Raw genomic sequence first — 61,694 nt, forward strand, 5'->3', positions numbered from 1 at the left:
GGTCAGCAGGAGAGGGTTCCAAAAACGGAAATAGATGATAATTCTTTAAAACCTTTTTTTTCTGTAATAAAGTCAGGATTCCGTCCAAGTTTGGTATGAAGCATCCTTAGAATGGAAATTATTAATTTCTTTTGTAAACGTTGGGTCGTGGTCCCATTGGGAAGGAAGGTAAGGATACAATATGGATATTAAGCTTTTTTATCATGTCAAAATATTGGAAGCTTTGTTTAATTTATACGCTAAAAGGCAGTTCTAATACTCCATGTAAAATAAAGCTAAGTAGATGGCAAGTGATGAAAAACACTGTGTTTTGTACTGTTTTTAGAGGAAGAAAAGACAGGTATAGATAAGAAAAGACAGAAAAGACAAGAATGTGCTTAAGGAGTTGTAAAGGTTGATTACAATTAAATTATCATACATCAATACAGCTGGTCGACAGAAAATATCAGGGACTAATACAAGACTAGCTATACATCAATACAGCTGGTCAACAGCAGATATCAGGAATCAGGAACTAATACAAGACTAGCTATACATCAATACAGCTGGTCAACAGCAGATATCAGGAACTAATACAAGACTAGCTATACATCAATACAGCCGGTCAACAGCAGATATCAGGAACTAATACAAGACTAGCTATACATCAATACAGCTGGTCAACAGAAGCTATCAGGGACTAATACAAGACTAGTTATACATCAATACAGCTGGTCGACAGAAAATATCAGAGACTAATACAAGACTAGCTATACATCAATACAGCTGGTCAACAGAAGCTATCAGAGACTAATACAAGACTAGCTATACATCAATACAGCTGGTCAACAGAAGCTATCAGGGACTAATACAAGAATAGCTATACATCAATACAGCTGGTCAACAACAGATATCAGGAACTAATACAAGACTAGCTATACATCAATACAGCTGGTCGACAGAAAATATCAGGGACTAATACAAGACTATCTATACATTATTTACCTTTTAACTAGAAAGTCACTAATCTTCTTTTCTATTTTTTTCCATTTTGTCTTAAAAGTTCAAAAGATAATTTCCACGTTGGCCAACAACTGTATCAATATGAGAGTGGTGAATATATCTTTAATTAGCTTCTATAGGGCAGGATAAATCAAGCTTCGAACAGGATCATCATTGCCTCTTAACAGCGATAGTTCTTGGTCAGGGGATTTGTAGAGATTGTAATAAGTACAGTTATAGGAGGGAGACTGCGACGATTATTGAGCAGTAGGGTGTTGGTGAATGTGGTGATAGTATTGAGCAGTAGGATGATGGTGGATGTGGTGATAGTATTGAGTGACTGAGTAAAGATTGGTAATGCGACTTAAACATTTTTAACAAGGAAAATGTCCTTTCCTCTGACTCTTTGAAAACTTAAACTTGTTCAACATTCCTATCTTTCGATATAGTTGTAACACATTTATCATTGAAGATAAGGTTCTTTGAAACGAGATGCCCTTTTTTTAAAAAGAAACATAATGATCAATTAGAGGTTACTGGACTAAAGGTTAAGTTTAAATATCAGATAAATTTGACTGATAAGTAATATATAATTTACTACCACCACGTGGAGGTTCCCTCTTGATACAAAGTTGACTACCAACACGTGGAGGTTCCATCTTGATACAGCGTTGACTAACACCACGTGGAGGTTCCCTCTTGATAAAGCGTTGACTACCACCACGTGGAGGTTCCCTCTTGATACAGCGTTGACTAACACCACGTGGAGGTTCCTTCTTGATACAATGTTGACTACCACCACGTGGAGGTTCTCTCTTGATACAACGTTGACTACCATCACGTGGAGGTTCCCTCTTGATACGGCGTTGACTACCACCACGAGGAGGTTCTCCTTGATACAGCGTTGACTACCACCACGTGGAGGTTCCCTCTTAATACATCGTTGACTAACACCACGTGGAGGTTCCCTCTTGATACAGCGTTGACTAACACCACGTGGAAAGGTTCCCTCTTGATACAGTGTTGACTAACACCACGTGGAGGTTCCCTCTTGATACAGCGTTGACTAACACCACGTGGAGGTTCCCTCTTGATACAACATTGACTACCACCACGTGGAGGTTCCCTATTGATACAACGTTGACTACCACCACGTGGAGGTTCCCTCTTGATACAGCGTTGACTACCACCACGTGGAGGTTCCCTCTTGATACAGCGTTGACTAACACCACGTGGAGGTACCCTCTTGATACAGCGTTGACTACCACCACGTGAAGGTCCCCTCTTGATACAGCGTTGACTTCCACCACGTGGAGGTTCCCTCTTGATACAGCGTTGACTACCACCACGTGGAGGTTCCCTTTTTAGGTAGATAGTCTTAAATATATAATATTTCAGTTATTTTCGAAGTATTTAATTTGGTTTCTCCTTTGACTGCTAGGACACTGCTTTTTCTCAATATAGGAGGTGCTGTATTGACAGATAATTTTCATAAACTTCCATGTTTATCAGCTATAATCACTAATGTATATTATAGACAAAAGAGAACCTAATACCCTGCCTTGAAGAAGTCCGGCATTATCAGATTAACTAATGATATAGTAATAGCAAAATATAGTTATCTAACCAATCTAAAAATTAACATGAAATAACGTAGTTTTTAAATTTCACTTTCGGTTCCTTGTGCCTCAAAGGGTCGAGCGCTTTTTATTTATCACAGAAAACTAAACAATCAGGACCTTTCTTTCAAATTTTCCACATAAAGTATGGAATAATTCTACGATTTGATACACTGTTCGGTGACCCAGCTGAAAAATAGAATGACATTTCTGTATCAGGGAATGATCCACTAATTGACTATTTTAACTTTTAAATATGAATCTCTAGAAAACTTTCCCAACGGTGCTGAGTAATAATATTGGTTCGAAAACTCATATATATCTCTCTTTCTAGATAACGGAATATGACTTATTTTTCTACTGTTTTGCAAAGATACCTGTTTCCGAAGAAAACAACAGATAGAGAAAAGGCTACGGCGTCCGTCCTAAGTTCTACAGCTGGTACGTCAGATATGGTGGCGTCCGTCCTAAGTTCTACAGCGGGTACGTCAGATATGGTGGCGACCGTGCTAAGTTCTACAGGTGATACGTCAGATATGATGACGTCCGTGCTGTTCTACAGCTGGTACGTCAGATATGGTGGCGTGCGTCCTAAGTTCTACTGCTGGTACGTCAGACATGGTGGCGTCCGTCCTAAGTTCTACAGCTGGTACGTCAGATATGGTGGCGTCCGTGCTAAGTTCTACAAGTGGTACGTCAGATATGGTGGCGTGCGTGTTAAGTTCTACAGTTGTTACGTTATAACACAACCAGTAGAAGTTTAGAGTGTGATGTTTCCATGACTACACAGTCACCTTCATCTCCTAACCCAACCGATAGAAGATTAGAGTGTGATGTTTCCATGACTACACGGTCACCTTCATCTTATAACACAACCAATAAAAGATTAGAGTGTGATGTTTCCATGACTACACGGTCACCTTCATCTTATAATACAACCAATAGAACATTAGAATGTGATGTTTCCATGACTAGTCTTCTTCATCTCATAACGCAACCAGTAGAAAATTAAAATGTGATGTTTCCATGACTACACTGTCACCTTCATCTTATAACACAGTTGATGAAGTTTAAAATAGATAGTTTAGAATCGACCATTTTTCCACATGTACTATATTCATACGTACATTTAAATCCAAAACAGTATATATATAATGGTCTTGTGTTCTTTTTGTTCTATTATCTACTGTTTCGTCATCATACTGATATATACATATTAAGGTAACAGTTTAGTCCTTGAAAGGTCACACTCAAATTTTCTACTGGTTGTGTAGCAAGAACTTCTACTCTAAAAACCCGTCCATGTTAATTAATCAATTGTATCGCATCGCTTTTGTTTTTATGAAAACACGTCACTACAAATACGTTAATGCTATGATAACGCAGACTTATGGTAGTAAAGAAGATTAAAGTTTAAAGTTGTCTAGGTTTTTTGTGTAAACTCTTTGTAAAAATATATCATCTATTAAACAAGCGACAAGAAAAATTGTTGAATGTAGAACAGATGGTCCAAGGACGCCTGAAGGTATACACATTGATAAGGAACCATGGTAGAAGGATGTGTTTAATGAAACATTGCATTTTCATCATGGGAAATGCATAGACCATAAAAATAATCAACAGAAATGTTTTTGATCAGTAAGCTTTCACCAAAGCTTATACACTTTTATCGGCAATCCAGGACAGCAGCTACTTTTGAACGTTTAGAGCATGATAAAGCACCGTTATGAATTGATCAGCATTGAAATTCTAATCCTACAGACATGTGGTGGAAAGCACTTCACTGTCATGACTAGATGTGAATAGAAAGCTCTAAAAGGAGTCCGAACACTTCACACTGGGTCCTTGGAGTAATGAATGTCTGTTAGAGTCCATTAAAAGCTCCACAGGACCTTGTTCTTTGTATTCACTTCTGCTTCTATACATGCAACTGACTTCAAATACGTTTTGAAATGACAGCTTTTTATCAAAACAGAGGATCTTCCTGACTAGAAGAAATATTCTTCAAATATCTGCGGATCGACGTAACTTGGTCGTGGAATTTTAAACCCGTCTCCGGAATTCAGTTGCTCAAGGCTGAAATAGAGATTAAGAATAATCAGTACACCACATCAAGCACAGAATTATTTTATCGTACGTCTAGGAATTTAAACCACATGGGATATTTTGAGGCCAGAAACATTTCCAATTACTGTTTAATTGTTTTCAGTATGAGGATGTGTAACACATGATCTAATACTTCGAAATTACTTTAAAGATAAAACTTCATATCAGCTACCGAAATTTTCATCATCTTGTATCACGGAAATAAAGCTTTGATTGTAATGTGAAAAAATAAGAAATCAAGCTCTCCTAATCAGTATATATAGTCGTAGATCACAGGAAAGGAAGTTTTGTCAGTAAAATCATTATACACTAACATACCACAGGATAACCGAACCATAGTAAAATTGTTAACGATTAGAGGCAAGCAAATGACGGCCCTCAAAACAAAGAGATTGCAGCCACAGTATCACAATATACCTACTAACTGAAAAATCAGAATTTGCTTTTACATTGTATCAATTAAAGCCATATCGAGATTATCGTGTTTCTATTATTGAATGTTTTATAATCTTTCATCAGATAACCCTACATCTTTAATCGTGTTTTATCATTGAATCTTTTAATTATCTCTCATCTCATCACCCTATATATTTTCCCCACTTTGCAATTTTTAATTCGATCATTCCATCTTTGAATGGGCCATATTTCCAAGCAAGTTCTCATTCACTTACATTTCCAAGAACTCCTCATTCTCAAACATAGGCCTTGGAATGTTTGACGGGGGGAATATAATGTGTAGATCTACTGGAGTAGACTCCCTGAAAAATGAAACAAAAAATAAGGTTAGTTATAGATATGACAATGAATTGACGTTGCTAGAAAAGAAATGGTTCTTTACTCAGAGAAATACATAAATGATTCACTGTATAGCAACCTCGAATCGGTATAATTATACCTGTTCACAACTCTAATGAACTATAATATAATTATATATAATACATTTCCATTTCGGTTGGCAGACATAAGTCCGTGTTTTAGGACCAGGCCTTATTCCTTTTTTTAATGAATGTGTCGTCGATGGATCATTTAGATATCAGTAAGTAAGGAGCTAAATGTTTAAATATCCTTTTATTTGTTTTAGAGGAAATCATAAATATCATAAATAATTATGAATTAATAATTATCAATCCATTTCAACACAAAGCAAGTTACAAAATTTCAAATGCTCTACAAAAGACACAAAAATAAATAATCGAATACAACAGAGTCAATTAGCTGATAAAACTATCATGCAGTTGTTTCATCCTGAGGTAAGGGTTAAGTCTAAGGGCCTAAATGTTGGATTTTGAATCTGTACATATCAAATGCATTATGACGTCATCGTTTAATGAATAATATGACTTTGCAAAATTTTAAGATACCTGTTCCAGTCTTTATAAGCAAAACAAATTACACCCGCATCATGTAAAATAAAAAGAGAAGCAAGCATTTAATTGGTCTTTATCGCAAACCTGATTTTAAAATAGTTTCGTGTCTTCCCGCATGTGATGTTTAAGAGTCGTCATTGTTATTAGTACAAGAAAAAGATTTAAACAATTTCCTGTCATTTCCACTATATAGACCCACACTGGTATCTTCAGAGACCCTAAAACGATGGATAAAATCGTATCTATATCCTTTAACTATAGTCTTCAAACTAAATTGCTGTTAAATCCTATGATCGATACAGGAAACATTTTAAATTCTATATTCATGAGAAACTGCATTCGACAGCATTCCAAGCTGTACAAATCTTAACCCGGGTTAAAGGTTTCCAGATTTTCTCTTTAAAAAGTATGTTTTCAGTCTATATCTCATTAGACGTTTCTTTGTTTACATGTTCATTAACTAGTGTGTTCCTAGACTCTCCTAGAATGTTTGATATCTAGTGTGTTCCTAGACTCTCCTAGAATGTTTGATTAATTAAATAATATCTAGTGTGTTCCTAGACTCCCCTAGAATGTTTGATATCTAGTGTGTTCCTAGACTCTCCTAGAATGTTTGATTAATTAAATAATATCTAGTGTGTTCCTAGACTCTCCTAGAATGTTTGATATCTAGTGTGTTCCTAGACTCTCCTAGAATGTTTGATATCTAGTGTGTTCCTAGACTCTCCTAGAATGTTTGATTAATTAAATAATATCTAGTGTGTTCCTAGACTCTCCTAGAATGTTTGATATCTAGTGTGTTCCTAGACTCTCCTAGAATGTTTGATATCTAGTGTGTTTTGATATCTAGTGTGTTCCTAGACTCTCATAGAATGTTTGATATCTAGTGTGTTCCTAGACTCTCCTAGAATGTTTGATATCTAGTGTGTTACTAAACTCTCCTAGAATGTTTGATATCTAGTGTGTTCCTAGACTCTCCTAGAATGTTTGATATCTAGTGTGTTCCTAGACTCTCCTAGAATGTTTGATTAATGAAATAATATCTAGTGTGTTCCTAGACTCTCCTAGAATGTTTGATATCTAGTGTGTTCCTAGACTCTCCTAGAATGTTTGATATCTAGTGTGTTCCTAGACTCTCCTAGAATGTTTGATTAATTAAATAATATCTAGTGTGTTCCTAGACTCTCCTAGAATGTTTGATATCTAGTGTGTTCCTAGACTCTCCTAGAATGTTTGATTAATTAAATAATATCTAGTGTGTTCCTAGACTCTCCTAGAATGTTTGATATCTAGTGTGTTCCTAGACTCTCATAGAATGTTTGATATCTAGTGTGTTCCTAGACTCTCCTAGAATGTTTGATATCTAGTGTGTTCCTAGACTCTCCTAGAATGTTTGATTAATTAAATAATATCTAGTGTGTTCCTAGACTCTCCTAGAATGTTTGATTACATAATATACCCATGTTAACTTTGCAGCTTTACCAACTAGCAATGTACTAAACAAAGGGCTGAAGAAGTTTAAAGTTATTATTGCATTTGACATGTTATCTTGAAGGTAGGCCAAAGTCGGGGTTTTTTTTAAACAAATTGGTATCACTTCAACCCAATGTGCTTGGAACCAAACATCAGCACCCTGGGCTTTTTGGTAATGAAAAGTTGTGACTTTTGGGCGGCAACTTTCTATATATATATATATATATGTGTGTGTGTGTGTGTGTGTGTGTGTGTGTGGAATTAATTAACTTACTCCTCTACAATGATTTTTCTCGGTTTTCGTCGTTGATATTGACATATCAAGCATATCACAATGATAGTGGCGAGAATACCAATACCAAAACCTCCTAAGCTGTAAATGATGATTTCTTGTGAATGCCCATCATCAGTCTGTACCACTACAAGCAGAACGTGTCATAGATACTTTAAAACGTGCCACAAAAACACATTCAATGAAACAGTGACTTATAATGTTAAGAGAAATTTTACTAACGCATACTTTTTTCGGAATTTAAAACATTATTCACATTATACGTTTTTAAATATCGAAAGTTGAATATGGTATCCTCATTTTTATATGGCTTAATTCTATAAGAAAAGAAAGTATTTAAAACCTGTTGCTTTTAAATCATGTTTGACTACGTTCAATGACAATAGCGTATACATTCAGTTTAAAAGTGATTACCTTTTTCTGCACATACTATACTGGTTCCGGACCATCTCCCATTTTCCTTACATGTCTGTCTGTGATCACCACTGAGAGCGACGAAGCCAGGCAGACATTCTAATGTAACGTTCGCTCCAGGAAAGTAACCGGTGATATTTTTCACACCATTCTCAGGTGTGTCTAAGTAAGGGCATCTCACCACTGAAGACAAAATCAAAGCATTGACATTACTGCAATTATTACAGTGACATGTTTTGAAAATATTTGACAATAAACCAATATTAAATTTTGTATTGACGGTACTGACTGATTTATTCAATGACCATCGCACATAAGTATTAAACAAGTAGACAAAGGAAAATTGTTCCCGAAGTAAAGCATCAAACTCACACTGACTCGGAGACTAAAACACAGAAACGATGAGAATTCATTGTACGCTACCACCTTCGCATTCCATTGGATGATTCATTTACAAATATCCTATCGCAATTAATATTACTAACAAAGAAGCCCCTTGACGCTTCAGACAGAATGACCACCATGACAAAAAAGGTATAACTCTAGGCAACACGCCGACGTGTATGAGCTTATTCATTACATTTTGTTTTTTTTTAAATTTTAGACCAAATGTTCAAAACCAAATGATTAAGTTCATGACTTCGTTTACTATTCTTAAAAGAATATAGATACAGATGGAAATACAGAAAGTAACGTTAAATGTTTATATCCTTGACAACTGATTTAAAAAATTATCAAGAATTTCAGAGGCGGCAGCTGTGGCAGGTTTCAGTCAAATATAGTAAGTCGGACTGTCGTTGATTTTGTGTGATGAACAAGACATGTGTTGGTCATATCTCTAAGAACGGTGTTTGTAACCTGTGTGACCGTTGGCTCAGACCACAGCATTACTTCCATCCTCGAGTTTCGTTATGCCGACTAGGAATGTTATTTCCCTCTATTCTATAGACAGACAGATGCGGCACTGCGATAATCCAAACAACTGATGATTTTTGCGAGCGATAAATGTTTTGAATTAGCGAACGAAATTCAACTGAACAAATCTCAAGTAAAGTGAAGGAATTTGTTTTGTTCCTTGAGACAATCTTTTTATTTTTGTTTCTATGATTGATTTCCCTAAAAATGTTGGCAACTAATCCACAAAAATGCATTAGTAACTGATAATATCTGTATTATACACGTTTGGTGTACGACTGTGTGTGTCTGTCATATTTATTCATTTCATATGATAAATCAATCTTCCATACTTCTTACGCATACTCTGATGGCTTAATCAGTATAGGTACTAAAGAAATGACAACCAACACAAAGGTAATTCCTTCAATGACTTCCTGAAGAGCCAGGCATCGATGATGAAAGAAAAGAAGAACGAGCAACGAAAATACAGCCGGATTCTTCTGTCGGAAGACTCCGTGACAGATGCGCGCTAAGTACTTTCTAGTATTGTCCTATTGAAAGAGTGCCAGCGATTGATTGTCATTAAAAGCGCACGGCTACATGCTGCAGTATATCATACAGATATCTCTGTGCATTCCTATTGTCATCCATATTACGTCAAGGGAAACGATGACGCAAGGAAATCGCTTCCAACCCTTACAACCCCATAATCACAACCCTATAATAAACATTCCGGTGTACATGCATCGCTTTAGTTTTTATGTGGAATTTCTTTCTTTTGAACATGACAAAACTTGTCATTAAAGTATCACTATCTCTCATTCATAAGTATAAAATGCAAATCTTCACGGAAAGTGAAATCAATTGAATGTGCTTCAATAAAAGTTACCCACGAGACGATGTCTCCAAATAATAAAAGTTACCCACGAGACGATGTCTCCAAACAATAAAAGTTACCCACGAGACGATGTCTCCAAATAATAAAAGTTACCCACGAGACGATGTCTCCAAACAATAAAAGTTACCCACGAGACGATGTCTCCAAATAATAAAAGTTACCCACGAGACGATGTCTCCAAATAATAAAAGTTACCCACGAGACGATGTCTCCAAATAATAAAAGTTACCCACGAGACGATGTCTCCAAATAATAAAAGTTACCCACGAGACGATGTCTCCAAACAATAAAAGTTACCCACGAGACGATGTCTCCAAATAATAAAAGTTACCCACGAGACGATGTCTCCAAATAATAAAAGTTACCCACGAGACGATGTCTCCAAACAATAAAAGTTACCCACGAGACGATGTCTCCAAATAATAAAAGTTACCCACGAGACGATGTCTCCAAATAATAAAAGTTACCCACGAGACGATGTCTCCAAATAATAAAAGTTACCCACGAGACGATGTCTCCAAATAATAAAAGTTACCCACGAGACGATGTCTCCAAACAATAAAAGTTACCCACGAGACGATGTCTCCAAATAATAAAAGTTACCCACGAGACGATGTCTCCAAACAATAAAAGTTACCCACGAGACGATGTCTCCAAACAATAAAAGTTACCCACGAGACGATGTCTCCAAATAATAAAAGTTACCCACGAGACGATGTCTCCAAATAATAAAAGTTACCCACGAGACGATGTCTCCAAACAATAAAAGTTACCCACGAGACGATGTCTCCAAACAATAAAAGTTACCCACGAGACGATGTCTCCAAATAATAAAAATACTAAAATTTGTTTGAAGATTTAAGAAATTTAAATAGTTTGTATTTCAGTTTGAAAATAATAATAAACTCTTTGTTTTTAAATTAAACCTTGTCGTACTCATAGCAGCGTTTTTGTGTGTAGTACCGTATGCCACCTAATAAAATACACGCAAGTTAACGATACCTCGGGTTAATCAGGAGTTTTCCGAACTCTAAAACACACAAGTTTGTTTTGCCATCTGAAGCACTGTATGCATGTGTATTACTAGTAAACCATAGATGTGCCTACATTGCATTAAAATGTCACTTCAAAAATGACAAATGCTGGAAGACGGTAATCTTCCTTAATTGTTTCAAGGCGGTAAGACATATAAACAAGTAACTGTACGTGTTATCCATCTTACTATTTCTAGGTTAATGCATGCCGTTTCTGAACGAAATCGGCATGTCGACGAGCGTTCCACATAATCAAACACTACCAATAAGTTGAAATCTATCTGAAGTCTTTAATTTCCTGTTCAAGTAAAGTCAGCAAAGAAGGCGTTACTTTAAGGTAAGTATTGTGGTAAATGTCATTTTTTAATCTTTTTTAGTGACGACTACAGTTAGAACCTCAATTTTTCAAAGTTCAGCTCGCACTCACGTTTGCTAGGATACGAAATGGACAAAGCATTTAACACTGAGAAAGATGATACTTCGTGACTTACCCTTTACTAAATCTTCCTTCAGCACATTAACGTGACTTACCCTTTACTAAATCTTCCTTCAGCACATTAACGTTACTTACCCTTTACTAAATCTTCCTTCAGCACATTAACGTGACTTACCCTTTAGTAAATCTTCCTTCAGCACATTAACGTGACTTACCCTTTACTAAATCTTCCTTCAGCACATTAACGTGACTTACCCTTTACTAAATCTTCCTTCAGCACATTAACGTGACTTACCCTTTACTAAATCTTCCTTCAGCACATTAACGTTACTTACCCTTTACTAAATCTTCCTTCAGCACATTAACGTGACTTACCCTTTAGTAAATCTTCCTTCAGCACATTAACGATACTTACCCTTTACTAAGTCTTCCTTCAGCACATTAACGTTACTTACCCTTTAGTAAATCTTCCTTCAGCACATTAACGTTACTTACCCTTTACTAAATCTTCCTTCAGCACATTAACGATACTTACCCTTTACTAAGTCTTCCTTCAGCACATTAACGTGACTTACCCTTTAGTAAATCTTCCTTCAGCACATTAACGATACTTACCCTTTACTAAGTCTTCCTTCAGCACATTAACGTTACTTACCCTTTAGTAAATCTTCCTTCAGCACATTAACGTTACTTACCCTTTACTAAATCTTCCTTCAGCACATTAACGTTACTTACCCTTTACTAAATCTTCCTTCAGCACATTAACGTTACTTACCCTTTACTAAATCTTCCTTCAGCACATTAAATTTGTCAATGAATTTGGCAGTACTTCTGGCTATAGCTTCATTCCCGGTAACTTGAAAGTCAAATCGACACTGTACATTTTCCCCACACATTTCCTCAGTACCATTCCGTACTGGCAACACATCAGTATCACTGAACGTTGGTATAAAGTCATTTGCTTGACGAACAGCACTTGAAAATAATGACTGGTTTTGGATTACTTCCCCTTAAAAAGAAAGAAAAAGAAATGAGTTGAATGATAGCATCTGAGTTTTTGAAGTCACAATGATGAAGCGATAATTCGGCAGTGCACGATTAGTGATAGATACACATATACAATATTGAATATTTCTTTCCTTCCTGACTTTCTTCTGCCTCTAACACGTTTTTAGACTGATGGAAGTTGTATTCGATTTGAAAGAGTTGAAATAACATTGAAATCCCCATTCCTGTCTTATAATGTTTCCTGATCTTCAGTAAAATGAGTACCTGTATGTATCAAACATTAGTTTATAGATATAAGGTAAGAATAGACATACTTTCGCTTATATTTATCCCTCAGGCCCTGATGATTAACCGATAGTAATTGTATTTCAGCCACAGCTGTCGATCAATAATAGGTATAAGAGGTCCATAAAAGAGATAAGAAAAAGAACAGAGACAGAAAGAGAGATTTGATAGAACGGAGAATGAACAAAAGACATCACTAGAGTGGTCACAGAGACATCCATTGACAGCTCGTATTTGTTGTTTCTTCCGAACGCTGAATAGGAAGTAAACATCAAGATATCATCAGTCAGAATGGCTGCCCGTGCTATAGAATTTCCTTGAGAATCTCTTCATTTCTTTTCGTGGGATCTTCGAAGATGGTAAAGTCTGTCTTTATCAATTTCGTGGGATCTTCGAAGATAGTAAAGCCTGTCTTTATTAATTTCATGGGATCTTCGAAGATGGTAAAGCCTGTCTTTTTCAATTTCGTTGGATCTTCAAAGATGGTAAAGCCTGTCTTTATCAATTTCGTGGGATCTTCGAGATGGTAAAGCCTGTCTTTATCAACTTCGTTGGAGCTTTGATGATTCTATTCCTTTTCCATTGGTGTGTAAACTTAGCGGTGATCTTTCTTACACGTTCCATTTCGAATGGACAATGTCTATATCCACACTAGTTTATCTAGTTTCGTAGACACAGACTTCACAATCCTACTCACACAATCCACAACACTTTCGAAGCCTGGAGTGTCTTCAAGTTCATGTATCCGGAGTGAATTATACTTCCGTGCTGCTCAAGATCGTTGTGGCGAGCTTCCATGGCGTCCTTGGAACACACACACTGTAGATCACTAACTTGTGTCTCTAAATTTCCATATTTCCAAACGTCTGGCGAAGATTATCGTTAGCTGGTAGAAAACCCTCCATTTTAGCTGTTCTTTCCTTCGCTTCCTCATCTTCGTGTAGCTGACAGGGATGAATTCTCTTCAGTCTTTCTTCCATTTCTTGTTCTTTGGTTTTAACATCCGATGTTCCTCCCATGCTCTTCTTTCTTCCGGCCATGTTTTCTTCAAATTATGTATAGTGTCAAGTGTCTATACATCTGGTGTATTGTTAACATAATCCAGGCAAAGAGGTATAGTGTGCTGTGAAGAGTAGGCACTCAGTAGGGAACCAAGTTTTTGCCCTACAGACGTATAAATAACACATCTCCAGCACTTAACAAAACCTGATCTTATGAACGCATGTGCAATAGCTAATTTCGTCCAGATTTCCAATAGTACACACAGAGTTTGCACATCGTGTAGACATCTAGCGTACATTGCACATACTGTAACATCTCTTATACCTTCTAAACAAATCAGGAATGTTTACACTGATACTTCAGTATTCATTTACATCTCATACAAAAATGTGATTTAATGGTCATCTTTAAAATGAAGTCACATACATATTTGTTTGTTCTATATCTCGCAACAATGTCGTGAAATTATTGGTCGTACAATACTTTGTAGAGATTGGTCCATTCATATGTACTGGTAGAGGTCGTGACGCTGCCCTGCGCCTTTAGATCCATAAGATTGAAACAACAATATATATTTATAAGATTTTACATTTGAAAACTACATTAATTAATTTGTGTTTTTGAAATATTTTTCGCTTGTAATACTTTATGAAAAGGTGTTATTCGCTTGTATGCCTTTTGTACAATCATAATGACACTTAGCATTACCTACTCCTGACGAAAATCTGAATGAAATATTCCTAGTAAATCATATACACCCACTTCAATTAAATATAATACGTCTTTTGTTATTATGGATTATCTTGTAATCATGTAACGAAATTTTTCATTAAAAGATAAAAGATGACTTACAAGTCATTCCAAACTTAAAGTGAACATCTTCCATGTTTGCGTTAGCAGCGAGTTGCTCTCCTGTCCGCGATATGAAGTCATCATTTGGGTCATCATTGTAGTTGCCAAGAAGACCGCGGAGATGACCTAAAAGAAAACAAAATTAAAACTGCTTTAAGTTTCTTAATCCAAGGGGGTTCTATAAGATACTGTAAATTTGTTAATTCTAGAGGTTCTATAAGATACTGTAAAGGTTGTTAATTCTAGGGGTTCTATAAGATACTGTAAAGATTATTAATTCTATGGGTTCTATAAGATACTGTAAAGATTGTTAATTCTAGAGGTTCTTTAAGATACTGTAAAGATTATTAATTCTAGGGGTTCTATATGATACTGTAAAGATTATTAATTCTAGGGGTCCTATAAGGTACTGTAAAGGTTGTTAATTCTAGGGGTCCTATAAGGTTCTGTAAAGGTTGTTAATTCTAGGGGTTCTATAAGATACTGTAAAGATTGTTAATTCTAGGGGTTCTATAAGATACTGTAAAGATTATTAATTCTAGGGGTTCTATAAGATACTGTAAAGATTGTTAATTCTAGAGGTTCTATAAGATACTGTAAAGATTATTAAATCTAAGGGTTCTATAAGATACTGTAAAGGTTGTTAATTCTAGGGGTTCTATAGGGTAATATAAATGTTATTTATGCTAGGGGTTCTATAAGATACTGTAAAGATTGTTAATTCTAGGGGTTCTATAAGATACTGTAAAGATTATTAATTCTAGGGGTTCTATAAGATACTGTAAAGATTGTTAATTCTAAGGGTTCTATAAGATACTGTAAAGGTTGTTAATTCTAGGGGTTCTATAAGATACTGTAAAGGTTGTTAATTCTAGGGGTTCTATAAGATACTGTAAAGGTTGTTAATTCTAGGGGTTCTATAAGATACTGTAAAGATTGTTAATTCTAAGGGTTCTATAAGATACTGTAAAGGTTGTTAATTCTAAGGGTTCTATAAGATACTGTAAAGGTTGTTAATTCTAGGGGTTCTATAAGATACTGTTGAAGTTTTTCATACGAGTGGTTCTATTTGCGCTACTTTCGAAGATAGAATAAAACCATTAAAACAGAGAGACACATAGAAAATATAAATCAATAAAGAAAACAAATCTTTTCCAACACTTCCGATATTGCATCAAGGTTTTAAACTTTAACGTGTAGTATAAATATGTTTTTACCGAAGTTTTTCACCAGGAATGTTTTAACACGCTCGGGAAATCCGGTCTGAACTGAACTGATGACATGTAACTGCTGTTACGTAGAATTCTTGATGTAGAGATCACTATACCTTTTTTCCATTTCTGTTAATTTGTGTTTTTAGATTGCTTTCCGATGAAAAGAGGCCTTAGCCCGAACCTTTGGATAAGAGACGCAAACCCCTATCTCGTGTACCTTGTGAGGTCTAGTTAATGTTTCTAGGCCGCTTGGATGTAACAGCTGTAGAACGACTTTGTTAATCATTTATATAAATTATTTGTTATTTCCTTGATGTAGAGTCTGCCCAGCTATATTTCAGATTTGGTTTGTCTAATTAACTTCGTATTACAGCAGATGTTGACGCTAAAAAATATCCTCTTCCCTTCCAACACTTTTCAATCTTTCAAGAATTTGTAATGATGAAACATGTGTTTCTTACATTTTGGTATTCCGTTGCATCAGTGGGTTTGATGTAACACAAAGCTAATAGCAGTATCGGTCAGAACGAGCATACATATAAGATTACCTTTCATCCGATCGTCCCCAACCACGACAAGGACGTTGATAAGGTCGGATGTCACATCCATGGATACAGACAGACCTGTAGATTCTAACACCACCAATATATTGTCTGTCGTTTCGTCTGTCCTACTTTTATATACTGATAAATCTGTAACAAATTTAATATGATTAATACCAAGACGTCCATAGTAAATACCTAACAAATGATCAAACATTTATTTAAAAATAATAAGAAAGGAACCAATGGTGACGCGGATCTTCCTATAAACTGTCCAAGAATGTAACAGCCGTTCTTTCTCATCCTTGTAATACTGATCTGTCCAGGGCAATACATACACATTTACTGGATGTGTATTATACATCTCCTGGTGTAGCCTCGCCAGTAATACCAGAAACTGTGCCAAAGGTACTATTTACAGAAAATACGTAACAAATGTTCGTTCACAGATAAATCATTTCGTTAAGAAATATTTGTGTATGAACTTCATCTTTGACCTGAATTAGGACATAATTCAAAACAAAACAAAATTCGGTCACTTTGCTAATCTTCTGTCGTGTTTATATATTTTAGTAAATCTATAGTTGTTACAACAAAACCTGTGTGTTCACTGATGGGAAGTTGTTGTTACTTGTACAACAAAACCTGCCTGTTCACTTATAGGAAGTTGTTGTTACTTGTACAACAAAACCTGTGTGTTCACTTAGAGGAAGTTGTTGTTACTTGTACAACAAAACCTGTGTGTTCACTTATAGGAAGTTGTTGTTACTTGTACAACAAAACCTGTGTGTTCACTGATAGGAAGTTGTTGTTACTTGTACAACAAAACCTGCCTGTTCACTGATAGGAAGTTGTTGTTACTTGTACAACAAAACCTGTGTGTTCACTTAGAGGAAGTTGTTGTTACTTGTACAACAAAACCTGTGTGTTCACTTATAGGAAGTTGTTGTTACTTGTACAACAAAACCTGTGTGTTCACTGATAGGAAGTTGTTGTTACTTGTACAACAAAACCTGCCTGTTCACTGATAGGAAGTTGTTGTTACTTGTACAACAAAACCTGTGTGTTCACTTATAGGAAGTTGTTGTTACTTGTACAACAAAACCTGCCTGTTCACTGATAGGAAGTTGTTGTTACTTGTACAACAAAACCTGTGTGTTCACTTATAGGAAGTTGTTGTTACTTGTACAACAAAACCTGTGTGTTCACTTATAGGAAGTTGTTGTTACTTGTACAACAAAACCTGTGTGTTCACTGATAGGAAGTTGTTGTTACTTGTACAACAAAACCTGTGTGTTCACTGATAGGAAGTTGTTGTTACTTGTACAACAAAACCTGTGTGTTCACTGATAGGAAGTTGTTGTTACTTGTACAACAAAACCTGTGTGTTCACTGATAGGAAGTTGTTGTTACTTGTACAACAAAACCTGTGTGTTCACTGATAGGAAGTTGTTGTTACTTGTACAACAAAACCTGTGTGTTCACTGATAGGAAGTTGTTGTTACTTGTACAACAAAACCTGCCTGTTCACTTATAGGAAGTTGTTGTTACTTGTTACAACAAAACCTGTGTGTTCACTTATAGGAAGTTGTTGTTACTTGTACAACAAAACCAGTGTGTTCACTTATAGGAAGTTGTTGTTACTTGTACAACAAAACCTGCCTGTTCACTTATAGGAAGTTGTTGTTACTTGTACAACAAAACCTGCCTGTTCACTTATAGGAAGTTGTTGTTACTTGTACAACAAAACCTGTGTGTTCACTTATAGGAAGTTGTTGTTACTTGTACAACAAAACCTGCCTGTTCACTTATAGGAAGTTGTTGTTACTTGTACAACAAAACCTGTGTGTTCACTTATAGGAAGTTGTTGTTACTTGTACAACAAAACCTGTGTGTTCACTGATAGGAAGTTGTTGTTACTTGTACAACAAAACCTGTGTGTTCACTGATAGGAAGCTGTTGTTACTTGTACAACAAAACCTGCCTGTTCACTTATAGGAAGTTGTTGTTACTTGTTACAACAAAACCTGTGTGTTCACTTATAGGAAGTTGTTGTTACATGTACAACAAAACCTGTGTGTTCACTTATAGGAAGTTGTTGTTACTTGTACAACAAAACCTGCCTGTTCACTTATAGGAAGTTGTTGTTACTTGTACAACAAAACCTGCCTGTTCACTTATAGGAAGTTGTTGTTACTTGTACAACAAAACCTGTGTGTTCACTTATAGGAAGTTGTTGTTACTTGTACAACAAAACCTGTGTGTTCACTGATAGGAAGTTGTTGTTACTTGTACAACAAAACCTGCCTGTTCACTGATAGGAAGTTGTTGTTACTTGTACAACAAAACCTGCCTGTTCACTTATAGGAAGTTGTTGTTACTTGTACAACAAAACCTGTCTGTTCACTTATAGGAAGTTGTTGTTACTTGTACAATAAAACCTGCCTGTTCACTGATAGGAAGTTGTTGTTACTTGTACAACAAAACCTGTGTGTTCACTAATAGGAAGTTGTTGTTACTTGTACAACAAAACCTGTGTGTTCACTTATAGGAAGTTGTTGTTACTTGTACAACAAAACCTGCCTGTTCACTTATAGGAAGTTGTTGTTACTTGTACAACAAAACCTGTCTGTTCACTTATAGGAAGTTGTTGTTACTTGTACAACAAAACCTGCCTGTTCACTGATAGGAAGTTGTTGTTACTTGTACAACAAAACCTGTGTGTTCACTAATAGGAAGTTGTTGTTACTTGTACAACAAAACCTGTGTGTTCACTTATAGGAAGTTGTTGTTACTTGTACAACAAAACCTGCCTGTTCACTTATAGGAAGTTGTTGTTACTTGTACAACAAAACCTGCCTGTTCACTTATAGGAAGTTGTTGTTACATGTACAACAAAACCTGCCTGTTCACTTATAGGAAGTTGTTGTTACTTGTACAACAAAACCTGCCTGTTCACTGATAGGAAGTTGTTGTTACTTGTACAACAAAACCTGTGTGTTCACTAATAGGAAGTTGTTGTTACTTGTACAACAAAACATGTGTGTTCACTTATAGGAAGTTGTTGTTACTTGTACAACAAAACCTGCCTGTTCACTTATAGGAAGTTGTTGTTACTTGTACAACAAAACCTGTGTGTTCACTTATAGGAAGTTGTTGTTACATGTACAACAAAACCTGCCTGTTCACTTATAGGAAGTTGTTGTTACTTGTACAACAAAACCTGCCTGTTCACTGATAGGAAGTTGTTGTTACTTGTACAACAAAACCTGCCTGTTCACTGATAGGAAGTTGTTGTTACTTGTACAACAAAACCTGTGTGTTCACTTATAGGAAGTTGTTGTTACTTGTACAACAAAACCTGCCTGTTCACTTATAGGAAGTTGTTGTTACTTGTACAACAAAACCTGCCTGTTCACTTATAGGAAGTTGTTGTTACATGTACAACAAAACCTGCCTGTTCACTTATAGGAAGTTGTTGTTACTTGTACAACAAAACCTGCCTGTTCACTGATAGGAAGTTGTTGTTACTTGTACAACAAAACCTGTGTGTTCACTAATAGGAAGTTGTTGTTACTTGTACAACAAAACCTGCCTGTTCACTAATAGGAAGTTGTTGTTACTTGTACAACAAAACCTGCCTGTTCACTGATAGGAAGTTGTTGTTACTTGTACAACAAAACCTGCCTGTTCACTGATAGGAAGTTGTTGTTACTTGTACAACAAAACCTGCCTGTTCACTGATAGGAAGTTGTTGTTACTTGTACAACAAAACCTGCCTGTTCACTGATAGGAAGTTGTTGTTACTTGTACAACAAAACCTGCCTGTTCACTGATAGGAAGTTGTTGTTACTTGTACAACAAAACCTGCCTGTTCACTGATAGGAAGTTGTTGTTACTTGTACAACAAAACCTGTGTGTTCACTGATAGGAAGTTGTTGTTACTTGTTACAACAAAACCTGCCTGTTCACTTATAGGAAGTTGTTGTTACTTGTACAACAAAACCTGTGTGTTCACTGATAGGAAGTTGTTGTTACTTGTACAACAAAACCTGTGTGTTCACTTATAGGAAGTTGTTGTTACTTGTACAACAAAACCTGTGTGTTCACTTATAGGAAGTTGTTGTTACTTGTACAACAAAACCTGTGTGTTCACTTATAGGAAGTTGTTGTTACTTGTACAACAAAACCTGTGTGTTCACTTATAGGAAGTTGTTGTTACTTGTACAACAAAACCTGTGTGTTCACTTATAGGAAGTTGTTGTTACTTGTACAACAAAACCTGCCTGTTCACTTATAGGAAGTTGTTGTTACTTGTACAACAAAACCTGCCTGTTCACTTATAGGAAGTTGTTGTTACTTGTACAACAAAACCTGCCTGTTCACTTATAGGAAGTTGTTGTTACTTGTACAACAAAACCTGTGTGTTCACTTATAGGAAGTTGTTGTTACTTGTACAACAAAACCTGTGTGTTCACTGATAGGAAGTTGTTGTTACTTGTACAACAAAACCTGTGTGTTCACTGATAGGAAGTTGTTGTTACTTGTACAACAAAACCTGTGTGTTCACTTATAGGAAGTTGTTGTTACATGTACAACAAAACCTGTGTGTTCACTGATAGGAAGGTGTTGTTACTTGTACAACAAAACCTGCCTGTTCACTTATAGGAAGTTGTTGTTACTTGTACAACAAAACCTGTGTGTTCACTGATAGGAAGTTGTTGTTACTTGTACAACAAAACCTGTGTGTTCACCGATAGGAAGTTGTTGTTACTTGTACAACAAAACCTGTGTGTTCACTTATAGGAAGTTGTTGTTACATGTACAACAAAACCTGTGTGTTCACTTATAGGAAGTTGTTGTTACTTGTACAACAAAACCTGCCTGTTCACTTATAGGAAGTTGTTGTTACTTGTACAACAAAACCTGTGTGTTCACTGATAGGAAGTTGTTGTTACTTGTACAACAAAACCTGTGTGTTCACTGATAGGAAGTTGTTGTTACTTGTACAACAAAACCTGTGTGTTCACTGATAGGAAGCTGTTGTTACTTGTACAACAAAACCTATGTGTTCACTGATAGGAAGCTGTTGTTACATATACAACAAAATCTATGTGTTCACTAATAGGAAGCTGGGGTTGCATATACATCAAAACTTGTGTGTTGACTGAAAGGAAGTTGTTACATTTACTACAAATTCTGTGTATTCAAAAAATTAATCAGATCGAAAAAAAAATTGGAGAGCATGGTTGAGTTTGTATTCGTGAGAAAAATCTGATCTCGTATGGCATATGGCTTCCATGTGTTCATATGATGTTATGTGTTGTCATGTAAAGAAAAGCAATAAGCCTTTCAACCATAAGGCGAAGACATGACATGTACATGACTTTTACAACGGTTAGTAATGTGGTTTATTTTGCTAGAGAGTTAATTGGCATATTTTGTTTCAAACAAACTTTTCTCTTTATATTCACATTAAAGGTGTGTCTTTAGCCAAATACCCGGAACAAGCGAATTAATGAAAAGAGCATCAAGCATATTAGTGACAGGTCAACTTCGATATAAAAAAATCTATAAAACCTGCAATCTAAAATAACATAATATCATTGTTTATTGCGGCGGTGGCCTAAAACATATCGACACTAATGTGTTGCGTTTAGAAACTAAGATATCGATGTTTATTTGAATATGTAAACTCACTAAATCTATGACATTGAAAGTCACGAAAATCACTTACACAAACCTGACAGACCTTTAATCTAGCACGTCGCTAGTCATATATCTATTAGAAGGTTCTTACCTTTGAACTGTGTAACTGAGGTAGATATTTGTTGTGTGACAAGGAGACCATTGATCAGGATCCGTGACACTGTGTCGGTGTCACTATATACCTCAATTACGTCAGACACTCCCCTTGTCGTCATAGCAACGCCCGAAAAAATACTGGCGTTCTGATAGTTACCTAAGATAGAAAGACAAGCATTTAAACATATATTGCACAAATATGCTTATCACATATAAGACCTGAGATTTATATCAAAACCCTAAATCGAATCGAACATCGATCTTAACAACACATGAAAACTGATTCCTATTTATATGAAGAACCTCAAACAGAACAGGAGACAGCATTGACTACAGCCGCCCTAACTGCTGTTAGATGATACATTGTTTTAATTATTATCATCCGGCACATCCGGTAATGGCGAGTTCAAATGCATGAAAATTCACTTTTAAAATCTTTGCAGTACCTTTTTATATCAAATAATTCTTAAATTGTGTCGTATATCGTTTAAAGACAATTCATCGTCTGTTTATCTTTAAAAATATTGGCAGATCGGTCAAAAAATCAATTAAGATATTGGCAAAGATTCTGAATGATGTTTACAGAAATGGAAAGAAACGTCCTTTTTAATGTTACTTGTTATTTTTGTCATATGGAACCAGGACACAATAAAAATTGTCTAATCCCCGTCGACAAGGAGGTACAATGTGTTCACTGTTTACACACTGAGATTATTATCACATTAAATAAAATGTAAATACATTGAAGCAAATAAAGGAAGGGGACCAGTTGTGTAATGTTAATGCACATAGACTGCTTGTATACGATAAAACGACAAACTGCTCTATCGTCAAACAGAAAAAGGTAAGAATAAAAGTGCTGACGTTACTCGGTGGCGTTACTGGATGGCTAGGCTTTTTAACGATTTCACTATAATACAGATAAACTTTCGTGAAAGTCAACTAATATGTTCGACACATAAATTAAAAACATAATGTGCGATTGTCTGCCTTGAATAGTGTTTCTAAGTGTTCCAGGTAAAAAGTTAAAAAGTTAAGACATAGCTTTGGTGTCATCCACTATTACTTTTGTACTTTAACTTATAATGACATCACCTGTAACTGTCCTTTATGTTACCTGTGGTTGTCATAGAAGTAACTCTCTTCTTAGAAAGTCACTCACCGGACAGTTAGAGGTAACTTGGCAGTGTATTAGGAAATGCCTTTATAAGGAGTTTCTGCACGTACCTGGGAAGAGCTATTTTACCAAAGAAAAAATCGACATGTCTGCAAAATATAGAATGAAACTCAAATTCGATGAAACTATAAGATGAACGTTAAACTATTTGTAAGTGCCGATTTAGGCTTTGGCCTCAAGCGGAGACATTGGGCTGTCCATATCAGTACCAAAACCGTCGCTGAGAGATGGTATCTCTGAACGCAAAACATGTTGTAAGCAAAAAACTATATCAAATCTAGGATGTCTTGAAAATGGAGACTGGTTTCTTCTCCATAACTGAACCAGGTGGATACACTACACTGTGTGAAATGAAATCCTGATGTTTTAGGATAATTACTATCGATATACCTTCTTCACACTGTTCATCTGTCTTATGAAGGTGAAGCATTCGAAACATTCTTCTCCTGGTTATATAGTAAAAATTCTACTTTATTAAAATCACCAACATGAAATGGTCAAGGGATGCAGAGAGCGGTAGTAAGCGTAACCCCTGGAGAACCGAGGATGTCTAGGTGAACATACGTTTGGTAATGTGTGAGGTAAGTTTTCAGGTAAACTCACCTTTCATATCCTGCGCCTGCACAGAACGAACTTCAACCACTACTCCATTCGAAATGTCTTCTACCAAAATAAAATCGCCTAGACCGTTAAATGTGTAGTTTTTCCCGTCTAGTGTGGTCAAATGTGGATCACCCGCAGCTTGGGCTACAATAACATGCAACCGTAAGGTTAATAAGTTCATTCGGTATTCCATCTAGCAATGTAACTTTTTAATGTCTTTGTACGTTATCGTTACGTATGTTTAATCATATCGTATCTTAATTGATGCTCATAAATGGCATAGATATAATGAAGAATTTGAAAATACGAACCTGCTTTGGGTGGTTCATACCCTTCATATGTAACGGGAGGACGTTTCTTTTTAAATAATTGGCACATGTCAGTAGAATCAGAATATTGACAACAATGTAATGAAGAGAGGAGATCGTCCTCAAAAAAGGAAAAATAAGGCACTGCGCCGTCTTTCTGAGATCGCACAGTATAGCGTAATGAGCTCCCGCCTCCATTACTGTCACGAATGTCAATTAAATCCCCAGAATCATCATAACAACACGACACACCGGTACTCGATTCACTGAAAAATCGAAATTCTGTCATAATCAAATTTTCTCCAGCAGTAACGGTATTGTGTTGAAAGATAACTAAATTATACAGTACCAAACTGCCATCATAATTAACATTGATCTCGAAATATCATTCCTATGAACAGAATGTCCACCTCTTCACCTCCATTATATGAACACAATATCAAAATTAAATTCTTAATACTGATCGTTTATAAAAAGAAATTTTAATCCAACAGTATTTCAATTATTAGATAAAAATATATTCTAAAGATGACGGTAAATATTAGATCTTGGATTTCTTTTTACTTCAAATCACCAACGAAAGTGGTTAGTAAAGCAAAGGCTCGGGTGAGCTAAAAAGCAAAACATATGCTTAAACATACCTTTGCAGAATCCGTAAAAAGCATTGAACAGCACCAGGTTTGTAAATACAATTTGTAGATTTATTTAAATTGTCCAATCTACAAAGGGGATCAGATGCGAACCGTCCCGTGTCCCGTGACGCTTGTTTAGCAATGCTTGGACATGATAGATTGTTACTACTAATGCTTGGCAAGAGGTTGTCCGTAACATTCCAGGTACTACACATTAATGAGGACCAGTTGGCATTAACTCGTACCGGGAAAACATCGGACCACACCGCCGCCGGTAAACTGAAATAGCAAGAAAAAACAGCAATAATTTCACTTTAAATCGGGACATGACACAATGGTAGAATCCCCGAGCTGAAAAATATGTAATAACTATGACCGATGTGATGTACAAAACAAGAGTCCTAAAGAGCCTGTATCACTCAACTGGTTTCATTTTGCTGACAGCATAATTCAAACTTATCTATTTCATGATTGCGCAGTTCCCAACAGGCTTGAGTGGGGTCAAACCTATCGTTTATTCAAAATTGGTTCCATTTCCCCTCTCAATTCATTTTGACCGTATTTCAACAAATTCCTGTGATTCCGATAAAGCGAAAAGGACTTTATCGAATTTGTTATATATAATCTATAAGACCCCTCCAATAGGATATAACTTGCATGTGCAACTAGAATACTAGAACCATGTTTTATGTTAAATATCTCTGATATATAGAAACAAATCCATTAATTATTCCAGGACAGGGGAAGTAACTATTGCAATGTTATGGAAAGTATTTGAGTTATTTTTAGGGATGAAGTAATTCACTTCCTGTTCATAGTATAGAACATATTATATATTTTCTGTGATTTGCAGTTAAGAAGGAAATGTATGTACGTTTGTTACGAGGGTAAGGACGAATATTGATGAGGGTGAATTGCACTTGAGTTATACAGCGTTCAAGCAAAGTAGTGTGGCGTACAAGTGCGAATGTTGTTCATTTTAGCCTGCAACATCAAAGCGCACGGCCAAATTTTCTTCTTGTGTGCGTGTTCTTTTTGAGTGTTAACAATAAGAATTATCGAAATGTTAAGAGTCTTCTTGTAGGTGTTTAAAAGATGTTCTGTTTAGTGAGCGTAACAGTAAGATTTCTAGTTAATGTTGCTAATATAACAAGGCTTTCCAGAGCTTGGCTTATTAAGTTTTCTGTCTGGTTTTTAATCCTTGACGACTTTTGTCACGTGCCTATTAACTCATGTGTTTAAAATGTTTGGATACAAGCACATTGAGGTGTACACTTGGGAGGAAAAAACGTGAATACACGTGTTATTTGGAGATGAAGATATTAACTGATACTGTTCTATTGGATATTTGCCGACAGGCACAGCCAAATGTATCTGGGTGTTGAGTTATTGTTGATAAAGGGATGTATATCCTGTTCATAGTGTAAAACAGACCATGATGTCACAACTGGCCTACAGTTCCTCTAAAGTTCACCAATTGGTTTTAACAATGTATTCTTCTGAGAAGTAAAAAAAACACATCCAGAATCAAACGTTTGTTCTCAAATGATTTTCTGAAATCACAGATTTAGAAAGTAGTTTTTAAGAAGCTGTAAGTTGTTGAACTTCTTTTTTCCGATACTATCGTCTAAACCTGTGTAACAGTAACTATCGTCTAAACCTGTGTAACAGTTACTATCGTCTAAACCTGTGTAACAGTTACTATCGTCCAAACCTGTGTAACAGTAACTATCGTCTAAACCTGTGTAACAGTAACTATCGTCTAAACCTGTGTAACAGTAACTATCGTCTAAACCTGTGTAACAGTAACTATCGTCTAAACCTGTGTAACTGTAACTATCGTCTAAACCTGTGTAACAGTAACTATCGTCTAAACCTGTGTAACAGTAACTATCGTCTAAACCTGTGTAACAGTAACTATCGTCTAAACCTGTGTAACAGTAACTATCGTCTAAACCTGTGTAACAGTAACTATCGTCTAAACCTGTGTAACTGTAACTATCGTCTAAACCTGTGTAACAGTAACTATCGTCTAAACCTGTGTAACAGTAACTATCGTCTAAACCTGTGTAACAGTAACTATCGTCTAAACCTGTGTAACAGTAACTATCGTCTAAACCTGTGTAACAGTTACTATCGTCTAAACCTGTGTAACAGTTACTATCGTCTAAACCTGTGTAACAGTAAGTCATTCATTTGATTTTAATAATCAGTTAATTTGTTGTATAAAACAATTGATTTCAGATAATTTGAGGACGAGAAACTACATACGTGACAGAGCGGCAAATTTAAAATGGCATCACGGCAAGTTATTTAAAAGATGTAGTAAATAGATAACTTCCTTTTCTGGATAAATTAAAATTTCTTCTCGTAGGTTGTAAATTTTGGTACCTATCTAAGCCCACTAGTTATAAAAGATCAAATTTCCACCCTACGACCTGAAATATAACTGAGATTCATTAAGAAACAGAGAATATCCTCTTTACAGTATTCTGCGATATTTTCGTCAGTAGTTACACTATCAATGAGTCCAGAAACTACAAAGACAATGGTTAAAATCTAAACAGGGACAATATTATCAAAAACAATTTAAAAACAAATTACGTAACCCTTTCCTAACCCTAAACAATAAAACGAACAAATTACATAACCCTAAACAATATACCTACATATCACATAACCCTAAACAATATACCTACATATCACATAACCCTAAACAATATATCTACATATCACATAACCCTAAACAATATACCTACATATCACATAACCCTAAACAATATATCTACATATCACATAACCCTAAACAATATATCTACACATCACATAACCCTAAACAATATATCTACACATCACATAACCCTAAACAATATACCTACACATCACATAACCCTAAACAATATATCTACATATCACATAACCCTAAACAATATATCTACATATCACATAACCCTAAACAATATACCTACACATCACATAACCCTAAACAATATATCTACATATCACATAACCCTAAACAATATACCTACAATCACATAACCCTAAACAATATATCTACACATCACATAACCCTAAACAATATACCTACATATCACATAACCCTAAACAATATACCTACATATCACATAACCCTAAACAATATACCTACATATCACATAACCCTAAACAATATATCTACACATCACATAACCCTAAACAATATACCTACATATCACATAACCCTAAACAATATATCTACATATCACATAACCCTAAACAATATATCTACACATCACATAACCCTAAACAATATACCTACAATCACATAACCCTAAACAATATATCTACATATCACATAACCCTAAACAATATACCTACACATCACATAACCCTAAACAATATACCAACATATCACATAACCCTAAACAATATATCTACATATCACATAACCCTAAACAATATATTTACATATCACATAACCCTAAACAATATATCTACATATCACATAACCCTAAACAATATATCTACATATCACATAACCCTAAACAATATACCTACATATCACATAACCCTAAACAATATACCTACATATCACATAACCCTAAACAATATACCTACATATCACATAACCCTAAACAATATACCTACATATCACATAACCCTAAACAATATATCTACATATCACATAACCCTAAACAATATATCTACACATCACATAACCCTAAACAATATACCTACAATCACATAACCCTAAACAATATATCTACATATCACATAACCCTAAACAATATACCAACATATCACATAACCCTAAACAATATACCAACACATCACATAACCCTAAACAATATACCTACATATCACATAACCCTAAACAATATATCTACATATCACATAACCCTAAACAATATACCTACACATCACATAACCCTAAACAATATACCTACATATCACATAACCCTAAACAATATACCTACATATCACATAACCCTAAACAATATACCTACATATCACATAACCCTAAACAATATATCTACACATCACATAACCCTAAACAATATACCTACACATCACATAACCCTAAACAATATATCTACATATCACATAACCCTAAACAATATACCTACATATCACATAACCCTAAACAATATATCTACATATCACATAACCCTAAACAATATACCTACATATCACATAACCCTAAACAATATACCTACATATCACATAACCCTAAACAATATACCTACATATCACATAACCCTAAACAATATACCTACATATCACATAACCCTAAACAATATACCTACATATCACATAACCCTAAACAATATACCTACACATCACATAACCCTAAACAATATACCTACATATCACATAACCCTAAACAATATACCTACACATCACATAACCCTAAACAATATACCAGTTAAAATATAAACTTTATTTATTTTACAACAATTGCGAAACAAGTTATGTCAACTTATACTAATCACTCTTGTTGGCCCGGCAGGTGGCCCCTTACCTCACGTCCGTTCCGGGAATCGAACCCCGGTCGGCTTGGTGAAAGGCGAGTGCGTTAACACTGCGCCACCGGACCACCCAAATATACCAGTTAATTACATCCTTGATTGCGTGACACATAACCAACGATTTTACAAATCGCAGACAATAAATAATACCACTTCAGATTATCAGACACGATCAGGTACAGCGGTCCATGATTTACTGATTAGATCTTGATCAGTCTGCTCATCATGGAACTAATGTTGGTACTTTTCACGTCTGATCACGGATATTCTCCTTGTCGTCTAATGTTCCAACCCAAGCCATACAAAGATACATCCATGTCTAACCCTTATCCCTAATATTCAAACAGTGGACATACCTCTCTTACCGTTTCATCAAGAGCGCGCCACTAAGTCATTTTTTGCAGTCGAAATCAATTAATTATCCGCCTAAAGGTATTGACCACACATAAATACATGTAATTTTTGCATATATTACATAATTATTTTGACATATACCGCCTATTTGGCCCAGACCGTCTGGGTCCTGGAAGAATCTCCATTTATACAAAATAAGTTGCTCTAAGCCTAAGGATAATTCTGGCAGAATTAGAACAAAATTCTGTCATTCCATAAGTTGATAAATTCCAAATATAAAAGTTTTAATTATGTGCCTCTATTCAGACCCAACGCTTACAAAAACAACAAAAAAACAAATTTATTAAAATTTCTTAAAATTCCCTTCCGTCTAACATGTTTCAAACCAAAATCATATCAATTACTCATGACAAGAAACGATTTCAGAAAACGTTGGCGTATAGCAGACGCCGAACGACAGACAAATGACGGACGCTTCGCCATATCATAAACTGAGCAGGTCTTCGAACCGATGAGAAAAAAGATAAATAAGCGATTATGAATGTCCTACATTGAGTCCCTACCTCCCAGGCACAGGATACTTCTCCCGGACACGAACAGCGGCGGTCTGGAATGACATCAGGGATTCCGGCAATACAAATGAGTTTAAACTTCCGTCGACATCCAATGGATTAATTATTGTAAAGTTCGGCGTGCCGTTATTATACTGCAAAATATAACAATCGAAGTGATTACAAATACTTAATGTAATTATATCTCACCATGCCATGCATTGATTATATTTAATGGTTTACTCATTATAATCATATATATGATATTTGTAAACTCGTGCACGTCCATACCCCTTCCAAGACACCAAGAAATAATCCATATCTCACGAACAAACATTTTCAAATTTTCTAAAGAAAATCGATTTAAATATCTTCAAAAGTCTGACATTATGCATTGCATTTTTCTTCTGGATATGAATATTTAAATAATTTAATTTAATATGAATCATTGAAAAAATACGGATTAGATAAGATCTTTTAAATCCAAACAATACGCATCCTATCTGAATGTTTTCAGTCTCAATCATACTTTGTGTAGATCGCCCGTTTATATACAGCAAAACACTTCAATGCACAATGGTTGTATTTTAGAATTCCGATTTTATCTATTTTGTATTGCTTTGTCATTCTTGTAATAACTCAAAGTTAATATTATAAATACAGGTACTGCAGGTCTGAGTTCCTAGAGCGAGTATTAGGAGAGCCCGACATTGATATACATTGTACAGGTAAGCCAGCGGTAGAGCTAATGGGAACTTGTTTTATCATCCCTAATGCCCAAACGTTGAGGGAAACGCCCGAAATTTGTTTAGTTTTGCATTTGAAGGGTATATACATAGATGTATTTATATAAAGTGCGTACAGATAAGTACAGTTTATACCAGAGAACACAATAAACATTTCCCAAATAAACAACTAGTCTGAACTGTCTGTTCAGTGCTGTATGTATGTCTTCAGATGTACTTCAGAATGTATCAAAGTAAAATTACAAAGCGTCATTATGTACACTAATATAAACCAGCATTTTCGATCAGCTGTAAAAGTGATTGTTCATCACATGCAATGCTGAATAAATAAATACTAAATACTGTGATATTTAGATAAATGTATATATGTATGATATAACAGTTGTTAGAGCTGGTTGTACATGTGTCGTTCTAACTCTAACCCATGATTATGCGAGGCCAATAGTGAAACATAAGCCAGAGAACACACGATGTAGCCCTGTGTGGGCAATGCAACCGTCGATTCATTACTGTTTTGGCAAGACAACTATTGCATGTTGTCCTTTGTGGGCAGGTCAACTGTTGCAGGCTGTGTGGGCAGCTGTTCTTGTTTGTTGTCTAATGAGGGTCATGTAATACAGTGTAGGCAGCTGTTTTTGTTGGTTGTCTAATGAGGGAAGTCATGTAATACAGTGTGGGCAGCTGTTTTTGTTTGCTGTCTAATGAGGGAAGTCATGTAATACAGTGTGGCCAGTTGTTATTGTTTGTTGTCTAATGAGGGTCATGTAATACAGTGTAGGCAGCTGTTCTTGTTTGTTGTCTAATGAGGGTCATGTAATACAGTGTGGCCAGTTGTTATTGTTTGTTGTCGAATGAGGGTCATGTAATACAGTGTGGCCAGTTGTTATTGTTTGTTGTCTAATGAGGGTCATGTAATACAGTGTGGCCAGTTGTTATTGATTGTTGTCGAATGAGGGAAGTCATGTAATACAGTGTAGGCAGCTGTTTTTGTTTGCTGTCTAATGAGGGAAGTCATGTAATACAGTGTGGGCAGCTGTAATTGTTTGTTGTCTAATGAGGGAAGTCATGTAATACAGTGTGGGCAGCTGTAATTGTTTGTTGTCTAATGAGGGAAGTCATGTAATACAGTGTAAGCAGCTGTAATTGTTTGTTGTCTAATGAGGGAAGTCATGTAATACAGTGTGGGCAGCTGTAATTGTTTGTTGTCTAATGAGGGAAGTCATGTAATACAGTGTGGGCAGCTGTAATTGTTTGTTGTCTAATGAGGGTCATGTAATACAGTGTAGGCAGCTGTTATTGTTTGTTGTCTAATGAGGGAAGTCATGTAATACAGTGTGGGCAGCTGTAATTGTTTGTTGTCTAATGAGGGAAGTCATGTAATACAGTGTGGGCATTTGTTATTGATTGTTGTCGAATGAGGGTCATGTAATACAGTGTGACCAGTTGTTATTGTTTGTTGTCTAATGAGGGAAGTCATGTAATACAGTGTGGGCAGCTGTTATTGATTGTTGTCGAATGAGGGTCATGTAATACAGTGTGGCCAGTTGTTATTGTTTGTTGTCTAATGAGGGAAGTCATGTTATAAATTGTGGGCAGCTGTTATTGATTGTTGTCGAATGAGGGTCATGTAATACAGTGTGGCCAGTTGTTATTGTTTGTTGTCTAATGAGGGAAGTCATGTAATACAGTGTGGCCAGTTGTTATTGTTTGTTGTCTAATGAGGGAAGTCATGTAATACAGTGTGGCCAGTTGTTATTGTTTGTTGTCTAATGAGGGAAGTCATGTAATACAGTGTGGGCAGTTGTTATTGTTTGTTGTCTAATGAGGGAAGTCATGTAATACAGTGTGGCCAGTTGTTATTGTTTGTTGTCTAATGAGGGAAGTCATGTAATACAGTGTGGGCAGCTGTTATTGATTGTTGTCGAATGAGGGTCATGTAATACAGTGTGGCCAGTTGTTATTGTTGGTTGTCTAATGAGGGAAGTCATGTAATACAGTGTGGGCAGCTGTTATTGATTGTTGTCGAATGAGGATCATGTAATACAGTGTGGCCAGTTGTTATTGTTGGTTGTCTAATGAGGGAAGTCATGTAATACAGTGTGGGCAGCTGTAATTGTTTGTTGTCTAATGAGGGAAGTCATGTAATACAGTGTGGGCAGCTGTTCTTGTTTGTTGTCTAATGAGGGTCATGTAATACAGTGTGGGCAGTTGTTATTGTTTGTTGTCGAATGAGGGTCATGTAATACAGTGTAGCCAGTTGTTATTGTTTGTTGTCTAATGAGGGTCATGTAATACAGTGTGGCCAGTTGTTATTGATTGTTGTCGAATGAGGGAAGTCATGTAATACAGTGTAGGCAGCTGTTTTTGTTTGCTGTCTAATGAGGGAAGTCATGTAATACAGTGTGGGCAGCTGTAATTGTTTGTTGTCTAATGAGGGAAGTCATGTAATACAGTGTGGGCAGCTGTAATTGTTTGTTGTCTAATGAGGGAAGTCATGTAATACAGTGTAAGCAGCTGTAATTGTTTGTTGTCTAATGAGGGAAGTCATGTAATACAGTGTGGGCAGCTGTAATTGTTTGTTGTCTAATGAGGGAAGTCATGTAATACAGTGTGGGCAGCTGTAATTGTTTGTTGTCTAATGAGGGTCATGTAATACAGTGTAGGCAGCTGTTATTGTTTGTTGTCTAATGAGGGAAGTCATGTAATACAGTGTGGGCAGCTGTAATTGTTTGTTGTCTAATGAGGGAAGTCATGTAATACAGTGTGGGCATTTGTTATTGATTGTTGTCGAATGAGGGTCATGTAATACAGTGTGACCAGTTGTTATTGTTTGTTGTCTAATGAGGGAAGTCATGTAATACAGTGTGGGCATTTGTTATTGATTGTTGTCGAATGAGGGTCATGTAATACAGTGTGGCCAGTTGTTATTGTTTGTTGTCTAATGAGGGAAGTCATGTTATAAATTGTGGGCAGCTGTTATTGATTGTTGTCGAATGAGGGTCATGTAATACAGTGTGGCCAGTTGTTATTGTTTGTTGTCTAATGAGGGAAGTCATGTAATACAGTGTGGGCAGCTGTTATTGTTTGTTGTCTAATGAGGGAAGTCATGTAATACAGTGTGGCCAGTTGTTATTGTTTGTTGTCTAATGAGGGAAGTCATGTAATACAGTGTGGGCAGTTGTTATTGTTTGTTGTCTAATGAGGGAAGTCATGTAATACAGTGTGGGCAGTTGTTATTGTTTGTTGTCTAATGAGGGAAGTCATGTAATACAGTGTGGCCAGTTGTAATTGTTTGTTGTCTAATGAGGGAAGTCATGTAATACAGTGTGGGCAGCTGTTATTGTTTGTTGTCTAATGAGGGAAGTCATGTAATACAGTGTGGGCAGCTGTAATTGTTTGTTGTCTAATGAGGGAAGTCATGTAATACAGTGTGGGCAGCTGTTATTGTTTGTTGTCTAATGAGGGAAGTCATGTAATACAGTGTGGGCAGCTGTTTTTGTTTGTTGTCTAATGAGGGAAGTCATGTAATACAGTGTGGGCAGTTGTTATTGTTTGTTGTCTAATGAGGGAAGTCATGTAATACAGTGTGGGCAGCTGTTATTGATTGTTGTCGAATGAGGGTCATGTAATACAGTGTGGCCAGTTGTTATTGTTGGTTGTCTAATGAGGGAAGTCATGTAATACAGTGTGGGCAGCTGTTATTGATTGTTGTCGAATGAGGGTCATGTAATACAGTGTGGCCAGTTGTTATTGTTGGTTGTCTAATGAGGGAAGTCATGTAATACAGTGTGGGCAGCTGTAATTGTTTGTTGTCTAATGAGGGAAGTCATGTAATACAGTGTGGGCAGTTGTTATTGATTGTTGTCGAATGAGGGTCATGTAATACAGTGTGGGCTGCTGTTATTGTTTGTTGTCTAATATGGGAAGACATGTAATACAGTGTAAGCAGCTGTAATTGTTTGTTGTCTAATGAGGGAAGTCATGTAATACAGTGTGGGCAGCTGTAATTGTTTGTTGTCTAATGAGGGAAGTCATGTAATACAGTGTGGGCAGCTGTAATTGTTTGTTGTCTAATGAGGGAAGTCATGTAATACAGTGTGGGCAGCTGTAATTGTTTGTTGTCTAATGAGGGAAGTCATGTAATACAGTGTGGGCAGCTGTAATTGTTTGTTGTCTAATGAGGGAAGTCATGTAATACAGTGTGGGCAGCTGTAATTGTTTGTTGTCTAATGAGGGAAGTCATGTAATACAGTGTAGGCAGTTGTTATTGTTTGTTGTCGAATGAAGGTCATGTTATACAGTGTGGGCAGTTGTTATTGTTTGTTGTCTAATGAGGGTCATGTAATACAGTGTGGGCAGCTGTAATTGTTTGTTGTGTAATGAGGGAAGTCATGTAATACAGTGTGGCCAGTTGTTATTGTTTGTTGTCTAATGAGGGAAGTCATGTAATACAGTGTGGGCAGCTGTAATTGTTTGTTGTCTAATGAGGGAAGTCATGTAATACAGTGTGGGCAGCTGTAATTGTTTGTTGTCTAATGTGGGAAGTCATGTAATACAGTGTGGGCAGCTGTAATTGTTTGTTGTCTAATGAGGGAAGTCATGTAATACAGTGTGGGCAGCTGTAATTGTTTGTTGTCTAATGAGGGAAGTCATGTAATACAGTGTGGGCAGCTGTAATTGTTTGCTGTCTAATGAGGGAAGTCATGTAATACAACATGTCCTGTGTGGACAGGTGTACTGCTGACAGTCCTAAGATATGATGGATGTCCTTTGAGGGCGATCATTGACCTAGCTGGCCCTATGAGGGCTACTTTATAATGTCTCTTCAAGTTGTTATATATTGATTGGAGCAGCTATCGTCTATGTTAAGGCTTTGTACATGGTATATCCCTGGGCATTTTGAGACTTGAATCCTGTGTGTTTTGGTGTCAGACATTGCCAGATTGACTCATTGACATACCTAGTGGGTTTCATTCCACTGTTTTAGGGAGACTGTGATATTTAAAATGTAAATAATAGCATTGTAAGAATGTGTTTGTTCATGGGGCACAGAATGCAGCAAAGACGTGTTAATATATATATATATATATATATATATATATACGTAATGTAATCAAGTCTTGTATATACATCAATGTGTTTTTGATGTTTAAGTCTTTATTTGTATTAGCCATGGTAGTCGTGCTCGTCCAGGTTGCAATTGTAGATACACACACTTTACTCGGAATGGACATCATTTATACAAAATTAGTTCCCATTAGCACAAAGATCCTTCTGACCGAATTTAGACAATATACTGTAACTCTTACGACGGAAGATTTTATGGAATGCTATAAATCCCTTTTAGATCCCGTTCCTCGGATCCTAACGGCCGAGTCTCCCAAGACTCCTACATTGATACCTCTGAAAATCTAAATGGATATCCAGTTTACTTAGTGTCGCTGCTGCTTTATGAGACATCCAGGATTTCTAATTAATCTTGTTTGACCGAATTGACCAGAACAGATGTATTTCAAAATACTGACGATACAAGAAAAAGAAAAATAGAAATAAAATGCTAAATTTCCATTTCTTTTAAATCATTGCTGCAAAGCAACACTTTAACCATTTAATGACTTATATACATACTTCAATTTGCGATCTGCTTTCAAAAGAGAAATATATTACGTTAGGAATAAATTTATATGAAGTCATCAGTAACTTCCGGTCAAACTCGATTTTTAGTCATTCTTAAGATACTTGCACTTCCCTCTCTGTTAGACGTTCGTTGTCATTGGGTTTTTATATTGATTAATATCATTTTTACCTGATACCCCATCAGTTCTACAGTCATATTCTGACTAGATGAAAGACTTGTTGAGTTCCAATAGATCTCGACCTTGTTGCCGACGATCCATTGGTTGATTTCCTTTCGGACTACCTTTGGCGTCATTGTTGCTACGTTATCTGAAACGGGAAAATGTCATATATGTCATGTGATTTGTTTTATCAGTAAGTAATTAATCCTCGGCACTCTATCAAGTATTGCATTCTTCATTCAGAACTGTGTTAACCGGACAAAGATATAATATAAAACAGGATAAGAGGATTAAAACACTATACAATATCAATGGGATATCACTGACATCAGGGACCTACATTGTTATGGTATAGTTGTAAATAAAGGCGCATCTATTTAATATCAACTAGACTTGTCATAGACAATGTTATCGGACTTTTCATTCCATTGGTCCATTTATCGGATATGTAACCATTCAAACACAATAAACCCCGTTAACACTGAAAGCTTTTTAAAGTTTGTTCCCAAAATTAACACTTTTGAAATTTGACGATTCAAGAATACATGAAATTAACACTTTACACAATTCTTTCTTATCACTGTCGATAGAACTTCATCGCAGTACAAAATATCTTCACCCTGTGCTTCTCGTAGACTAAGGAAGGGCATTTAGAGAGCTTGTTATATAACTGTCGATAGAACTTCATCGCAGTACAAAATATCTTCACCCTTCTCGTAGACTAAGGAAGGGCATTTAGAGAGCTTGTTATATAACTGTCGATAGAACTTCATCGCAGTACAAAATATCTTCACCCTGTGCTTCTCGTAGACTAAGGAAGGGCATTTAGAGAGCTTGTTATATATCTTCACCCTGTGCTTCTCGTAGACTAAGGAAGGGCATTTAGAGAGCTTGTTCTATAACTGAACCCCTTGAATACTGTTGATAATTTTGAAGAAACCATTTGAAGATTTTAACAAAATTGTTCCCTGTGACCTTTGACCTAGGTGAAGGTCATTCAAATTGTCAAAGCTAATAGTTAATGACCCAGGAACCGGGACCCGGACATCATGTGTTATATCAAGGCACTACACATTGTAGAACTTGAGATATTTTCCTAAGTTTATTACTAAAACTAGCACTTCTGTATTTATACCCTTATCGAAAACCGGAAAGTGAATAAAATTAAGTACCAATATCAGATAACATCGGTAAGTCACGTGTGTATTATCTAATACAAGTAAAGCATACGTAGATTATCGTTTTGTATAGGAATAAAATCGATAAACTCGAGCATGTACTTGACAATATGCCAAAGGGTAAAATTATACGTTGATAAAGTGTAGCTTAAAACAAATTGTGTTACAGGAAATATCACTGGTGATGTACGTCACAAATTCTTTGTTATCATAAGATATACAGGTGACATACCATTTACATCAAGTGCTAAAATCTATATTATTTAGGAATGTTATCATCGTATTTCAGGCTGTAAATAGGGTTCAGATACTTTATATTATACTGAAAGTGTTGAGTGGTCACTTTCAGTGACAGATGTTGGAAGACTATTCCATTATACTTAAAGTTGGCAATGCAGGTTAAAAAGAATTAATTACTATGAAATAGCCAATGTTCTGAAGACGACTAGTTTGAATCAATAGCAGAACGTTAGACTGACTGATAAATCACCGTGTTTCTCCTGTTTTTATATACTTAAAACTGAAGTATCTTTGAGAATAAGTGATATGGACATCTTCTGTTTATTTTCGCATTTTCAAATTAAACTTCACTTTATGCTATTACCGACATGGCGGCAGACTAGTGGACATCACACGAAGTAGTATTTTATTTGTTGTACAATATCATGGCTCGTAAGTACGCAATTAAACTTTAATCTGTGCCAAGTCATTAATTAACTTCATAACGCTTAGGTAATAGCTACACACGAACATAATCCCTTTGTCTGACAGCGCCCTTTGTTGAAATACGTGACGTTCTGCTGCGGGGCGGAAATACCTGTACAGTACAAGTAAATAGCTTGTTCTAATAATGAAGTGTTATTGACTGTATTAACTTAGCTGTAAATCAAAAAGGTCGATTTATAAAAAATAGATTCATAAAGCATGTCAATCAACTATATTTGGGCATTGAAAGTTTTCTTTTTTCTTTCTTATCGTTTTATTTAAATTTGAGATAATTTAGCGCTTTTGGCCCCACCCATTCGACCTTCAGACCATACACGTTCAATTTGTAAATACCATTAAAGAACAATTCTTTATTAATGATTTTGATTTAACTTGAATTATTTCCGATGGAAAAATTAACAAATATGCTCAAAACTGGAAAACTTTTCATTCTTTTTTATCTGAGTGTTGAGAAGAAGATTTTGGAAATTTTAACTACATAATTGATAATAATCACTGGCATTGTGTTAGTAATCGGTCCAGTGATTTCCCCAGAAAAAGTCGAAAATCATTCAAGTTTACGACGCACGATGCACGACAAAAGGCGATCGCAATAGGTCACCACGAGATTTTGTCTCATGTAACAATTTAAAAGTGAGTCACAAGTCGGAACATAGCAGCGCTGTTTGTACAATAATATGAGTGTAACAGTATAACAGACCTGAATCGCTCACCTGTTCTGCAGTCTGCACAAAAGACTTGATTCGTTATATTAATTACAGAAATTCTAATCCTTAGGTAAGCTATAACATAAATACCCCGGTTCCTCCTCAGCCTGTAGAAAAAGTAGTTTGGACGCATGGCTGCTTTTGTTAAACTACTTTAAGAAATCAAGTAAACAAGTAATTGCCATGAAAACTAAGATTTTGTTTTGGCAAATTGTTATCTTCCGCGTATCTTACCGTGATACGTGGATGTTATACACTGTATGACGCAGTTATCGTTCCTTCTCAATGGTCATGTGACCTAAAAGTGGAGCAGCATTCAAAAAAATGTTAACCGGAGCAACCTGTTACCATATCACACTACTTGGTTCTTATTTCCCCTGGTAAGTTATTAAAAATAATGTATAGCCATATTTGGAAGCAATTGTAACTTGCTGTAGATAAGTTGATTTTTATCTACTAAACTACTAAAGTTTACACACTTTATTTAGATTCATTCGCATACTAGCACTGCACTTAGCTTTCTGATAAATATCATCAGATATATAAAATTAACGAAATTTATTGAATAATTGATGTTCACTTTTCTAAATCGCCTAATCCGGTATAGGCCATCGTCACCACTGACGATTCCTTAAGACGAAGCAGCACAAAGTTGCAGATTAACTCACTATTCGGATCTACTGTATTTCGTTCTACGTTGTATTATACCGTAATATTCACTGGGTTCCGTCGCTACATGAGTTATTCGAATCGCGAACAATTATAAGCATAACAAATTCATTCTCATCACATTTTGTGATGTTACCTTACAACTCATTATAGTGTTTTCCTGTTTTTTTATATTTGGAAGGGGAGGGGGTTGTAAACAAATGCAGATAATGTTAAGACTATATCGTTTCAATCATGTACTTACTTATTTGCAGAACAGTAGAATAATTCCAGCTTATGCCATAAGGATTTAACTTCAGTGTTACCTCCCCTGTTCTGAATATAGGCGGCAACACGCACTTGGCTGATACAAAGTTAATCACTGCACATTGAAATGTTGTGTTCGTTTGCACAATACGCGCCATAACATTGAGATCCGATTGGAAACACGGACCTGTGACATATAATTCCTCGCCGCCGAACATGAATCCCGTGTTTGGCACAATTTCGATTTGAACTGAAAAAAAAAGAAATGAAATACATTTTCTACAATAGGCATATTAGGATCAATGTTCTGACCATGCTGCGCTGTTGAAATTCTAGGAAAGATTACTAAGCGTATAAGCGTTATTAGTTTTATTGACCTCGTTATACGCTGCAAAATGTTTGATAAAAATAGCATGTGTGTACAAAATTCTGCAATTTTTATAAGCTTTATTCTAAATTTTCCCCCAAACTTAGTGTCAATATTTATTGGAATTTCCGTTCCTATAACTTACAGGTTTTGTGAACTGTTGAGATTTAACCGTCAATATTACTTACCGTCATGGTTACCATGGTTACACTGTACATCTCTAAATACTACTTACCATCATGGTTACAGTGTACATCTCTAATCACGGAACCAGATACACCAAAGATCCATATCCCCGGCTCGTCCACGTTACTGGTTCGTGTTAGATTGATGACTGCATCAGTCTGTGCTCCCTCCACTGTAAAGTAACTCACTCTGTCCTCTGAATTAAATCCGACCTACATGAACACAACAGATGGACACTGATAATATAAACTTTATAATAAAGGGGTAAATGTTCTGATAATATCATCTCTTCGCGAACACAACAGATGGACACTGATAATATAAACTTTATAATAAAGGGGTAAATGTTCTGATAATATCATCTCTTCGCGAACACAACAGATGGACACTGATAATATAAACTTTATAATAAAGGGATAAATGTTCTGATAATATCATCTCTTCGCGAACACAACAGATGGACACTGATAATATAAACTTTATAATAAAGGGGTAAATGTTCTGATAATATCATCTATACACTGTATTAAGTAACGATTTCTGCTGATGCTATTCATAATCCTTCAAAAAATTACAGTACTCCATTTCATTGATCAATTCTAATATTAACATGATGATTAGTCGAGTGAGGCAGTGGTAACATCTAGGTGATTTCCGGATTGGAAAGGAATGTGATAACCTGTCCGTCATTGCTTTGGTCATGGTGCTTTTGTTTTCTCTACAGTCAGACAACTCGGGCGCCTCATTCTGGGACAATAAGAGTAATATAAAGCGATAGCTTGTTTCACAATTGTAAAACACGGACGAATACGGTCATCTGACTAAAGAGACTTATAAATGATATAATAACGATAGTAGTGTTGGTAACAAAATGACTACATTCTTCATTTCAGTGTTCAACATTCCCACACAATCTCAGCTCTCTCAGTCGTAATGCGGGGACTCGAGATACAGGGCATATGTTAACATCAAGGACCCTGTTTAATCTTAAGGGCATATAAAACAATTGAACACAGCGATGACTTGTAAAAGTGGAAACCCTGAATGATCTCTCTCAAACGCAAATGATTAAAAATGTAAACGCAAATCAGTCGACGACAATAGGAAAACGGAAAAGCTAAACGCTGAACGATTGGCACTAACGCAAAAGCAGAACAGATATAGAAAACGTTAACTGAAGCACGATAGACCGGAAAAAGATCGACCAAAAACGTGAATAAAACAGAAGTTTACATAAGTGAGGAAAAAGTCTGCATTTTATCTTCATTTATATCGACATATAAGTCTTGAATTACAGATAATTCATTAACCTCTGTGACAAAAATCTACGATTATTTGCTCGCCAGCTCACTGAAAATACACTAAATAGATACAAAATACAGTTGCACGCTGCATTTACACTGCCTAACCCGTCCGATATTCCGGATACCGTACACAAACGGACACAAGGACAAAACGATCCTAAAGACAGACGGACGTAAATGCGAACAGAAAACGATCCTAAAGGCAGACGGACGTAAATGCGAACAGAAAACTACCCTAAAGGCAGACGGACGTAAATGCGAACAGAAAACTACCCTAAAGGCAGACGGACCTAAATGCGAACAGAAAACGATCCTTAACGCAAACGAAAACCGACCATTCGACAAGCAAACGTAACGCTTTTGGGAAGGGTGAATGCGAAAGGGTTCAGGGTCTGTATGAATCTGATTTACCGGTTTTCTTAGATATTAAAAAGAATCCTTGTTGCATGAAGGCGCATACACATTTTGAGCCCTTTTAACCAATTTCCCCCCATCGCTTAGACCCCAGTAGGGTGGAGAGCATATCGTTTCCATGTTCTGTTCATCTTTGGCTATTGAAGGTTTCCGCAAAATTTCATCAAAACTGGTTCAGGTATTTTTTTAGAAAAAGCCGAAAATGTTAATTGTTTATAGACGGACGGTACGACGTACGCCGGACAAAAGGCAACAGGCAACTTGTGACCTTGTGTAAGGTGGCCTTCACATATGTTTCTTTTTAGATGGCGATCATGTGTCCATCAATATATATTTGTTAAAGAGCCATTGAAATTTTACTGTCTCCTACAATAAGAGTTGTGTTATACCACAGGGTTATATAAAATGAGCTCAAATACGCTGTGAAGATATACATAAAATTGTAACTATTTTGTTCTAAATTAAAACCCACTTACCTGAGCAGGATTTCCTCCGAGTCCCGTGGAAGAGTTTCCACGGCTGTTAGATCCCGTTGTCCACTGAAGTTTGTTATAAAGAAAAAACACGAACGATTTCTCCTCGTTCGTAGCCAGCACTAGCTGAAAGGTGTTTTTCTGCAAAGCAATGAAAGGATATGCAATGTGATATGTATCGCTCACGTAGTTTTGTTTGGTAGGCATTGCTGTATCCAAACTACAAAGACGTCTAATGTCTCTGGCCAAATTTAGAGAACATATCTTCATCCCAACAGAACATAAGATGAAAGATTTAAAAATACACCCTCCTATGGTTGCTTCGGATAAATAGAATCTTGACAATCCTTCAGCAGAAACAGAAGCATTTTAAAGTCGATAAATTTAAGAATTATGTCCCGCCCCTCCGCCAACTGGGATTCGAGACACATCTTTTACACGAACCTTGTTCCAAAAGATGCTTTATGACCAACTTTGGTCAAGATCGGCTGAATCGTATATAACTATTAACGACGAAAGAGGCCGGGGGAGGAGGGGGAGACTGGCGTTCGCCGGTCATTCAGACCAGGTTATCTCAAGATTGGACAAAAGTCACACAAGTGAAGAACACTTTTTCATAATCTAGAGGGAGATACAGTAGAGTCAGACAATAAATTAAACTGCATCATACAGCTGTTTCGTCCTTCTAAGACTCGTCAGTGATGCTACACCATACAGCTGTTTCGTCCTTCTAAGACTCGTCAGTGATGCTGCACCATACAGCTGTTTCGTCATTCTAGGACTCGTCAGTGATGCTACACCATACAGCTGTTTCGTCCTTCTAAGACTCGTCAGTGATGCTACACCATACAGCTGTTTCGTCCTTCTAAGACTCGTCAGTGATGCTACACCATACAGCTGTTTCGTCCTTCTAAGACTCGTCAGTGATGCTACACCATACAGCTGTTTCGTCATTCTAGGACTCGTCAGTGATGCTAAGGGCCTAAAATTGAAGCCTAGGAGGTGTCCAAGGAAAACCATGGTAGAGCATAGCTGCATTTGTAAGTCAAACGTGTGAGTTATTTGAATTAAGTGTTCTATAAAGAGGTGTGGCTACTTTAAAAGACTGACTTAATCAACGTGTGCCGAAATCAAATATTACATATAACAGATATCTCGAAACGGACTTCACTTTTAAGGCATCAGTCAAATAGAAAATTAATAAACTGTCTCCAAATATTTCTTGAGAGAGTACAGTCGTTCGACCAAAGACGGACGGAGGGTATGGTTTGATTTTAGTGAAACTAATTGTTTTCATCACTGATCCCCTTCAACTCTCATCTAAATTATTTATCATCCTTCAGAAATTTCTTATTGAATTTTCTTACTAGAGGCCCATATAGCTTTCATCGCTCCTTTGAATATTTAAGATATCACATCTGTTCACATCTGTTTGCTGGCACTGTATATCCCACAATTTTGGCGGGACTTTGGCAATGAGAGGCTCTTAAAAAGAAAATGTTGTTTTATCTTAACGGTTACCGAGGTTAGTAGAAAATGTCCATAGCCTGTATATGATACCTCAAATTCTATTATCATAATGTATATGTTTACGTCTGTTGTTCCGTGATTCTTTCTTTCATGTTTTAGTCACTTCATTTCATTTTAGGTTTTAATCTAAAATCGATTATATACAATTAAATTCTTACCTTTAGCTCGCCAGAGTTGGAAGCTCCGTAGAATCCAACTTCATACCACGTGGCAATCAACATCCACGTAAATTCTTTCCTCAAAAAGAAATACTTCCGCACTTGTTCTGTTGCCCTTCTCAGAAGACTGGCGTCCGTTGTCTGTCTGTACGTCACATTTCCACCTTCCCGTTGTATGTCTATGTCGGCCCAGAAAATGGCTATCACGGACGTGTTGTCATTGAGAGGAAAACTTTGAGGTTTATAGGTCTTCTTTTCCTTTTTAAATGTCAACAGACCATTATTATTAACCTGAAAACATAAAAAAAGTTTGATAAAATGGATTTCCGGAAAAGTGCTTCAAATCAACCAATATTGATTCAATGATAATGATTCAATACAAATTAAATTCGTCCATGTATCACAAAGAACATCTAAATATTTCCCTTCTATATTTGAATTGTTTTGATTACTTTGATGTGTAAAAAGTAATTTACCATTGTTTCCAAGCATATATATGTTTTTAAAATGACACTCGTACTCTGCTCTTGTCATCTGCTTGTTTTTTCATCTTATCTAAAATCGAAATATCTACCTGTGGTAATTACGTCATCTTTTGTAATGGTTCAGGAGACATGTTTCTTTATAACGGAATAAATTCATTTAAATTTCCAAATTGATTTAGCCTTGATAATGCCTCTGTTGTGTCACTGATCTCACGTATATATCTATCCACGTGACACTATCGACAAAGGTTGGTTACGTTTTCTATGTTCGCTTTCGAGAGGTATCCGTTAGGTGGATTTCCAACCAGCAAAGGGACAACACAAAGGGGCAACACTAAGGCCAACATAAAGGGACAACACTAAGGACAGAACTAAGGACAACACTTACGCCAACACTAAGGGACAACACTAAGGGACAACACTAAGGACAACACTAAGGGACAACACTAAGGGACAACACAACGGGACAACACTAAGGACAACACTAAGGGACAACACTAAGGCCAACATTAAGGGACAACACAAAGGGACAACACTAAGGCCAACATAAAGGGACAACACTAAGGACAACACTAAGGGACAACATTAAGGACAACACTAAGGCCAACACTGAGGGACAACACTAAGGGACAACATTAAGGACAACACTAAGGCCAACACTGAGGGACAACACTAAGGGACAACACAATGGGACAACACTAAGGACAACACTTAGGCTAACACTAAGGGAAAACACAAAGGGACAACACTAAGGACAACACTAAGGCCAACACAAAGGGACAACACGAAGGGACAACACTAAGGACAACACTAAGGCCAACACTAAGGGACAACACAAAGGGACAACACTAAGGACAACACTAAGGGACAACACAAATGGACACCACTAAGGCCAACACTAAGGGACAACACAAAGGGGCAACACTAAGGACAACACTAAGGCCAACACAAAGGGACAACACTAAGGGACAACACAAAGGACAACACTTAGGGACAACACAAAGGGACAACACTAAGGACAACACTAAGGGACAACACAAATGGACAACACTAAGGACAACACTAAGGACAACACTTAGGGACGACACTATGACAACACTTAGGGACAACACTAAGGGACAACACAAAAGAACAACACTAAGGGACAACACAATGGGACAACACAAAAGGGCAACACAAAGGACAACACTAAAGGACAACACTAAGGGACAACACAAAGGGACAACACTAAGGGACAACACAAAGGGACGACCGCCATCTATTTTAACGGTCCTACGTACTGCCATCTATATCAACGGTTCTGCGTACTACTTTATATCAACTATCCTACATATCGCCCTCCCTGTAAACTGTCCCCCTTTCGCGCAAATCTAACTGGACTGCTGTGAATGACTCAGTCTATGATTTCGAATAAATAATGTGTGTATATTTTTCATGTTAAGTCAGATTGTCTACACATTTGGTATATATTATTACCATGATATGCCGCATTGAGGTGGTTAAAACGATATTTCGTATTTAAACCAATCAGATTTTTTTCTTTTCCTCCATAGCACAGAATGAAGGAGATATACTGTATCATTCTTAATAAAGAATTAGTATATAAATGTTAACTTCAAATATAGTTTACTATTTACATATGTTTAGGGTCATTTGTTGATTTTAAAAAAATGCGAAAAAAATATTTTGATTGTTCAAAACCGTGGTCATTTGTTCAGTGTTGAGCCAAATATGCACGAGATAGATTTCTCACTATCAAAGATAGGACACATTCGTGTGTGTGTGTGGTACAAAAAGTGGTGCACGTACATGCATATATGGATAAGTATTTCATTATTTTTTCTGTTTTTTTTTTCAAATAGGTAGGTCGTTCGCTCTGGACATCAAATATCTGATGATTGATAGTACTATAATGTCTCTTTCTTTTAATGTACATGTATCGTGTTAATTGTGATAATTAAATCGGAAGTAATATATTACGAAAAAACTAAAAACCATTACAGATACAGATGCTAATTAATTCAATGAAAAGATAAGCAAAGTCCAAATCCACCTCCTCCCCCACTTAATGATGTCATTTTATAAAGTAGGTAGTACGAAGGACAGACTGACGAGCTAGGGCAACATGGAAGGAAGAATTCACAGCGATAATACGGACACAGGGGACACCATTATTGTTACTCCCTGTAAGAGAACGAAGTATCTAGTCATACGGTATAGGAACCCCCGTAGACAAAAATAGTACCAGGTGATTTGTAGATTAAAACACTAGAACATAAAAATGCATTCAATAGAAGGTTAATTCCGATGGCCTATTCATTATTGAAGCTATCACTTGTGCTCGCCACAGAATTCCTCTGGAGATATCCTAATTACATTTACTCAGCGATGACAGGCTCCTGTCACTCTGCCCAGAGGTCGCACGCGTAAGTGAACCACACAGAAAAGGTGATCTCAAACTACATTCGAGCTTTTTCTGAACAATCTACCCACTGATATCATTCCTTGGGAAATATCTGAAACCTGTAATGGTTCCTATCGTTTTCTTGCATTTTACATAAAAAGTATGTTATATATTAGTTTGACATTAAAATCTTACTGTAGAAATTTGTATATAATCGTGCAAATTACATGATCTCCCATACATATATATATATATGTATTAGTTCTCTCATATTTATACAGACGTAAGCTACAAGATCTCCCATATTTATATAGACATAAGCTACAAGATCTCTCATATTTATATAGACATAAGCTACAAGATCCCCCATATTTATATTGACGTAAGCTACAAGATCCCCCATATTTATACAGACTTAAGCTACAAGATCCCCCATATTTATATAGACGTAAGCTACAAGATCTCTCATATTTATACAGACTTAAGCTACAAGATCTCTCATATTTATACAGACGTAAGCTACAAGATCTCTCATATTTATACAGACATAAGCTACAAGATCGCCCATATTAATATAGACACAAGCTACAAGATCCCCCATATTAATATAGACACAAGCTACAAGATCTCTCATATTTATACAAACGTAAGCTACAAGATCCCCCATATTTATATTGACGTAAGCTACCAGATCTCTCATATTTATACAGACGTAAGCTACAAGATCCCCCATATTTATACAGACATAAGCTACAAGATCTCCCATATTTATATAGACATAAGCTACAAGATCTCCCATATTTATATAGACATAAGCTACAAGATCCCCCATATTTATATTGACGTAAGCTACCAGATCTCTCATATTTATACAGACGTAAGCTAAAAGATCTCCCATATTTATACAGACATAAGCTACAAGATCTCCCATATTTATATAGACATAAGCTACAAGATCTCCCATATTTATAGACATAAGCTACAAGATCTCCCATATTTATACAGACGTAAGCTACAATATCCCCCATATTTATATAGACGTAAGCTACAAGATCCCCCATATTTATATAGACATAAGCTACAAGATCTCCCATATTTATACAGACGTAAGCTACAAGATCCCCCATATTAATATAAACACAAGCTACAAGATCCCCCATATTTATACAGACGTAAGCTACAAGATCCCCCATATTTATACAGACGTAAGCTACAAGATCCCCCATATTTATATTGACGTAAGCTACCAGATCTCTCATATTTATACAGACGTAAGCTACAAGATCCCCCATATTTATACAGACATAAGCTACAAGATCTCCCATATTTATACAGACGTAAGCTAAAAGATCTCCCATATTTATACAGACATAAGCTACAAGATCTCCCATATTTATATAGACATAAGCTACAAGATCTCCCATATTTATAGACATAAGCTACAAGATCTCCCATATTTATACAGACGTAAGCTACAATATCCCCCATATTTATATAGACGTAAGCTACAAGATCCCCCATATTTATATAGACATAAGCTACAAGATCTCCCATATTTATACAGACGTAAGCTACAAGATCCCCCATATTAATATAGACACAAGCTACAAGATCCCCCATATTTATATAGACGTAAGCTACAAGATCTCTCATATTTATACAGACGTAAGCTACAAGATCTCTCATATTTATACAGACGTAAGCTACAAGATCTCTCATATTTATTCAGACGTAAGCTACAAGATCTCTCATATTTATATAGACGTAAGCTACAAGATCTCTCATATTTATACAGACGTAAGCTACAAGATCTCTCATATTTATACAGACGTAAGCTACAAGATCTCTCATATTTATTCAGACGTAAGCTACAAGATCCCCCATATTTATATAGACGTAAGCTACAAGATCTCTCATATTTATACAGACGTAAGCTACAAGATCTCTCATATTTATACAGACGTAAGCTACAAGATCCCCCATATTTATACAGACATAAGCTACAAGATCCCCCATATTTATATTGACATAAGCTACAAGATCCCCCATTATTATACAGACTTAAGCTACAAGATCCCCCATATTTATATTGACATAAGCTACAAGATCCCCCATATTTATATAGACATAAGCTACAAGATCTCCCATATTTATACAGACATAAGCTACAAGATCCCCCATATTTATACAGACGTAAGCTACCAGATCCCCCATATCTACATTGACGTAAGCTAAAAGATCTCTCATATTTATACAGACGTAAGCTACAAGATCCCCCATATTTATACAGACATAAGCTACAAGATCTCTCATATTTATTCAGACGTAAGCTACAAGATCCCCCATATTTATACAGACGTAAGCTACAAGATCCCCAATATTTATACAGACATAAGCTACAAGATCTCCCATATTTATACAGACGTAAGCTACAAGATCCCCCATATTTATACAGACGTAAGCTACCAGATCCCCCATATCTATATTGACGTAAGCTACAAGATCCCCCATATTTATACAGACATAAGCTACAAGATCTCTCATATTTATTCAGACGTAAGCTACAAGATCCCCCATATTTATACAGACGTAAGCTACAAGATCCCCCATATTTATACAGACGTAAGCTACAAGATCCCCCATATTTATATTGACGTAAGCTACAAGATCTCCCATATTTATACAGACGTAAGCTACAAGATCCCCCATATTTATATTGACATAAGTTACAAGATCCCCCATTATTATACAGACGTAAGCTACAAGATCCCCCATATTTATATTGACATAAGCTACAAGATCCCCCATTATTATACAGACGTAAGCTACAAGATCCCCCATATTTATACTGATATAAGCTACAAGATCTTCCATATTTATATAGACATTATATATATATATTAGGATTGATAACCATTTCATTGTGTTTACGGTATAATCCTGATGCGTATTAAATATATATAAAACAATGTATTTCCACATTAATGTGGCTATATCTTGATTACTATCAAACAGCGTCAGTTACTATGTTTAGTATATACATTGTCCGAGAAGTCACGGTCACACGAAATGTACGCTAAGTTACTCAGCATATATCATTTGGAACTATTAACATCGATTACGACAATATCTTTCTCTAATTAATTTAAGTTTTGATTATCATTATAACAAACAATGATATCAAAAAGAAAATAAGACAAAATCATAAAGGTAATTACTTGTGTATCAAAGTTCAACCGCTTTAAACATCCAATCATTAATGATAGTTCTACAAATAACAAGCATTATAACATACAAGCAATGTTGTGCCTGTAAGAAATAGAGTGCAATAAGTGTTTCCTACAACATTCCGCGCAGCCAGCTTGCATTTCTCATGGATAATTGATTCCCATGACAAGACTGATGTTTAGACAGCGTATACACTTAGTTTGAGCGATATCATATTATAATGTTTGAAATGATGAAGTGTCTTCCAACTCTTGAGTTATCGGTAAGAATTTTAATATCAAATGAATATCTTTTTTTCTCTCCATAACTGAGTTTTCGCTGTCAGGTTAGTATTAAATACCAATGACATATTTCAATAGAATCGAAACTGTTTTAAGCTGTTCACCTATCATGAATTGTCCAACTCTTTGCTCTCGGTGGGCCAGGTATCTGCAGTTATACGTTGTATAAATAAACAGGGGTGGAGTCACTTTGCCTCGTTCTGGAATACCGCCTCGTGTCGATAATTCCCACACCGTTGGGGCCTGATATGGGGTAATCGCTATGTTGATCACTGAACTACGCTATGTCAAGTTATCTAGTGAAGTAGGTAAACTATGAGCAGATAAGACTTAAACAATTCCGGCTGTTTCAATTATCACTCAGTAAATGCGAGCTTCAGCAAAGGATTTTTGATGACTTCTACGAAGAAAACATTTTTATGTATTGACTTCTCAGGAAAATACATTACAGAATTTGTGTATTAGAAGGGTTTTCTGCGAAAAAAACATGTCCATGAATGATACATTGAAATGAACATGGTAGCTTGACACTTTACCCGATAACAAAATACTTACAAATTATTACATCTATTTGATATTTACAGGATACAAAGCCTGTCTCATCCGGGCGGACGTTTAACTCAAAGGCTAAAACATCTTCAACAAGACAGAGAATATAGAGATACAAAGTTATGTCACTATTAGCGATTATACTATCAGGACGACGTTTCTGGTACTCATCTTGTAGGGAAGAAATTGGGTTATTAAGTGTTTACATAATACATGTATATGTATGGTATATGCAAAGGTTGAATATGTGTGCATTTCTGTTTTCTCCAATTTAGAATACAAAGTCAGATTTGAAAGCGATTTTTACGACATAACGTTATAAAACCATAGAATAGAATGTAAAGCTACCGATTCCAAATGGCGTTGGAAGTATCTTAGACTTTTTAATGACAAAGAACGTGTTAATATGTTCACCAACTTCAGTTTATGTTTGAACTTGATTTTTTTTTATTATTTCTTTTTCCCTTCAAAATGTAATAGGAAAAACTCCTACATATATTGTATTCGTATATTTGTCACGAGAGGATATGCCAAGCAAGAGTGAAAAATATAAATATTCTGTTACACTTGTGAAATAAAACATTAAACCTGAAACCATTAAATATCCCCGATATATCATTCATTGTTCTGTTGGGTACTGTCGATATAGTGTTGATTTCACTTTCCATATATCCGGACACAATGACAAAACATTGGTTATCCTTTCCTGCTGAATTTGTATCACTCCCTCTCTCAGGGTACTACATTAGTCATTTTATGTATAATATCAAACATGGCATCAGCCAAATGCATGTATATCCAAAAACTTAAAACAAAGCATATCCTTCTGATGTCGACAGCCATAATGTCATGTTTAACGTCAAGCTGCTCACTCACTATAGAAATATGGACTTTCAGTCTGTTCCTGGGATATGTAAATGTAGATTTAGAAGATATAGTCAGAATAGCGGAGGAAAACAAAAAACAAAAATAACTTGTTACAAAGGAAGACAATCTCAGATTGATAGACAACACTTGGTAAACACGGACGCAGTGAACAAATATGTATTGACATTAATAGGTATATGAATGCCAAAAGGGCAACATCAATGAAGCACATTATCGCATCATGCTGAATTTTCCTTTATAAAGTCGGCATCAATAGTGCCAGAAAAACTTCCAAATAAAGCATTTAATGGTCTATATACATCATTATCAATTTTCCTCTTGTTATACCAGCCAACACTTAAAGTTTGTTTACATTATTTACAATCAATTGTTGTTTATAATCTGGTACAATACGGTTGGTTTTTGGTTCGATATATTGTACGAATGCTACCAGGCAGATATTCTGAGGTAAAAAAGAGAAACAAAAAATATAAGTGATAAAGGTGTAGTCAACATTATTACCTAAAATACAGGTGGGGGCAGTACAAACTTAAATGTGGAATTAATGGAATATTCTAATGATATAATCTTTAGTACAGGTGGTGAAGGTTGATGATATAATCTGTAGTACAGGTGGTGGAGGTTAATGATATAATCTGTAGTACAGGTGGTGGAGGTAAATGATATAATCTCTAGTACAGGTGGAGGAGGTTAATATAATCTATAGTACAGGTGGTGGAGGTTAATGATATAATCTGTAGTACAGGTGGTGGAGGTTAATGATATAATCTGTAGTACAGGTGGTGGCGGTTAATGATATAATCTGTAGTACAGGTGATGGAGGTTAATGATATAATCTCTAGTACAGGTGGAGGAGGTTAATATAATCTATAGTACAGGTGGTGGAGGTTAATGATATAATCTGTAGTACAGGTGGTGGAGGTTAATGATATAATCTGTAGTACAGGTGGTGGAGGTTAATGATATAATCTGTAGTACAGGTGGTGGAGGTTAATGATATAATCTGTAGTATAGCTGAAGGAGGTTAATGATATAATCTGTAGTACAGGTGGTGGAGTTTGATGATATAATTTGTAGTACAGGTGGTGGAGGTTGATGATATAATCTGTAGTACAGGTGGTGGGGGTAAATGATATAATCTGTAGTACAGGTGGTGGAGGTTAATGATATAATCTGTAGTACAGGTGGTGGAGGTTAATGATATAATCTCTAGTACAGGTGGTAGAGGTTAATGATATAATCTGTAGTACAGGTGGTGGAGGTTAATATAATCTGTAGTACAGGTGGTGGAGGTTAATGATATAATCTGTAGTACAGGTGGTGGAGGTTAATATAATCTGTAGTACAGGTGGTGGAGGTTAATGATATAATCTGTAGTACAGGTAATGGAGGTTAATGATATAATCTGTAGTACAGGTGGTGGAGGTTGATATAATCTGTAGTACAGGTGGTGGAGGTTAATGATATAATCTGTAGTAAAAGTAGTGGAGGTTAATGATATAATATGTAGTACAGGTGGTGGAGGTTAGTATAATCTGTAGTACAGGTGGTGGAGGTTGATGATATAATCTGTAGTACAGGTGGTGGAGGTTAATGATATAATTTGTAGTACAGGTGGTGGAGGTTAATGATATAATCTGTAGTACAGGTGGAGGAGGTTAATGATATAATCTCTAGTACAGGTGGTGGAGGTTAATGATATAATATGTAGTACAGGTGGTGGAGGTTAATGATATAATCTGTAGTACAGGTGGTGGAGGTTAATGATATAATCTCTAGTACAGGTGGTGGAGGTTAATGATATAATCTGTAGTACAGGTGATAGAGGTTAATGATATAATCTGTAGTACAGGTGATGGAGGTTAATATAATCTGTAGTACAGGTGGTGGAGGTTCATGATATAATCTGGTAGTACAGGTGGTGGAGGTTAGTATAATCTGTAGTACAGGTGATGAAGGTTAATATTATCTGTAGTACAAGTGGTGGAGGTTAATGATATAATCTGTAGTACAGGTGGTGGAGGTTAATATAATCTATAGTACAGGTGGTGGAGGCTAATATAATCTGTAGTACAGGTGGTGGAGGTTAATGATATAATCTGTAGTACAGGTGGTGGAGGTTAATGATATAATCTGTAGTACAGGTGGTGGAGGTTAATGATATAATCTGTAGTACAGGTGGTGGAGGTTAATGATATAATCTGTAGTACAGGTGGTGGGGGTTAATGATATAATCTGTAGTACAGGTGTTGGAGGTTAATATAATCTATAGTACAGGTGGTGGAGGTTAATATAATCTGTAGTACAGGTGGTGGAGGTTAATGATATAATCTGTAGTACAGGTAATGGAGGTTAATGATATAATCTGTAGTACAGGTGGTGGAGGTTAATGATATAATCTGTAGTATAGGTGGTGGGGGTTGATATAATCTGTAGTACAGGTGGTGGAGGTTAATGATATAATCTGTAGTACAGGTGGTGGAGGTTAATGATATAATCTGTAGTACAGGTGATGGAGGTTAATGATATAATCTGTAGTACAGGTGGTGGGGGTTAATGATATAATCTGTAGTACAGGTGGTGGAGGTTAATGATATAATCTGTAGTACAGGTGGTGGGGGTTAATGATATAATCTGTAGTACAGGTGGTGAAAGTTAATGATATAATCTGTAGTACAGGTGGTGAAGGTTGATGATATAATCTGTAGTACAGGTGGTGGAGGTTAATGATATAATCTGTAGTACAGGTGGTGGAGGTTAATGATATAATCTGTAGTACAGGTGGTGGAGGTTAATGATGTAATATGTAGTACAGGTGGTAGAGGTTAATGATATAATATGTAGTACAGGTGGTGGAGGTTGATGATATAATCTGTAGTACAGGTGGTGGGGGTTAATATAATCTGTAGTACAGGTGGTAGAGGTTAATGATATAATCTGTAGTACAGGTGGTAGAGGTTAATGATATAATCTGTAGTACAGGTGGTGGAGGTTAATGATATAATATGTTATATATGTAGGGAATGATGTGGTGTTTGATGTAATATGTTATATATGTAGGAAATGATGTAGTGTTTGATATAATATGTTATATTAATGAGGAAATCCCTCTTCAGTGACTAGTTATTGATAACATTTTAAGTAGACAGACGTAAATGGTTCATTTTAACTGCGGACTGTTCATAATGAGTCTGAACACTCGCTCTTCCACATATTTTGAAATATTCTGTAATTTCAGTATTTGAAGCATCTACTACGAAACTAAATGGTGAAGGGAAAATAGGTATCGCTCATTATCCATTCATTGAGAAAGACGTTCTAAAAAATACATGTATTTCTGTGTAGACGACGAAGTGATATTACAGCGAAAGATGTCTGTTGACAATGTATTTTTCTGTGAAGGTCATGGTAGTGAAAATATGTATAAATTGAAAGTATCTGGCTTCGAATCAAGAACGGACGCCATTGGGCAAATGTACATTGTATCTCAGAGAGTTGGCACGAATTTCCAACGCACCGTCCATATATATGTATTTCAGTGACAAGGGTTGTATTTCCCGAAAAGGGAAAACTGAACACACGTTTTTATACTCCTGAATTGAAAGATCGAGGGCATATTGTTTTTGTGCTGTTTTTCTGTTGTCAACGTTAATATTGCCAATAACTATTGCACCGTAAGAGATAAGGTCTTTCATATTTAGCATGTGTATTTCTTGTGACAACACCTTTCTGGTGGTACCAAAATTTTTCACCACGTGAACTTGACCGTGACCTTTGACCTACATTTGAAAATAAAATAATATTGGCCATAACTATTGCATCGTACGAGGTATGGTTTTCATATTTGGTATGCGTGTTCCTTGTGACGAGACCTTTCTGGCGGTATCAAAACTTTTGACCGTGTGACCTTGACCGTGATCTTTGACCTAAATTTGAAAGAAAAATACTACAATGAAGACATAAATGTTTAACATGGCTTATATAGTAGAGTTTTAATGTCCCGCTTTAGACTTTTGTTGCAACCAGGGGCTTAGTGTTTCATATACACATAATGTTAATTATGTTTTTATGTTCATAATCATTTACAAAAGGGACGACACATAGGTTAAGTTGACAAGGAACAATTGGACAAACCAAAAGTGACCACAATGTTTTCTTTTAAAGATAGTCCATGTTTGATGTACTTAGTGGTTTAATTGAAATAGCTTACTCGTGTGGGATATTTAGTCCATGTTTAATGTACTTAGTGGTTTAATTGAAACAGCTTACTCGTGTGGGATATTTAGTCCATGTTTGATGTACTTAGTGGTTTAATTGAAATAGCTTACTCGTGTGGGATATTTAGTCCATGTTTAATGTACTTAGTGGTTTAATTGAAACAGCTTACTCGTGTGGGATATTTAGTCCATGTTTGATGTACTTAGTGGTTTAATTGAAATAGCTTACTCGTGTGGGATATTTAGTCCATGTTTCGTGTGGGATATTTAGTCCATGTTTGATGTACTTAGTGGTTTAATTGAAACAGCTTACTCGTGTGGGATATTTAGTCCATGTTTGATGTACTTAGTGGTTTAATAGAAACAGCTTACTCGTGTGTGATATTTAGTCCATTTTTGATGTACTTAGTGGTTTAATAGAAACAGCTTACTCGTGTGGGATATTTAGTCCATGTTTGATGTACTTAGTGGTTTAATGAAATAGCTTACTCATGTGGGATATTTAGTCCATGTTTGATGTACTTAGTGGTTTAATTGAAATAGCTTACTCATGTGGGATATTTAGTCCATGTTTGATGTACTTAGTGGTTTAATTGAAATAGCTTACTCATGTGGGATATTTAGTCCATGTTTGATGTACTTAGTGGTTTAATTGAAATAGCTTACTCATGTGGGATATTTAGTCCATGTTTGATGTACTTAGTGGTTTAATTGAAATAGCTTACTCGTGTGGGATATTTAGTCCATGTTTGATGTACTTAGTGGTTTAATTGAAGTAGCTTACTCATGTGGGATATTTAGTCCATGTTTGATGTACTTAGTGGTTTAATTGAAATAGCTTACTCGTGTGGGATATTTAGTCCATGTTTCGTGTGGGATATTTAGTCCATGTTTGATGTACTTAGTGGTTTAATTGAAACAGCTTACTCGTGTGGGATATTTAGTCCATGTTTGATGTACTTAGTGGTTTAATAGAAACAGCTTACTCGTGTGTGATATTTAGTCCATTTTTGATGTACTTAGTGGTTTAATAGAAACAGCTTACTCGTGTGGGATATTTAGTCCATGTTTGATGTACTTAGTGGTTTAATGAAATAGCTTACTCATGTGGGATATTTAGTCCATGTTTGATGTACTTAGTGGTTTAATAGAAACAGCTTACTCGTGTGGGATATTTAGTCCATGTTTGATGTACTTAGTAGTTTAATTGAAACAGCTTACTCATGTGGGATATGACGAATGCACTTCACATCTCATTCCACCGTAACATTCAATATAATAATATCAATATACAATGGTAGACAGGAAGTGACTCAAATCAGACGTCTTTGTTTCTTTGATTATATCTCTGATCACGGATGTATCCCCTCTAATGGACATTCGCGTGTTTTCTTAACCAATAAAACCTTCATACTTCATCCTGACGACGTTTTGAAATTAAATTATAACCCGTTAAAATCTAACTGTAAAACTGACATCTTAATTTTAAATGTTGATTTTTTTTAAAGTGCTGATATCTATTCGGCAGGTCTGTGCCTTTCGTCGTCAGTATTTGTGTTCGTTTAGAAACCTTTTAAATGAGAAAAAAGTATTTCCGAGTAATGATCACGTATCGTGCAGATAGTATTTCTAATGCGTTAGATCTGATGTGTATGTAATGGTACCATGACCTTTGGCTACAGTGTAGTATTGGGTACTGAGTAATTGTATATACCTCTAATTTGAACCCTAGAATAATAAAATCACTTCACAGTAGTCATCTGTACATGTGTGTCCCACAAGCCTTCCTAAGAGAGGCCCAATCAAGGGACACCATAGTCATGCTGGTCTTCCTTTTCGGAAAATAGATTAATGTCGAGTCATGGGAAGAACTAGCTAATACCTACTGTTATTACTCAGGGAACAGATCCATTGATTGTCTCCAAACTGGAACCCAATGGAATCAAAACGTATATTGTACACTGAAATACGGCTTTCCTGAAAATTGGAGTAGGTTTGAGGTGGTGCAGTGATAAATACATCTGTACGGCCCTATTTATGTTTTACTTACGTAAAGTGATGTATAATCCAATCCATAAAATGTGTAATTCACCGAGAGAGGTATTTTATCAGATCCACCGTCGTCATCCTGTTTATTGGCGGTGTCACCATTTATTTCTCCAAATGGATAAAAGTCGGATAGGGCTACGTTCGACGACACAGGGTAAAACGTTAATGTGAAAGTGACCAACAGAATTCCAACACTATACCAATGGCATGGCCCCACATTTGAACACATTATATTTCCCAAACAGCATTGGTTGGAAGATGTTAGTGTCACATCCTGCCGAGCGGGTTACCGAGCACATTTCTGTATTTAAACCAAACCAGCATTGGACCCTAGATATTTCCGATTCGATAGAAAATCGCCATGTTACCTTGTTCAGAGTAATCTAGATTCACATTGTAATATATGAACTACTATTCGGCACATGTATGAGACTATCAGCTGACTAGCTCCTACAGTACACTCCGACCCTCCGTATGTGTCGTGTGTGTGTGTGTATCCATACCATACAGGCGTGAATCTACGTCAGAATCTAGGTCATCCAGTGTAGATGATAGAAATAAATGGGTGTGTCTTGTTTATTCACCGGTTGACAGCTGGCAAGGTGTATAGACTGGAGTGAGTATTTACTTTCCATCTAGTGTGCTCGTCGTAGGACTCATAAAATAACGTGATACTCCATTCTGGACACATCGGCATGTATACAGTACACGGCAGTCGAATGTATCGCGCGGACCGGCGTAATGCAGTGTTAAATTATGACGTCACTAAGGGATTTCCCTATGACATATGATACACATGTTAAGGCAGCAGTTACATACAATATATTAGTTACCTGAGGGACGAAACTACTTATAACAAGAATGTGTTTGAATTTTTTGAGCAAATATATTAAGACCGCTTTTCACTTTATACATTAATTGAAGTTTCCTTATTTTTCTTTCAGAAAGTCTTTCTAATCCTGTTTCGAAATAAAGAGTCGTAGGGAGAGCATTGGTTAGGAGACCGGTGATGATGCGAGCTGGCATTTTTCTAAAATTTCACTTTCAGTCACTGTACATCAGTCCTACAACTACTGCAGCTATCAAAAATCGGCAAGATATTTTCAACAGGGTTTCTCTTTCAACATGTACTTAAGACTCTTAAGAACATTTATTTCCTTCATGACAGATGTATGGATAGATGCTGTGTGATCTCCCCCATTTACCTCCTGCGTTAAGACTACTCCCATATGTCTAAAGAATGTCACGAAAGTTAACAATTTCTTTCTTGAAATTCAAAATTTTCATCTAGATTTACAGCGTTAGTAATAAATAAAACATTGGTTTAGCTAGCATTAAAATCAACCAAGTGTTTGCTAATTACTTAATGCATTATGATCTGTGTTGAGGATATTCTCTAATTTATGACAGGAAGATGACATGCGAAGAAGAGAAGTATCGTCAGTGAAAAGCTTCGATTTGGAAAGCAGTACATCAGATATATCTTTAACATAGACTAGGAATGAAAATTTAATCGTGACCATAGGCGCGTTGTTAGTAATAATTAACATTGTATATATTACATTTGACATAACAGTTGCTGATGGTGATAAAGCCAAGTTTATTACATTAAGCGTAGCATTCGCATTATACGTTGTTATTACTTCAAGTTGCAACAGTCCTCCAACTCACACACACATTACCCACCCCCACCCCCACCACCAACCCCCACCCCTCCACCTTCTTTGAAAGAAATATCACGTGACATGATGTATCCGACTGTAAATCACACAGGAAGTGGAGACTTCGTTTTGTTGGTGTTCAAACAAAACAAAAAAACAAAAACCATTTGGCCTTTATCGTTCACATGGCTTAGTTCACTGAAATTGCTTTATCTAAACTGGCAAAATAATACTTTTAAGATTTATATTTATTAGTCCTATCGGGCTACGCCCTTCTGCTCAAAATGAGGTTAGATTAAAGAAATATTTTCCCTTATCCAAGGACGTGTCAAACAAAATTTAGACACGGAATAAAACAAGGTCCTATATATTTTGCTTTATTTCCTGTAATGGGCTTCGTCTCTCCAACCCCAGGACGGCTAAACCAACCGTATGTACAACACCTGGTTTAGTTCGGTGAAATTGCTTCCTCTGAATTGAATGAATAAAATAATTATATCTATTTCCCCTATTAGGCCCCACCCCCACGGCGATCAGAAGACAAAGACCAAGAATGCTTCACACCAAATTCGGGTAAAATCTAAACATTCCTTCAGGAGGAATAGACTTTTAAAAAATTTGTTCGTTTACCCCTATCAGACACCGGTCACAGGGGGCCGAGACCCATTGTTTATACAAAATCAATTCCTATTTATCCAATAATTCTTCAGACTAAAGTAGGACAACATCTATATATACATACAGGAGAGGATATATTTATACTTCTGATCCTTAAAAACTTGGTCCAAGTGAATCATGTTTGTGGGATTACTCTCTAACCTATAACCTCCCCTCCCCCTCCCCCCACACCAATCTCTATCCCTACCTTTAACCCTACTCCTTACCCACTAGCCCTTCACTCTACACCCTACCCTGTATCCTATACCTCCTGCCCTCTATCCGCTACCCTGTACCTTGTACCCTTTACTCTTTACCGTATACCCCTACCACATGCAATATCAAACATTATGAATTCGAATGTTGCGCACCACGAGTTTAAATTGTTCACACTACGAACAGACAACATTCAATA

The 61,694-nt window shown here is 36.1% G+C and overlaps 1 protein-coding gene across 1 annotated transcript; it reads right to left on the minus strand.

Moving 5' to 3' along the window:
- Positions 1 to 4,146: 4,146 nt before the first annotated feature.
- LOC132556871 (sushi domain-containing protein 2-like) lies at positions 4,147 to 59,652 on the minus strand. The gene is made up of 18 exons (XM_060221320.1): positions 58,963 to 59,652; positions 44,861 to 45,151; positions 43,176 to 43,313; positions 41,031 to 41,193; positions 40,427 to 40,678; positions 36,911 to 37,050; positions 30,371 to 30,513; positions 24,955 to 25,224; positions 24,317 to 24,579; positions 24,006 to 24,149; positions 22,221 to 22,382; positions 16,427 to 16,570; positions 14,665 to 14,790; positions 12,293 to 12,526; positions 8,253 to 8,435; positions 7,821 to 7,965; positions 5,378 to 5,464; positions 4,147 to 4,676 (listed from the first exon to the last, which is right to left on the minus strand). The coding sequence occupies exons 1-18, from the start codon at positions 59,188 to 59,190 to the stop codon at positions 4,589 to 4,591; spliced, it is 3,201 nt and encodes a 1,066-aa protein (XP_060077303.1). The 5' UTR covers positions 59,191 to 59,652; the 3' UTR covers positions 4,147 to 4,588.
- Positions 59,653 to 61,694: the final 2,042 nt, after the last annotated feature.

The sequence above is a fragment of the Ylistrum balloti genome, unplaced genomic scaffold (assembly GCF_031769215.1).
Source record: "Ylistrum balloti isolate Yb309-2 unplaced genomic scaffold, AGI_CSIRO_Ybal_v1 Utg370598, whole genome shotgun sequence".
NCBI lineage: Eukaryota > Metazoa > Mollusca > Bivalvia > Pectinida > Pectinidae > Ylistrum > Ylistrum balloti.

Bases quoted from the DNA above. Each gene is read 5' to 3' on its own strand.
- LOC132556871 (XM_060221320.1), bottom strand. From the start codon at position 59,190: ATGTGTTCAAATGTGGGGCCATGCCATTGGTATAGTGTTGGAATTCTG. The intron at 24,150-24,316 runs GTTCGTATTTTC...ATGTTATTGTAG, and splicing joins GTATGAACCACCCAAAGCAG to CCCAAGCTGCGGGTGATCCA. The intron at 8,436-12,292 runs GTAAGTAACGTT...TTTTGTCTTCAG, and splicing joins GAAGGAAGATTTAGTAAAGG to TGGTGAGATGCCCTTACTTA.